General features: G+C 46.4%; 1 long non-coding RNA gene and 1 pseudogene across 1 annotated transcript; one reads left to right on the forward strand and one right to left on the reverse strand.

The window, feature by feature from the left end:
* The first annotated feature begins 11,768 nt into the window (after positions 1–11,768).
* On the forward strand, positions 11,769–30,814 carry LOC126540645 (uncharacterized). The gene is made up of 3 exons (XR_008614667.2): positions 11,769–11,842; positions 19,277–19,330; positions 30,585–30,814. It is a non-coding gene; the product is annotated as an uncharacterized lncRNA (long non-coding RNA).
* LOC126541043 (U2 spliceosomal RNA) lies at positions 12,314–12,493 on the reverse strand (annotated as a pseudogene).
* Positions 30,815–72,089: the final 41,275 nt, after the last annotated feature.

Genomic DNA, 72,089 nt, shown 5'->3' on the forward strand with positions numbered 1-72,089 from the left:
AGAACCACCGGTGATGCCCACGGGAAGGTCGAATGACGCCGCGCTGAAGCATGTCGTCCACGTGCTCACTGATCACCTGACGATCCTTGGCGGATACGCGGTACGGGCGCTGCCGCAATGGCGCATTGGATCCAGTGTCGATGTGGTGGCTGACGGTTGACGAGCGACCCAGAGTAGGCTGAGCGACATCATAAGAAAAGCGGAACTGGGCAAGCAGGTGAAGAAGCTGGGAGCGCTGCCCGGAAGTAAGGTCATCGGCAATGAAAGGTGTGAATAAGTCAGGTGATGGCGGAGCAGAAGTGGAAAGTGCACAGAAGTCAGTGAGCTCTGCATACGAAGCTATAAACGAAGGTTTATAGCATAGCAACGAAGCATACGAAGGTTAGAAGCATGTCATCAAGAGGCTGAATAAGGCCAAGTACTTCGCCGCAAAGAGCCATCAGGGCTGTAGGAGGTGGATTGCAGGCAACGATGGCGCTGAAACCGGCTGAAATGTCAAGCGCGGCGAAAGGGAGGGGAACGTCTTTGCGGGTCATGAAGAGTTCTGAAGGAGTGAAGAGGACAGCGCCTTCAGAGACAGCGCCACAGAAGACGGGAACAACGGCAGACGAGTACGGCGGTATGGCAATGTCTTCTCGAAGAACTAGCTTAGCGGGAAGAGAAGTGGCGCCGACGAGGGGCACGTCACACAGAGGTGATAATTCGACTTCAGCACGTGCACAATCGATGACCGCGTTATTTCGCGAAAGACATTCCCACCCAAGTATCACGTCGTGAGAACAGGACTGCAGAACCACAAACTCCACAATTCAATTCAATTCAATTTCAATTCAATTCTTTATTTGCAGACATAGAATACACAGAAATACCAGAACTGGTTGGACCCATAGCCACAGGCTAGTGTCGGGTCCAATGAAAATTGAATAACAATTGCAACTACAAAGCAAATAAAATACATCATGTGTATACACATGTTTGTCGCATACCATTAAGTTGCACGAGCGTACACAATGAAATGCGAAAGAGTGAAAAGCATCTTATACTATTAAATATTTCTAAGTAATCACAATACACTAGTTAGGAGGATTGCAGCAAGTTTCTGCATTATTATGAACACACAATATTAATCTAGACAAAATTGAAACACTAAGATATGTTCAGCAGGTGTCAGCGAGTTACTAAATAAAAGAAAGGACATCATGATTGTTACCATTGAAAAGCATTATTGAGGCTAAGCAAGTATTTCTGAAGTACAGATGAAAAATTATTTGCTTGTTTTATTTCTGCTGGTAGTTTATTCCAAATTTTTGACCCTGAAAACTGTAGCAAACGTTGTCCGTAAATATTTTTAGTTGGAGGAAGATTAAAATTACCGCACGTTTGATTTTTGGTCGCACGATAAGATGAGTAAAATATAGAAACATGAAAAGGGAGGTTGTGTTTAACAATGTTGAAGACACACATGGCAATTTTTAATTCGTGTATCTTGTCATACGGCAACACATTCATTCTATTAAATAAAATCAGACTTGGTTTATCGTAACTTGAATGGGTAATTATTCTCAGGGCGCGCTTTTGAAGTTTGCGTACAGGTTCAAGATAAGTTTTCTATGTCGTACCCCATGATTCATTACAATATGTGATATGGCTATGGATGAGTGCAAAATATAAAATACGCAGTGTGTTAGTATCGAGACTATGCCGTGCTTGTGAGAGCGCATAGCATCCTGATGCGAGCTTTTTACAAACTGCGCTTATTTGTTCTTGCCAGTGCAGATTGCTGTCGAAAATCACGCCAAGATATTGAAATGAATTGACTTCGTCTAATGGAAAATCGTTTATTTCTAAATCTAATGATTTAGCAGGAAAGGTATTGTTACGCGTTCGAAATACCACATACTTGGTTTTACTAACGTTAATCGTAAGTTTGTTCATTGAGAACCATTCACTTGCTTTTCTCAACTCTTCGTTTGCTTTAGTTTCAAGATCACAAGTGTTATCGGCTGTTACTACAATACAAGTGTCGTCGGCGTACATAAGGGACCATATAGAGAACGCCGTGAATAACAACTCTAGCTGTGCATGCTGCTGAAGGCTGAACTGGCTGGGCGCTTGCTGTGCAAAGAGAAAACCCAGGAAGTGGCGTCGTAACTTTTCGTAAAGCGCGAGAGAGGCGTTCGTTTAGGACAGACACGGCTGCTCCAGTATCAATTAGCGCAACGGTAGGGACGCCGTCAACAGTAAGATCGACTACGTTCGAAGGCGACAATGGAGGACTTGTACAGATCGATGGCGACGCAGTTCTTGCCTCCTGAACTGTGGCGCTTAGTTTTCCTCTTGCGTGGGTGAAGGGCGCCAACGCATGGGGGACAACGAGCGACAACGCGGGGAAGGTGAACGACGTGTAAGGACCAGGCGCTCGGCTGGTGTCCTGTTCGACTGCCGACTAAAATAAGTGTCGTGAAAAGGCTGCGCGCTGGCGTAGGGAGACAACTGCACAAACTCATCAGAGTGCAGCATGCGGCGGCGGCAGAGTCGCGCAACATGGCCGGGAATACCGCAGGCTTAACATATGGGCTTGTTGTCTTGCGTACGCCAAGGATTAGTAAAGGCAGGAGCAGGTCGATGAACGGGACTATGAACGGGTTGTGGCGGCCGAGGATGTAGCGCAACGAGTGGTTGACGAGGGGGCTGCGCGGCGACGGATGCGTAAGTAAGTGGCGCGGCGGCAGGGTACTGCTGATGCTGCATTGGTAGAGCCTCAGCAACTTGGTCTTCAATAACCCGCCGGAGCGTAGGAGCGAGCTGTGTAGGAGGCTGTTGCGGCAGCGGCTGCTGAAGCTCAGCGAAGGGTAGCAGAGAAAGATGACGTGCAACTTCCTCCCGCACGAAAGCTTGGATTTGTGTGAGCAAGGAGGAGCGATCAGAGAAGGCTGTCATGGAAGAGAGGGAATCGTCAGCCACTGAGGGGCGCCTGGTCAACTCGCGCTGCCTCCTCAACTTGTCGTAGCTTTGGCACGAGTTTATGAGCTCTGCTATGGTGCGCGGGCTCTTGGCGATCAGCATTTGTAAAATGTCATCCGCGATGCCCTTCAATATGTGCTTCAATTTGTCATTTTCGGGCATAGACGCATCCACACGTTTGCATAGGTCGAGAACCTCTTCAATATAACCGGTGAATGTTTGACCGGGTTGTTGCGCTCGCTCTCGTGACCGCTGCTCGGCGCGCAACTTGTGGACGGCAGGGCGACCGAAAACTGCAGCGAAACTGGTCTTGAACGGGGACCAGGACTGAAAGTCGGCTTCGTGATTTTTAAACCACAGGTGAGCCACTCCCGCAAGGTAGAATATGACGGCATTTAACTTGGCGGTATCATCCCATCGATTGTGCAAGCTGACCCGTCGTGCGTAGCCAACCAGCCATTGACGTCCTGTTCATCCGTACCGCTGAAAACCGCTGGATGGCGTTGCGGGACAGTGCCAGAGCAGGCAACGGGGGATGGCGGCGACGTCGGCTGGGGAGAGTCAGGCATGACGGGAGGCAGAGTCCGAGACCGGAGTTCCAGGGTGTAGATGTTCTTGAGTACCCCGCACCTCCACCAATTGTAATGGGTGCACTGAACAGTTCCGAGGGCAGCGTCTCTTCGTAACCGAGGAGGCAGGTGACGCAGACGGTGATGGCTCACGCGGTGGCGGCGGCGGCGGCGGCAGCGGCGGCGGCAGCGGCGGCGGCGGCGGCGGCAGCGGCAGCAGCGGCAGCAGCGGCAGCAGCGGCAGCAGCAGCACATTTTTTCAGCGCCTCACATGTATCAGCTCACGAAGACGAAGTTCTCAAATATACGACAACGTTTCCTAGGGCTAAAGGTTATCAGAATTTGCCTCGGATTTTATACGTTGCGTAATGATACTCGCTACATCCTAATATTTCTGACTTACGGAGTTGCCTTCGTTTTAAGCAGCGTTGTTAATGTAATTGCAGTGCAGTAAAATACTGGAAGCTAACGTCATTCAACATGTATTATTAAGTGTATTTTAGTATGGCTAATGCTAACCAATGTTCTTTCACACTTATTTTTCTCGGACATATATGTCTGCTTTTTCTCCGATCCGCCTTTTTACATCCGGAAACTTGAAGCGCAGCAATAGATGACAGACGAAAAAAAAGGACGTGCAACGAAAGTATTCGTGTTGTGTTTGCCTTTTTTTGTCTTTTGCTGCGCTACGAATTTCGCTACTGTACTACAGTATATGAAGTAGGCCAACAACCTATATTATTTTACGTCTCATATGTGTTTTCATTATCAGTAGTAGCATATACGCCACACCGCTAGCTGCGTGAACTGCATTCGCTTTGTTTACGTGGTGGACCAACAACAATGAGTTTGCGTTGCCAATGCAGCATAAGTTGTTTTATCCAGAGTGTTTTTTCTATGTTGCTTTTCTGTAACATATTCACCGCTTGCTCATATTGTTCATATGATGGTTACAGCTGTGCTCCTTATACATAACCGTCCAGTTCGCGCCTTCAATATTGCTGGACATCGCGAGACCACACAAGCAACACAGAAATATTTTTTTTAAAACTACATTCTGGGGAAAAACGTGCCGAAACCACGGTACGATGATGATGCATGTCGTAGTGGGAGACTCCGTATCAATTTTAACCAGCTGGGGTTCCCTAACGAGCACCCAATGCGTGGTACGTGGCCTTCTTTTCGCCTTTGTTCTTTTGCATTTTACCCGCGTGGCAATGCAGCTGCCGCGGCCATGATTTGATCCCGTAACGTTGAGCGTAGCAGTGCAATGCCGTTGGCGCTAAGCCAACATTGCGGGTGGTGAAAAAATATTATTTCTTCTTTTTTTTGCGTCCTCCGTAAGGTTTCACGCTGTTTTTAACAAGATGGCACGTATACTAAGTAGCCCGGGCTTATACCCTCCGGCCCTTCAGAATTTCCTAACAGACCATTATATGACAGTGAAATAAATTGGCGCGATATATAGGTGTTATAGAAGTTGCGAGTGAGGTATTAGGAAATAAAGAAAGATGCAACGTGGAACCAATGTGTAGGCTGTAGGCTCATTTTTATTTTCATTTTGAAATAAACCCTAACTTAAGACCATTTCTATGTACCCCACAACAAAGCAACTGCGGACAAAAGACTTCAATTAGTAACCATGTAGCGTTAAGTTGCCTGACATATTATATGATTCTATAAAGGCGAGGGAAACTCTCTATTAGGTATTTGAGATCTTTCGAAAACATTGCACCCTCGCTCTTATTACGCACTAAACGTTTCACTAAACAAGATAACGCACTTTACTCTAAAGCAAGACATTTGTGCCAACTGTAAAATGTTTAAGAAAGCATTAAGATGTAATTAAGATCTTACAAAAGAAAAAGCTTTGACATCTTAGTCCCAGACTATTTTGTTTCTACGGAGATTTTAGCTGGGTCTGCTATAGCATTGGAGTACCGGATAAGGACTTCGCATGGTGGTTTTACTAGTGACCATGTTCCAGATCATAATATTGACACGTGTACTTCTTTGTCTTTATCGGACGCCACGTTTCACCGCTTAACAAATGTTATCGCACAGCGCGGGACGCGCCTGCATGTATCGGACGTTTCAGGAATGTTATCGATGCTTCTATCCGCTCTCTGTTGTCGCCGAACCTTGTGTTTTCTGATTTCATCGCGTGCCGCGGATGGTGTAGAACTTTGTGGAAGACACGCGGGTCCCAGCGGTTAGTCTGGAACATTCGACGACTGCTGTATAAAAGCCGACGCGCTTGACCCGCTGATTAGATCTTCGACGATCGCTGACTGTGTTCGCCGCTATCGTTGTGCTTTAAGTGTAGCCTGTCTTTCTGGGCACAGGTTCGCCCAATAAAAACTAGTTTTGTCTTTCACGGTATTGCTACTGTGTTCTTTAACGTCACTACCACGTGACATCTGGTGGAGATGCTTTTCGTCCATGCACCGGACACCCCCGAGAAGCCGTTATTCAAGCCCTGACCCCAACGAGAGCACCAACGTAGTCCCGGACCATCGAGCAAGCCGTCATCTACTACAGCTGCCCCCGGAGCACGGACTTCTACCTGAGAAGACCAAGAAGATTGTGGCCAAGACAACCACGATGGCAGCATCAGTGTCACCCATCATACTTCAACCCAGAGAGCCCCCTACCTTCCGTGGAGCTACGTCGGAGGATCCGGAAACATGGTTCGGAACCTTAGAAAAGATCTCTACCTTCAACAACTGGAATTCTGAGGATAAGCTACGACATGTGTACTTCTCCTTGGAAGATGCCGCGAGGACTTGGTTCGAGGAGCGGGAGTCCACCCTTGCAACATGGGACCTGTTTCGCAGTAACTTCCTGAGGACGTTCACAAGCGTTGTCCGAAAAGAAAGGGCCTAAGTTCTGCTGGAAACCCGAGGCCAACTACCCAATGAGACCATCACCATCTTCACAGAAGAGGTGACCCGTCTTTTCCGGCACGCCAACCCGGAAATGTCCGAAGAGAAAAAAGTACGTTTTGATGCGAGGCGTAAAGCAAGAACATTTCGGCGGACTAATACAAAACCCACCGAAGACGGTAGCTGAGTTCCTGACAGAGGCTACGACGATTGAGAAAATTTTAGAAATGCGCACTAGGCAATATCACCTCCAAGTGCTCACACCTCAGTGCGCCATCCAAGTGCTGGGCTCCGCTGATCTCCAAGAGACCATCAGGGCCATTGTGCGCGAAGAACTGCGTAAGGTTTTGCCTTCGTCGCAGCATCAAATAGCCTCGATCGCTGATATCGTGAAAGAAGAGGTTCAGCGATCGCTTGGAGTTCCTGAGGTGCAACCTCAATTACCGCATCTTTAGCCAGAAGCGATGACCTACGCCGCCGTCGCACGCCGTCAAGGTCCCCCTCCGCGACTGCGCCAGGGCCCTGTAACGCCGCGATTCCGTCGTCCGCCGCCGCCGCAGTCGCCCAGCGCACCTACGCCAGGAACACGGACATTTGGCGCACCCCTGACCACTGCCCGCTCTGCTACGACCGCGGGGAAGCCGGCCTTGTGTACCGCCGATGCCCATACCGCGACTTGGGATTGCGAGGCTTCGCCGTCAACGCACAGCGCCCGAGGTAAGGTTTACGCCCTCGTGACATCGCCGACTACTTCACCGCTACTCAGTGGAGCCCTCGATGACCGTCCCGTTCGCCGTCACCAGGCCGCTACATGTCGCCGCAGCGCCGTCCATACACTAGCCCAGCCCGGGGCCGATCCGTGAGTCCATATCCGGGAAACTAAAAGCAGCAACCGATGGAGGTGCGGTTGCTGTTCGTCGAACTGACGAAGATCCTCCGTCGCCTACGAAGACTACGAAGAGACTGCCTCGACGACATAACAACGACACGCCGCCGTCCCGACGAAGACTGGAAGCAAAGAATACGCTGACGAAAGACCACCTGACGACGCCACGTACCAACCACAGGTCAACGCGACGCAGCCGTGATCTGACGTCAAGGCCTATGTGTAACGCAAGACAAATAACCGCCGACCTAGACGTGCTTCTCAACGGCTGCGCAGTCACCGTCTTAGTAGACAGAGGAGCCGATTACTCCATCATGAGTGGACCCATCGCCGCCCAGTTGAAGAAAGTTAAGACTGCATGGGAAGGCCCGTGAATTCGGACCGCTGGAGGACACCTTATCACGCCGACTGGAATGTGCACGGCAAGAATTACCGTTGATGACCGGACTTACCCTGCCACCTTCGTTATCTTGCAACAGTGTTCACCAGAAGCCATTCTCGGCATGGGCTTCATGAACCAACACGGCGCAATCATCGACCTGAAGTCGAAGTCAATAACCTTGTCGAAACATCAAGCGATACCGCCGGAGAGCCTTCGTAGTCACCATCCCTTGAGTGTGCTCGAAGATCAAGTGAGCACCCCTCCTCGCTCCAGCATTGTTATTTCGGTCGGCACCGAAACGCCCGTTGACGTAGAAGGCGTCATCGAAGGCGACCAACGTCTACTGGTCGACCGTGAAGTTTGCGTCGCAAGAGGGATCGCTCGACTGCACGGAGGAAACACGAAAGTGTTGCTGACAAACTTCAGCCAGGAGTTCAAGCACATCAACAAGGGCACGAAGATCGCAAACACTGAGGAAATTCTGGAAACCAGCAAGGCGTTTGTCCTTTCGGATTCTGTCGCATCTACCCCGACGACCGTAGTTCCCAAGCCAGACTTCGACATCAATCCAAGTCTCCCCGTGATTAAGCAGCAACCGCTCAGAAGTCTGCTTAGACGATACAAAGAATGCTTTTCGACGTCATCAAGAATTCGACAAACACTAGTCGCAAAGCATCGCATAATAACCAAAGAGTGCGCTCGACCAGTCCGCCAGAGCCCTTACCGAGTTTTGACGTGAGAACGCGAACATATAAGACAACAAGTCGACGGAATGCTGCGTGATGACATCATCCAGCCGTCGAAAAGCCCGTGGGCACCTCCTGTTGTCCTGGTGAAGAAAAACGACGGAACATTACGTTTCTGCGTCGATTATCCTCGACTGACCAAGATCACGAAGAAGGACGTATACCCCTCCCACGGATAGACGACGCATTAGATCGGCTCTGCAACGCTAAATACTTCTCACCGATGGACCTCAAGTCTGGCTACTGGCAAATAGAAGTCGACGAAAGAGATCGCGAAAAGACCACCTTCATCACGCCAAATGGCCTCTATGAGTTCACGGTTATGCCATTTGGACTGTGCTTAGCGCCTGCAACATTCCAGCGCGTGATGGACATGGTTCTAGCAGGATTGAAGTGGCAGACCTGTCTTGTTTACTTGGATGACGTCGTCGTCGTCGCCGGAAATTTCGACGATCACCTTAAGCGGCTTGCAACAGTACTAGAGGCCATCAAGTCATCAGGGCTTACTCTGAAGCCAGAAAAGTGTCGCTTCGCTTACGATGAGCTTCTGTTTCTAGGCCACGTCATCAGCAAATCAGGAGTCCGCCCCGACCCGCAGAAGACGGCTGCCATCGCAAAGTTCCCGCAGCCCATCGACAAGAAGGCAGTGCGTAGATTCCTTGGCATGTGTGCCTACTATAGGCGCTTTGTCAAGGACTTTTCACGCATCGCAGAGCCGCTAACACATCTAACCAAATGTGATGTCGAGTTAAAGTGGGAAACGCCGCAGGCCGAAGCCTTTCAAGAACTCAAACGACGCATGCAGTCACCGCCACTACTTGCACACTTCCACGAGGAAACCGATACCGAAACCCACACTGACGCCAGTAGCCTCGGCATCGGTGCGGTCCTAGTCCAGAGGAAAGACGGACTTGAACGGGTGATATCTTATGCTAGCCGGTCACTGTCAAAAGGGGAAGGAAATTATTCTACGACTGAAAAGGAATGCCTCGCCATCATTTGGGCTAACGCAAAATTTCGCCTTGACCTATATGGCAGGCCATTCAATGTCGTCAGCGACCATCACGGGTTGTGTTGGCTAGCTAACACAAAGGACCCTTCACGACGGCTGGCGCGGTGGAGCCTCAGACTATAAGAATATTACGTCACGGTAATCTAGAAGTCCTGACCACAACACTCTGACGCCGACTGCCTATCCCGCCCCCCCATCGATCCACCCGCCGCAAGACGACGAGGATGACGACGCCTTCCTTGGAATGGTAAGCGCGGAAGATTTCACTAAACAGCAACGAGCAGACCCGGAGCTAAAAGGCCTCGTCGAGTACTTGGAAGGGAACACCGAAGTTGTCCCAGAGGCATTTTAGCGCGGATTGTCTTCGTTCACGCTACAAAACAACTTGCTCGTGAAGAAGAACTTCTCACCAGTCCGCACCAACTACCTTCTTGTTGTTCCGTTAGCGCTGCGTCCAGAAGTACTGCACGCCCTACATGATGATCCAACCGCTGGGCACCTCGGATTCTCCCGGACGCTGTCGAGGATACAGGAAAGATATTACTGGCTGCGTCTCTGACCGCCGACGTTGCCAGTTATGTCAAGACATTCCGAGACTGTCAGCGACGCAAGACACCACCGACAAGGCCAGCAGGATTACTACAGCCGATCGAACCTCCCTGCCGACCATTTCAGCAGATCGGGATGGATTTCTTGAGACTGTTTCCGACGTCAACATCCGGAAATAAGTGGATCGTCGTGGCGACCGACTATCTCACCTGCTTCGCTGAAACTAAAGCTCTACCGAAAAGAAGCGCAGCCGAAGTGGCGAAATTTTTCGTCGGGAACATCCTGCTGCCACATGGTGCCCTAGAAGTCCTCATCACCGACAGAGGAACGGCCTTTACAGCAGAGCTCACCCAAGTCATTCTGCAATACAGCCAGTCAAGCCACAGGAGGACAACTGCTTACCACCCGAAGACGAATGGTCTCACGGAGCGCCTGAACAATACCCTCGCCGACATGCTAGCAATGTACGTAGACGTCGAGCATAAGACGTGGGACGCGGTCCTGCCCTACGTAACCTTTGCTTACAACATGGCGGTGCAAGAAACAACAAAGATCCCGCCGTTTAAGCTGGCTTACGGCAGGAACCCGACGACGACGCTCGGCGCCATGCTGCCGCACGTAACTGACGAAGAGAATATTGACGTCGCTACCTGCCTCCAGCGCACCGAAGAAGCCCGAAAGCTCGCCCGCCTACGGATGAAGAACCAGCAGCGTACAGACAGCCGACACTAAGACCTCCGACGAAGCTTCGTCGAGTACCAGCCCCGCGACCGTGTTTGGGTTTGGACCCCGATACACCGACGAGGACTGAGTGAGAAACTATTACGGCGCTATTTCAGGACCCTACAAGGTCATTCGACGTATTGGCGCACTGGACTATGAGGTCGTGCCAGACGGCATTCCGCATTCACAGCGGCGCCGCGCACGATCTGAAGTGGTCCACGTGGTGCGTCTTGAACCCTTTTACGGACGCTGACGAACTTCCTTATTTTGTTGTTTTCGTTGCTACGAGTGCTTTTCTTTATTACTTTCGTTTGTTTGCTGCATCGGGTCGATGCTTTTTTAAGACGGGGGTATTGACACGTGAACTTGTATGTCTTAATCGGGCGACATGTTTCACCGCCTAACAAATGTTATCGCACAGCGCGGGACGCGCCTGCAAGTATCGGACGTTTCTGGAATGTTGTCGATGCTTCTATCCGCTATCTGTTGTCGCCGAATCTTGTGTTATCTGATTTCATCGCGTGACGCGAATGGTGTAGAACTTTGTGGAAGACACGCGGGTCCCAGCGATTAGCCTGGAACATTCGACGACTGCTGTGTAAAAGCCGACGCGTTTGACCCGCTGATCACATTTTCGACGATCGCTGACTGTGTTCGCCGCTGTCGTTGTGGGCACAGGTTCGCCCAATAAAACCTAGTTTTGTCTTTCACAGTATTGCTACAGTGTTCTTTAACGTCACTACCACGTGGCAATATACACCATTTGCCGAAGCGCATAAGTTTACTCCCTATGTGGTGCGTTGAGAAATGTATTGTATAAGCCATCGAGTTTTTTTTTTCTTCGTTGAGACCAGCTTCAGCATCTATGCCTCCGTTGACCAGGTCATTTTATAACAAAATAGACGATATTCTGTAAGCTTACGAGCACATATATGGAAAATTATTCCTCTGTCTCATTTTTTTTTTCTTTCCATTTTGAGACACTGCTTGCGGACCGTGTGCAGGAATTCACATTTCATATGGACAATTGCTTTGCACTTTTTTGCAGGGTATGGACGCATACGCTGAGGCTGTGTACCCCTGCGTCGCCAAAATGGCCCCGCTGTTAACAACAAAGTTAAATCCGGTAAGCGATAGTTTCCATATACCTTCCAATAATCAAACATTTTCAACCTCCTTTCAAGAGAAGCGCTTTTGTATTTGCAATACTTGTACGAGGAAGAGGTGAGCATGAACTAGGTTCAAATGGGCTCGGATAGACGGTTGTTTGCTGCAAAACGCCATAGTCATCTGTTTTCTTTTCGCTGTTTCTATTGTATAAGCGTTTTGACACTTTTAGGGACCGTACTTTTGTTCTTCGTAATTAATAATGCTTTGTTTAGCTACGTATTTTAGACAGTGCACAAGCTTTGCGCCAATATAAAGTATATCGGTAAGTTATACGTCCTGCTTCCTCAGCAGTCCTGGCGGACTCAACCAGGGCAACTGCTACTGCTATAACATTAAAGTATGACATTGTGCAGTGAAGCTGTACAAGGCTAGGTTATGGAAAAAATTGTGTGCGTCTATCGAGCCGCATAGATTTAGAATTCCTCCCCATACGTGGACTGATCCCGAAGATAGTGCAATACCGGCCCGGCCCGCGGTAGAGGAGAAGCAGGCTTTAAGCAGTCTGGCCACTTGCAAAAATAAGTTTAATATGTTAGGTCCAAATAGAACCCCTATCAGATACTAAGCTGATAAGAACAGATACTACACTTTAACCCGCGTCGGCGATGTCTACGTTCGCACCGCTCTATCTTTGTCGGCGTTCCAAGCGCCTGCGTATCTCCTTTCCTTTCCTTCCGCTCTCTCGTGGTGCTCACTAGGACCGCGAGGCGGAAAGAAATTAACGCTGTCCATGTAGCCACAATCTCGCTTACTTGGAAAGATTCACCGGAGCAACGGCGAGGTTTCGGAGGGAGTTCTGGCAGAACCATTTCTGTGTGGCCTTTGTTGCGTGTGACAGCTTTTGGTTTCCGAGTGGCCTCACAACCATTACTGCATTGCGGGACGTTGGCCAACGCACGATCGCCTTGGCTACGGTGAAGCAGTGTGCGCCTTTGGAGTGGGGTGAAGTGCGTGTCTCTAACCCTACAGCTAGGATAGAACTGGCAGAACTTTCTAAGTTAATCAACAAGCTTAAGACACCTGACATACGGAAGTATATAATATGGATGGAATTCAACATGCTCTCAGGAACGGAGAAAGCTTAAAAGCAATGAAGAAGAAACTAGGAATAGGCAAGAATCAGATGTATGCGTTAAAAGACATAGGTGGCAATATAATTACTAATATGGATGAGATCGTTCTAGTGGCTGAGGAGTTCTATAGAGATTTATACAATACCAGTGGCTCCCACAACGGTAATGGAAAAGAGAACAGTCTAGAGGAATTTGAAATCCCACAAGTAACGCCGGAAGAAGTAAAAAAGCCTTGGGTGCTATGCAAAGGGGGAAGGCAGCTGGGAAGGATCAGGTAACAGCAGATTTGTTGAAGGATGGTGGGCAGATTGATCTAGAAAATCTAGCCACCCTATATACGCAATGCCTCATGACTTTCGAGCGTACACGAATCTTGGAAGAACGCTAACATAATCCTAATCCATAACAAATGGGACGCCATTGACGTGAAAAATTATAGACCGATCAGCTTATTGTCTGTTGCCTACAAAGTATTTACTAAGGTAATTGCAAATAGAATCAGGAACACCTTATACTTCAGTCAACCAAAGGGCCAGGCAGGATTCCGTAAAGGCTACTCAACAATAGACCATATTCACACTATCAATGAGGTGATAGAGAAATGTGCGGACTATAACCAACCCTTATATATAGTTTTCATCGATTACGAGAAAGCGTTTGATTCAGTCGAAACCTCAGCAGTCATGGAGGCATTACGGATACAGCGTGTAGACGAGCCGTATGTCATCATCATCATCAGCAGCAGCAGCCGCAGCAGCAGCAGCCTGGTTACGCCCACTGCAGGGCAAAGGCCTCTCCCATACTTCAACAACCCCGGTCATGTACTAACGGTGGCCATGTCGTCCCTGCAAAGTTCTTAATCTCATCCGCCCACCTAACTTTCTGCCGCCCCCTGCTACGCTTCCTTTCCCTTGGAATCCAGTCCGTAACCCTTAATGACCATCGGTTATCTTCCCTCCCCATTACATGTCCTGCCCATGCCCATTTCTTTTTCTTGATTTCAACTAAGATGTCAATAACTCGCGTTTGTTCCCTACCCAGTCTGCTCTTTTCTTATCCCTTAACGTTACACCCATCATTCTTCATTCCATAGCTCGTTGCGTCGTCCTCAATTTAAGTAGAACCCTTTTCGTAAGCCTCCAGGTGTCTGCACCGTAGGTGAGTACTCGTAAGACACAGCTATTATACACTTTTCTCTTGAGGGATAACGGCAACCTGCTGTTCATGATCTTAGAATGCCTGCCAAACTCACCCCAGCCCATTCTTATTCTTCTGATTATTTCCGTCTCAAGATCCGGATCCGCAGTCACTAACTGCCCTAAGTAGATGTATTCCCTTACCACTCCCAGTGCTTCGCTACCTACTGTAAATTGTTGTTCTCTTTCGAGACTGCTAAACATTACTTTAGTTTTCTGCAGATTAATTTTTAGACCCACTCTTCTGCTTTACGTCTCCAAGTCAGTGAGAATACATTGCAATTCGTCCCCTGAGTTGCTAAGCAAGGCAATATCATCAGCGAATCGGAAGTTACTAAGGTATTCTCCATTAACATTTATTCCCAAATCTTCCCAACTTAGGCCTATGAATACCTCCTGTAAACACACTGTGAATAGCATTGGAGAGATCGTATCCCCCTGTATGACGCCTTTCTTTATTGGGATTTCGTTGCTTTCTTTATGGAGGACTACGGTGGCTGTGGAGCCGCTATAGATATTTTTCAGTATTTTTGCATATGGCTCGTCTACAGCCTGATTCCGTAATGCCTCCATGAATGCTGAGGTTTCGACTGAATCAAACGCTTTTTTCGTAATCAATGAACGCTATATATAAGGGTTGGTTATATTCCGCACATTTATCTATCACCTGATTGATAGTGTGAATATGGTCTATTGTTGAGTAGCCTTTACGGAATCCTGCCTGGTCCTTTGCTTGACAGAAGTCTAAGGGGTTCCTGATTCTATTTGCGATTACCTTAGTGAATAGTTTGTAGGCAACTGACAGTAAGCTGATCGGGCTATAATTTTTCAAGTCTTTGGGGTCCCCTTTCTTATGAATTAGGATTATGTTAGCGTTCTTCCAAGATTCGGGTACGCTCGAGGTCATGAGGCATTGCGTATAGAGGGTGGCCAGTTTCTCTAGAACAATCTGCCCACCATCCTTCAACAAATGAGCTGTTACCTTATCGTCCCCAGCTGCCTTTCCCCCTTTGCATAGCTCCCGAGGCTTTCTTTACTTCTTCCGGCGTTACCTGTGGAATTTCGCTTTCTTAAATCTCTATAAAACTCCTCAGCCACTTGAACTATCTCATCCATATTAGTAATGATATTGCCGGCTTTGTCTCTTAACGCATACATCTGATTGTTGACAATTCCTAGTTTCTTCTTCGCTGCTTTTAGGCTTCCTCCGTTTCTGAGAGCATGTTCAGTTCTATCCATATTATACTTCTTTATGTCAGCTGTCTTACGGTTGTTGATTAACTTCGAAAGTTCTGCCAGTTCTATTCTAGCTGTAGGGTTAGAGGTTTTCATACATTGGCGTTTCTTGATCAGATCTTTCGTCTCCTGCGATAGCTTACTGGTATCCTGTCTAACGGAGAGACCACTGACTTCTATTGCACACTCCTTAATGATGCCCACAATATTGTCGTTCATTGCTTCAACACTAAGGTCCTCTTCCTGAGTTAAAGCCGAATACCTGCTCTGTAGCTTGATCTGGAATTCCTCTATTTTCCCTCGTACCGCTAACTCATTGATCGGCTTCTTATGTACCAGTTTCTTCCGTTCCCTCCTCAGGTCTAGGCTAATTCGTGTTCTTACCATCCTATGGTCCCTGCAGCGCACCTTGCTGAGCACGTGCACATCTTGTATGATGTGGCCGTATGTAAAAATACTGAAAGATATCTATAGCGGCTCCACAGTCACCGTAGTCCTCCATAAAGAAAGCAACAAAGTCCCAATAAAGAACGGCGTCAGGCAGGGAGATACGATCTCTCCAATGCTATTCACAGCGTGTTTACAGGATGTATTCAGAGACCTGGATTGAGAAGAATTGGGGATAAGTATTAATGAAGAATACCTTAGTAACTTGGGATTCGCTGATGACTTTGCCTTGCTTAGTAACTCAGGGGACCAAGTGCAATTCATGCTCACTGTCCCGGAGAGGCAAAGCAGAAGGGTAAGTCAAAATTTAATCTGCAGAAAACTAAAGCAATGTTTAATAGTCTCGGAAGAGAACAGCAGTTTACGATAGGCAGCGAAGCATTGGAAGTGGTAAGGCAATGCATCTACTTAGGACAGGTAGTGACCGCTGATCCGGATCATGAAACTGAAATAATCAAAAGAATAAGAATGGGCTGGGGTGCATTTGGCAGGCATCCTCAGATCCTGAACAGCAGGTTGCCATTATCGCTCAAGAGAAAAGTGTGTAACAGCTGTGTCTTACCAGTACTCACGTACATGACAGAAACCTGGAGGCTTACGAAAACGGTTCGACTTAAATTAAGACGACGCAATGAGCTATGGAAAGAATGATAGGTGTAACGTTAAGGGACAAGAAAAGAGCAGATTGGGTGAGGGAACAAACGCGAGTTACTGACATCTTAGTTCAAATCAAGAAAAAGAAATGGGCATGGGCAGGACATGCAATGAGGAGGAAAGACAACCAATGGTCATTAAGGGTTACGGACTGGATTCCAAGGGAAGGGAAGCGTAGCAGGGGGCGGCAGAAAGTTAGATGGGCCAATGAGATTAAGATGTTTGCAGGGACAACATGGCCACAATTAATACATGATCGGGGTAGTTGGAGTACTATGGGAGAGGCCTTTGCCCTACAGTTGGCGCAACAAGGCTGATGATGACGGTGATGATGATGAAGTGCGTGTCTGTTTTGCGTGCCGGGATTCGTTAGCAAAGGGCGTCGTGCCGTATTTCGCAAGAATACATGGGCGTGTATAGCACCCGGTGCCTCATCTTCTTCCGAGGCTCAACATTGTGGAGGAGCGGCTAGTGGCGCCTAACCTCCCCTTTACGTGCCTACGGCGTTTGACGTACGGCAATGAACAGTTCGCCGTTGAGGGGCGCACATTACGCATCTTCGCTGGTGATCCACCTGCGCACAGTGGAATGGCACTGAATTATTTTAGGCAACAGCACACCATGCAGGCTAATGCGCTGCTCGGCCATACGCGGCTTATTTTAAAGCATTGTATTCGCGGTGCGCAAGCTGGCATCTCTCGTACTTTTCTCATTTTTACGTATTTTGGGGACTTTCTATAGCAAGCAGACAAAAATTATTAGGTAAAAGCAGGAAGCTATATATAAGCTGCTAACATAAATATTTTCTAGAGTGCTCTACAACTACCTCTTTAGAATTTTTGTACTGAAGTTAATACTTGTGAACTTCTATAATTCTGCAAATAAGTAGGATGCAAAAGGAAGTCCCAGTTTCGTCCGAAAGGCGAAGCATCGATTACGATAGCAATTTATAGGAAGTTATACGAAGCAAGGATAGCAATGTTATTGGCCGCATGAAATTGCAAAGGTTAGTTTAATAACTAAACAGAGAAGCATGATGCCACGCGCATGCAGGCAACCGTGAACACATCTCACTCGGTGAGCGCGGACACTCGCTGTCAAAACTCTGGCGTGAGGGAGGGTGGCCGCAGCAGCGAGCGAATTGACGTTCGTGCTGCCTCTCGCTGCACCGCGAACTACGTGGCAGAAACACTGCGCACACGAAACTATCAGTCCTCGGCACGTGTAGACCGTGTAGCCATCGGAGATCACTTGCAAGATAAGGCTGCGCGGCATACCTTGCCCCCGCCCCCCCTCTTCCCGCTTGCCTTGCGAGGGATGGAAGGCGACGCACTTGCTCACCGCATTTCCCCCTTGTGTATGTGAGATATAGCCACCATCCTTGGTTCATCTTTGCATGCTTTCACTCGCACTCGCAGCATACGGCGCGCGACTGCCATGTTATCACACTTGCACTTTCAGGGAACGTCACAATTGCCGGCTTCAATGATGCTTTCTGCCTGAATTAATAATCTTACGCTTCTCACCCAAGCCATAAAAAATGGATAAATAGATTATTTATTGAGGCAAAAAGAACCATTCAAGTCGGCGATCCTTGTGGCGTCGGTGTCATTATTGCCATGAAAGTTGCTTGACTTGAATGCGACGGCGCACAGGTAAAGTGCGACTTCGCTAGTGCATAAATAGTGCGGGTTCCTGACAATAAAATTTCTTGGAAGTCGCGCGTCGTGTGTGGATCTCGCTGATGTGTGTAGCCGTCTACGCGCGTTTGTCATCTGGATACAATATCAAAGAAAGTGGGACTAATCACGGAAAGAACATATTCCGTGGTCACGTGGTGGAGGTCTCCCTGTCTTGCATCTTCCCCGGCACCCGGGTAATCCCTATGGTGCAAAACGTTGTGCATGGTATAATCAGTTGCATGAAATTTATTTAACCGCTTTGTGAAAGCTGCGCTTCTCAGGTTTTGACGCATGAATTTTATACGCATATTGTTTTTATTTTGGATTTCTTGCGTTTAAACATTTCATCTGTGGGTCATGCTATCACAGGAAGCTCTTTGCTTCCACTACTGACGCAGGCGGAGGCCTCTTGCGGTATTAAAATCCTTCACTAACCTACTTTGCTCCATGATATTCTGCAATAGAGCCCTTTGCAAAAAAAGCGAGCTTTCGCCAGCATTGTTCCTCAGAGAAAATTCAAATCAATCCAACCCTTGGAAGCGTGGACATAATATTAGCATCGGTGACCGGTCAATGGAAATGACAACATACGAAAGAAAACTTTGTGAATTCGGCCCCAGATTTATCCCCACACCAAGAAACTTCAGTAATTTCAAGGCAGATATTATTATAGGCGTTGCCATCAGTGAAGACGAACTCATGCATGCCGTAGGAAAGCTGTCGTTTTTAAGATATTAACTATCATCATTTCACAAATTCCGCGTCGCCTAAACCTGCGATAATAACGGAACCGATCAAGATATCGTGACCACCGGACAACATTGCAGAAATGTTGTCGTGTACAGGGAGACTGAACATGGTGGCCTGACTGAGATACAACCCGAAAAGGTGCTGATATGTCTCTAAGTGGGTTGTGGTCCATATCAGGGTATACAATTTTTGGGCTTCCGTGTACCCATTCTGAAACAAATATTTAGACTTCGTGCAACCAGCTCTTATCTTTAGCTACAAAAACCTACTTTAAGCGCAAGGTAGTTCGAAATTTTAGGCTGACGTTATTTGGTAAATAGGGAGATTCAAATTGAAGTTAACATTATTGCAGGAGTATATCGACACCAACGTCACAAATCCTGGGGGAATTTTTCAAGATGGAGTGGTAAGGATGTTTTACCTAACTCATTTGCATGATGTCATCACACGCATTATCGTTTAGAAATGTAGAGTCCTATCAATACCTCTGACTAAACCGAAGACATAAACTGTAATTCAGAAGTACATGTTGTTGGTCTAGTCAGTTCTTATTGCTCAATAGACCATGAATATCATAGTCGCTTAGCGCAAACAAGGAAGGACGGTAGGGGACAAGGGGAGCGCCAACTTTCGGCTGTTTATTCTATTTTGTATTACTACCCAATAAATGTACGCAAATGAATGATGCGCAACATACCAGCAGGCTTCAAACGCGCCACACTCTAATCACAACCAGCTATCAATACCTTCTTTCTGCATGCAAGGGTAAAAGTGATTTATCGCTAATACATGACGAGCCTTGTTATTTGATGAGAAAAATCTATAAGCCCCTTGTTCACTTCCGTCCTTCCTTGTTTTTGCTAAGCGACCACGATTCTTATGTTCCACTTAGTGAAGACATGAAGTCGCTCCTACGTTAACTTTAGTCACCGTCTATTTTACAACATGCATGAAAGACGAAGACGACGGAAAATGTCAACATGATGATCGCCAAGCATTAAGTATAGCTCAGCAAGTAATCACATAATGTCGCTAATTCGCAAGAGGTACAGTCAATTGTGGCGGTCCGGAAGCAGTTTTTATTGCCTAGATTACACGAAAACAAATGGCTGTCTGTCAAGATTCCGTCGAAAAATCGACTGTGATGTCGAGACCCGCTATAGGTATGGTAAAGCATACGCAGGCGAGACGGGTATGCGTGTGCTTTACCGCAGGCTTGCGGTAAAGCATAGGCAGGAGAAATGGGTCAGTACCAAAATAAAATCTTCGACAGCATGATAATGACAGTAGGCGGGACGCCAGTACTAGGTATTTAGCGACGCACCGTTCGAAATGCCAGTGCCACTAAATATTTGATATAACAAAGAAATTAGCCTACCGCTCAAAGGACAAAAAAAAAAGACATATACTCGGATAATTTTTCATTACGGAAGGGTGTAGCCACATCTGTGCCTTGCAGCTTGATTGTAGATGACGACAATGTTAAATTCCTAAATGAAAGATTTCGCAGCGATTGATCAACTTTGCGCCAAGTCTTTATATTACACGTGCTTCCTGTATATGCTTTCATATTTTTAATGCGAAGCAATCTATGCCTCATTCTTAGCTGGGTAGGAGAGCAGGTTCCTGTCTAGCCATTTGTTTAATAAAATGGAAATAATGTGTCACCGACAGTGGAATCGAACCTCAGCCTCGGAGTACAGCACTCCGGGGCTTTAACCACTAGGGCACGATCCCATTTTCTTCTTCAGTGCAGGGACATATAAGTCACGTCACGCGAAAATATTTACATTACACTTAGACACATTCACGAAAAACAAACGCACAAATGTTACACAGGCCACTGAAAGATCAAAAACCAGGCAAACAAAGGCGAGCGTCCAGATGCGAAATCCATTCCCGAACGGAATAAAAAGTTTGAACAATACCAGGCACTTGAGTAGTTTTTTCTCGAAACACAGAATTTGTCGGGTTAACATGTCTGTCGACCATGCGGCTTCTCAATATAGAAGAGCCCTAATAACGTAAAGAAACAATATGGTGTATTACTGATTGCCCTTTTTGAAAGGAAGGAACCGGATATCGTTAGATGTGAGAGGAAGTGCATTTTTTATAGTGATTTCTAAAAAGTCCTAAATATAGAATGCGTCAGCACAAAGAATAAACGTGTGCTATTGTCTGGGATTAGTTGCAAGTGCAATGATTTAAATTCGTCGGTATATATACTCCTTTGTCATAAAGATGTATTTTAACTGGAAAACTGAAAGTGTTTGGCTTGGAAAAATTTTTTGGTGCTGGCGTTTACGTACACGGCAACTCGTTTTACGGACACGGCAAAGAACAAATATCTTGACCAAATACAGACAAACACAGCTTTAGATACACTGGTAGAGGGAAAAGGTTATGTGCTAGTGCTATATTTAGCTAAACAAATACCGTTGAGTGAACCTAGCCTTTAAAAAGGAAATAGTGGCGACTTGTTTTAGGAAGCGCTATAACCGTCCTACTTGAGCGGCTTTCGCCGTGGCAAAACGAAAAGGCAGGTGTGAAGCAAAAAGTCTTTCATTAACCACCAGAAAGAATGGATGATGGTTGCATTGCAGGCAAAATTGTCACACAAACGAATTCGCAAGAGTTAGGTCACAATTCCCAAGGGGAGGAAAAATGTCCCTTCTCATTGCCTCCCATGATGAACGCGAAATAAGAGATGCAAATATTCAGTGAAATGCCTGACCATAGAAACCATAGCAGTGCAATGCCTGTAGAACATAAAGCAGCTTAGAAGCAAAAAAATATAATGCATGCCTTTGCTCTGGTCAAAAGTGTGGCGTCGATAAATAATGTCGTGATGGAGCACAAACATTTTGGTTGATCGATCTGATTATCCAGAAGTCAAGCTCTCAAAGATAGATCGTCCTTTCACTGCACAACAACAATGTCGCGAGTTGTGAGTCACCCTTCAACTTAGTTGTGAGTCAGCGCTCGTCCTGTGCCCTTTGATAAATCCGTCGTCGTTTTATCACGCTGTTACCTTTATGAATGTATACTAACTCGCCCAACTTTCCAATTTATTAACGTTTTGAAAGTCAGAAATGGCCCGAAGCCAAGTGTTTGCATAGTATTAATTGTCAGGAGAATCGACGGGATGACGAGACAAGCAGACGCTGTCCAGATGCAAGTGGCTGGACTTGTACACCACAAAAAGAATAGTCCTGAGGCCTGAGCGCCCAGCGACCAAAGGGCCCAGTCGGATCTTTCAGTGACGATAGCCAGCATAGGATATGGTGGTCCGTGATCGCAGAAAATGGGAGGCCGAACAAGTTAGGGTGAAATTTAGCCACTGCCAACACCAGAGCGAGGCACTCGCACGCGGTGATAAAAAATTGCACTCTCAAGGGAACAAGATGCGACTAGCCTAGGCAATGACGTGCTCGACTCCATTTTGCTGTTGGCCGAGGACAGCACCTATGCCATCGCCAGTGGCATCTGTGCGAACTCGAGTTGGTGCAGATGGATCGAAGTGCCCTAATATCGGATGCATTGTCAGCAAGCGGATTGGGGTGTAGAAAGCGGTGGCTTGTTCACGGCTCCAAAAACGCTATGTCTTTCTTGAAAAGGCCGGTCATTGGCTGGGCGATATCAGCAAAATTTTTAACTAATTGACAAAAATGGTAGCATAAGCCCACAAATCTACGCACATCTTTTGCTGAGCAGGTACAGGAAAATTCTTTACTGCATGAAACTTATCAGGATGAGGATGTATTCCGGCAGCACTTGGAAGGTGGCCAAGAACTTTGACTTCGCGGTGTACGAAATGGAACTTTGTAAAGTTAAGTGGAAGGCCAGCCTCCCAAAGAGATGAGGAATAGTGGCCAAGCTACTGAGGTGGCTGCCAAACGTAGGGGAATGTACGATGACATCGTGCAGATAACATAAGCAGGAGGACAACTTATATCCGCGAAGGAGAGAGTTGATCCTCTCGAAAGTTGCTTGGGCATTACAAAGTAAAAAAGCCATAACCTTAAGATGGTAAATGCCGTTCTGGGTAACAAAAGCGTTCTTCTCACATTCAAGTTCATCAACCGAAATCTGCCAATAATTGGATCAGAGGTTGATTGAAGACAAGTATTTCGATCCTGGAAGACAATTGAGATCATTATCAATACGCGCGAGAGTGTACACATGCATTTTCGCAACCTGCTTCATCTGACGGTAGTCTCCATAAAAACCGTCAGCTGCCATGCTTCTTTTTGACTAAGACAAGCAGCGATGCCCAAGGACTCGAAGAGGGCTCAATTACACTTTTGGTTAAGATTTTGTCTACTTCAGCTTGAATAATCTAGTGCTGTGCGCGAGGCACGCGATAAGGTCGTTGTCTGGCAGGACTACCATCAACGGTGGCCATCTTATGGGTCATAACGGAAATATGTCCCAGCGGGCTATCCTCAAAGACGTCGCGATAAGACACCAGGGAGCGACAAAGATCCGCTCCCTGTTCGGGAAGCCGGTCATGAGCAATCAGCTTCGAAAATATGTCGGGATCGGACGTTGCGGAACTGATTGGACAAAAGGTGGCTGCAGACGAGCACGGAACATCTAATACAGAGATGGCGGACTTGTCGATGAGAGAAGCGTTGCCGAGCGACATGCCTTTCGGAATAACTTGAGTACTTATACAAAAATTTAAAACAGGAACAAAAACGCCGTTATCGACGGTAGTCAGAACGGTATGAGGAACGGCAACTGTGCGTAGCGGGAGAACATTGACATTAGGAGTCAGCTCATAGTCACCGTCAGGAACATATGGGAAGCACGTCAAAGGCATATACATGGTGGCTTGAGGCGGCAACCATACGAAGTCTACAGAATATAAACGAGGTTGGGTCAGTCAGTGCTGAATGGTCCTATAATATGTCGAGGCCGAAGATCAAGTCATGGGGAGCACTGTTCCAGAACAGCAAATAAACCGGAACTGTTGAAGCCAACAACAGCTATTCGGGAAGTGCACATGCCAAGGATAATTGGCGTTGCTCCATCAGCGACCCAGATAGCGCGAAATGCGGCAAGTGTAAGGACTATCTTCAGGCGGTAACTAAGATGGTTGCTCATCACCGAGATATGGGCTCCATTGTCGACAAGCGCTGGGACAAATACGCCAACTTCTACATCCATTGTATTTTGTCGGGTCGTTAGGGTCAGAGACTTTGGCGGAGACGTCGACAATGCAGCGTGACCTCCGGGAGCTGCATCGTTTAGTTTTCCGAAGGTGCGCGCCCAGGTCGGCACGACCGCGACAGGCGACGGGACTGGGGTGACCTGGACGACGTGCGACGACTTTGTGGCGAACGGCACTGGTGACTGCTCGGCGACAGTGATCGATGGCTCTATGCGGTCGTACTGTCAGTGGCGTGCAGATTCGGCTTGGCTCACGGCTGGATATGGCAAAAACCAACGTCTGGACGAGGCCTGTTCTAGAATGGCATCCAGGACCGGCGGTTGCGACAGTATCGGGTGGTGTGAACAACAGAGCGAGAACTAAAACAAATAGGTCGGTTATCCGGTATTCGCCATTCTGCCATGTTGCGAGAACCTCGAGAGATCCATTCATTTTGAGTATGCAGGATCGAAAGATGTTCAGTTGGCTGAGAACCGTCCACGGGCCAGTTGATATTGGCGAATTCTTTGCTCACAACAGCCTGAACAAGGGGAACTACAGGAGCGCATGTATCGTTGACAGGTGGCTACAGAGCCGCGGGACAGATGGCTTTCAGCTCATGGCGCATGATCTTCTTCAGCTGCTTTGAAGGCTGCTCCTGCCGCGGAGGAGAGTACTGTCGGTCTTCACGAGGCGATGTTGCAGCCGTATTGGGAAGCCGTGCAACCGCCTGATTGATACGACGGCTTTTCACGTGCTCGAAACGCTTCCACTCCGCGTTAATGTCATTACCCGAAGTACAGTTTTTACAGATGGGTAAATTGAAGGCATCATCGGGCATACCTTTTAAGACATGCTCGACTTTTTCAGACTCCGGCATTTCAGCGCCGGCCACGCGGCTGAGTGCCAGCATGTCTTGTGTATAGGTGATGTAGCTTTTGGTAGACACGTTTGAATTCGTGATGCCAGCTCTTTCTTGGCGACAACCTTCCGACCCAGTGGTTTTCCGAAAAGATCTCGCAGATTCAGCTTGCAGGTATTTCGCACAGAATTATTCTTCGTGGTTTTGAAAGCACACTCGCGCAGTTACCGCCAAGTAAAAAATTAAGTTCGCCAGCGTCACTATGCGATCCCATTTCTTGTGGCTGGTCACCCGCTCATACATCTCTAGCCGCCGGTCGTCGACGTCGGCGCCATCGGTGCCGCAGAATGTTCTTGGATCAGGCGGATGCGTGAGTACGACAGCCGACGCAGCCGTTGCCGAACTAGGCACCGTCTCTTGCGACCTGGGTGACGAAACGAAGCGGCGGCCACTGCGAATGCGAACCTCTGTTCTGAGTCGTTACGCCACATCTCCACGAAATATTAAGAAGAGGAAGCCCGATGCACAAATGTATGTACAACTTTTACACAGGGAGAAGTTCGCGGTAATCACGAAGGCTGGTACAGAGGTCACAGCTCCAGGAGACAGTATACCAATTCCTATTCGTCTCCCTCTTGCGCTAGCGATCCTGTGGAAATGCACCGTAAAAATATTTAAGAACGCAGAGGAAGTTAGATCCGAAATGTCCAGTCAAAACTCCCTAATTTTATAAAAATTCACACTAGTTCCTGCAGTTTCATAGAATCGCAAGGTGGTGTTTAGTGCCTCTGGATTACCGGGCTCATCGACGCAAAAAAGGGGAATGTCATCTGGATAAGCTAAAATATGAATTTCCTAATCTGCGTACCTCAATAATTATTGTTGGCGTTACGAAGCACGCCTAAGCAAAGCCTTTAGAGAGTGGACAATCCTCACGGTCGGATGACTGTACCTACACTATGCCCCACTGACCGCGAGCGTGAAGTCAGGGGCACGACGCCACGCCCTAATGCCCGCTCGAAGTCGTTGTCGTGTGCAATGGAAATGCGGAGAAAGAAGAACGACGACGACGAAGAGCGTGAAGCCTTCGAAACGGCACGACCGCTCAAAGCACGTGAACCGAGCCGTGATCGGGAGAGGAGCAGCACCAAGGTGGCACTGTCTGCCTGGCTACGGCTGGAGAAGGTTCTCTCGCCAGCACTTTACTGGCTTCGAGAGCAGCAGGTGTATGGTTCCGGAGGCCGTGACGCTGGCATTCCGAGGCATGGCCGTCGACCTCGGCGAAGTTCGAGCTTAGATCCTCGGACTAGGGTAGTTGCGAGCACCTCAGCAACGATCCCCTTCGAAGTCAGGCCAGACGTCACGCAAGACTGTCCCCAGGGCGTCACGTAGGCTCTTAGCGCAGGCAGCACCTACCATCGTTAGGGCTAACCCGCCGGGCCTATCGCCACGTCAGCGGTGACGACTGGGACACAAGGCGACGGTTACAGCGGACACAACCAGCTTTGACAAGCACGACGACGTCGTCAGAATCACCAGGAGCACCGGCCAGGCACGCAGCGCGGCCAATAAAGGACTTTGTCATCTACACAGTCGATGTCAGAAAGCAACAGTGCTCGATCCTATTCGCAACTTCCAGGTGGGCGCGGATGTTCCCAGGCTGTGGCGAGATTAAGGAGCTATAACATTGACTGTTAGTGATGTATTTGCTAGTTTTCAGTAATTTTCATTTCTTATGTTAATTTATATTCATGGTGTAATGAGTTCCTAAGTATTTTTGATGTGTGATAAAATCCTGTCTGCTGTGCCACTGTGCGTCTCTCGATTCATCTTGTAAACAACAGGAGCCACGAAACCTGCGACAGACGTATATATTTGAAAAGGTATGGTTCACGATTAATTTCATAGTTACCTGTTTATAGAAAAGTGCAATACCATTGTATTATACATAACCTAACTGAAGATATCGCAGCAGTCGGAACAAAAAATGATGGTATACTTTGTGAATGGCTTTGGCGAGGCCAATCGTAAGAAAAGCTATTTGATCTATACTATACCATCTATGCGCTATATGAATATTTTTTTTATTGACTCAGCCACGATCGCACGCATGTTTCTCTCGTTCCAAACGCAGCCAACTTTTTGTGATACACGGCGCATGTGCTAGCTGCCACTTTCTCGTCTTCCTCCTTTGAGACAGCTTGCCCTTTGAGGCACCGCGTTAGACTGAACTACCTCCGGGACGGACCCACTTTGCCCAGCGCTTTACTCGTAACAGTTTACGCTAAGTAGGACCTGTGCTATGTTGTACGAACTTCATGATGGACCAAATCTCTTACGTTTTAAAATTCCTTCGCTGTAGTTCGAATATCATCGTCATTTTAACATACAGCCCATTACATAGCCATAGGTACTTACTACTGCATAACACGTAGTTGTCGAAGGCTTCGCAATCCGTGTTTCCATAGCTTGCTCTCGTCCACTACTCATGTAGAACGCAACGATCGTCATGTCATAAGATCGCGTCGAGCGGCCGGCGTATATAACGGCAGGCGTGCAGCCATACGAGTGACTTCGACATTGTCGTCGTCGTGCTCAGGTAGTCAAACACACGTACCGCCTACGCTCGAGGCCCCCACACACAAGTAGTCAATTTACATAAACACGTTGGTTCATATGGTGACGGTTTGCGGAACCCCACGCGGTGCTGGAAAGACAGGCACTTGCAAAATGCTTCGCATAACATAGATTCCCACTGTGCCTGGTATCTGCAGAATTTTTTTTATGTGCATCTTTTCCCACCTATTCTTTTACTGTCTTGTAAATGTACGTATCTATGACGAGCGTGAGCGAATGAATAAGCTGCTGCTACTGCGCAAGGTCTGTGACTGGTACTTGTTTACACGGCGAAAATCTCAGTTTGGGCCACCTTAGTAAAGAGTAATGTTCTTTCTCTGCGCATTCAGAAATGCATCTCAACTCAAAGCCCATGCTTCACTTGATATAAATGACGCCTGGTATGAATGTGCCGAAGGCGCTCATTGCGTTTTCTTAGGGGCGTTTATGTCAGGCGTAAAATAAATTAAGTCAAGTGTGGGCTTCCAAGATAAGATTCATCTCTGAATACAGGGATAATGTTTATTCCGCATACATAAATACAATAGATATTCATCATTCGAAGTTTTTTTCTTGCTTTATGTAGTTTTTGGGCTAACAGCACTGGAGGCAAGGAAGGTACCACTTCTGTTGGTTTTCATGGGAACCACGCTTAGCATGTATTTTTCTCGACTGTTTTCTGCCTTTCCTCACGCTATGGTACGAATCCCCACGCTTTTCCATTCCAACAATGGTAAAACAGGCAGCACGCTCATCATGTAAGTAAATCAAAACGTCATGCTCCGAATTAAACTCAGACGTAGTAAGCAACCACACGACTTGTGCACGATACGCTTATTCTTACACATACACGCACACACACACACACAAACTGAAATTCGTCTCGCCACATTTCCGTGGCCAATCGGATTCTTCCAGAACCAAAAACTGATATGGCTTATAGTGAGAACCTCCTTCAATTCACAGCGCAAATTGTGAACTTCCTTTTGCATTGTTTTTCCTTCACCTTTCCCCCTTCCACATTGCAGGGTAGCCTACCAAGGCTCAGCCTGATTAACGTCCCTGCCTTTGCCTTATGACTTCTCTACCTTATCTCTCCTTTAATTTGCAATTACGATGAACCCTCTGAAACTCAGAGTTTAGAAGCTCATTATCACATTTTCTTCAACTAGCGACTGATTTCCTTCTGTCACCGTGACCCCGTGGGCACCACTACTGACGGCAAGTCTCCAAAAGAACCGTCTTCTCATTTGAAAACAAATTCTTTGAAACAAATTAATTGAAAACAAATCTCTACGAATCCTCCTTCACAGGCATTATTAACTTATTTAACAGAACTGAATTATTAAATAGTACACATAAAGATAGGTTTGGCGAGCTCTCCTTTAATTTATCATTGCGATATTAATTATATGCACACTCCAATCGCATCTTTGTGGTCGTCGTGCTAAGTGCCTCGAGCAGTCAGTCCCGAAGCAACTTTGCATGTATTCACGGGCTTCTGTAACACTCGGAAAAACACCTGTATGTAGCACGTTTTTGAGCAACAGAAAGCTGTGTCGAGAGTTGTTCATGTTGCTCTACAATTTTCTCATTGAGACTTTTTATCTAATTGTAGTAGTGAAAATTTTCTTAATTAAATAAGCCTAATATGTAATTTAGCGCAGTGAAAAAATTATCTGGGTTTCTCCAAGCGACGGCAAACAACATTACCTTGGTTCTGTCCAGCTACGCGGCATCTGCACATTTTTAAGTCTTGGTTCATGATTGTTGGGACACCCTGAATACTACGGCGGCATCATTTTGAAGCTTTAGGGAATTTTCCAATATCCCCTGCTGCAGATGACGTAACTCTAGTCCTTGAGCTGGATTATTCCGACAGGCGGACATTATTTGCACAAGAAAACGAAAGACAGGTTCCACTAATTACCAAAAATACTTATTACATTTTTTTAATAATTGCTTTACGTCAGATATTGAAATTTATGCATTGTAGCCCGTGAGCTTGTAAGTCGTATTCACTTGGGATTAATTTCCACAAGGACACCAGTTTTTAGGCATACGTCATCAAACTCGCCGTAAAAATGCAGTGCTGTTCCACTTACTTTTCTAATTAAACTCTTTTTATACTTTAAAGCACAAAAGCAACTCGAATGCCCACGTATTTCATCCTAGAGCTTGGGAAATATCTCAAAACTGATGTCTTCCTGGAAATTGAAAATCAAGTGGATACGTCTTTCAATTCGTCAATTGCAATATGGGAAGTAAAGGCATTAATTAGAAAGTCAATTACTGCATTTCTGTTGAATAATTTTATATGTGTTGCAGCTTATCATGGTAGTAATGTCCGTCTCTTCCAATAACCTACCTCTAGGGCAAGAACTGTGTTATGTCCCGCAGGTAATTTTCCAAAATTGTGCAAGCCTTAAAAATGATCATCCCCTGTATGCCATGTGTATTGTGCGTATACATGTATACGTTCTAGAGGAACGCCATGCAAAGATCGCTACACCCTAAAGGTGAGCTACTAAAGATGCTTGCCTTCATAATTTTAATGGTTGTATGCAACATGCCCACAGTATATACGGAAGGAGCGCGAAAGCGTTCAAGCATGCGCAACTTTCTGCCATACAGATCATGATCGCAACATACATACTTGACTCTGAGTCTACTGGGTCAAGATAAACTTGATCCTTCATGCACTCACGGCGCGAAGTCACATCGAAAAGCTCACTTCGCAAATACATTAAACAATATGCAGTGCCTCAGGAATATATAGAACCAAGGCTACACGATATGTCAGTTTTTATGCTGAACATCTCCATCGCTGTTTAAGGTGCACATTATACTACAACGGCTTCAATATTTACATGCAGCCATGTATATAAACGCGCGTCTCTATTGAGAAATATTATTTTCTTCCTATGCATCGGCTATTTGATTAGTGTAGTCAGTAAAACGCACCAGCAAAATCTAGCCAAAGCTGATTCAGTCTGGTCAAGGAAACAATCTCTTTGCCCTTTACAGGACTGCGCGGCTAAGCACAAGGTATTCACCGACGACGTCGCTATCGCCTTGGCTGGGATCAAATTGATCCGCGATAGTATTTTCTGAAGCTTCCGGCACTGCTCACGCTGTGTTTAGAGTTGCGATGGCTGAGAATCATAGTGTGAGCTATCGTCGTTTTTGAATTAATAAAAAGATCTTGAAATGATAAAAAAATGTGTTTCAGCATGCGTCGCTGTACGCGCGCTCTATAGGAATTAAAGCGCAGTGCTGGAAACTGCGCTTACGCAGCAAATAAGAGGGGTTAAAGAATTTTACTGTCGCTCGCGATTCGAATTGCAACAACGAAGCTGAATGCCAAAATTGTCTCCGACATTCTATAGCAGCGCCTGCCATCACAGAAAAACTTGGAGAACTGAATGGCGCTCCATTCACTGCTACTACCTCGTTTACCAGAGAAAAAAAAACAGCGCCCGTCAATATCCGTAGTGCAGTAAAAAGTAGTGGACGTAAACATGTTGCAATTCATATTGCGCGCGAAAGCAATGTACTAATAAAAAAAAAAAGAAATCATACAGGAGTTTTAGGTTTTCTAACTACTATTTCACCAAGAACAACTATTAATGAATTTCGCGACAAAAATACGATCACCCAAAGTGGAGGACATCAACAAAGCAAAATCACTCATCCTGTTTTTGTCTTCCAGCCTCTCCGTTATAGTGTTTCTAGTGCTCAAATCCTTATGTCCGCCATGAACCAATTACCCCAAGAAAGACTACTACGAGAACAACTAACCACAATGTGCAGAGAAAGAGTGATAGATAGCGATTTATTATGGGAGAAAAACTGAGAGGTCGGCCTGAACTACCATCTTAGCCTGTTACTCAGCGTTAGGGAAGGGGGAAATGCGAACTAAACGAAAAAGACAAAGCGACAAAGATGGTATGAAAAGAAAGGTAACAAGTAAAAAACAAGAATTCACCGGAAAGCCTTATTACAAACTTAAATCCAGTACAGCGTCTCTCGAAAAATCCACGATCGCCTTCACGCTCTGACCTTAGGAGTGCGTTGACCAAAGGCCAAAAAGCAGGCCTTTACAAAGTGGCCTTTTTATCCATGCTTGCTCAACATTTTTCCATTGAATGTCCTTCTCGCACTTCTAGAGGGCACACACAAAGCACATGGTATATCATCTCCGACACTGCGCAGTTATCAGTTATCACACTCCGGGCTGCCGCATGGCCAACAAGATGACGATGGTGTTGTGTAAAGTCCACTTTAAGTCTCCGTACGTGAAGGCTTCCGCGGCATCTTTGCATGTTGCATGGTATCCTGAATTAAAGCACCCGATCAAGCGAATGAAGGCGGCGATGGCGGTCTTATGCTGATAACCAGTACGTTGTCTTAATGATGGTTAAGAGAACGTTGGCATCGGTCCTTGTACTCAAAAATAAGACTGAGCTAGAATCTGAATTAGGAAGAGCGAAGTTATCGTTTGGGTCGGCGAACTCATTTCCGTCATCACCACTGTGTCCAGGAATTATTAAAATATTAAACAGGCAGACTTATTTCCCAAGGCAGACTCATAAAGCTCTATCACTTCGCGAGCAAGTAAGCTGAAGATCCCGCGTCTAAGCACTGAGTCGATCATCTGTAATGCTGGTTTATGGCCACAGAAGAGGGTCTATCCTCTAGGTGGTTCCTGAGAGATGTAACGAACCGCTTCACGAAGCAAGCTCCGCAGCTGTGGACGTTGTGTTGTGCTCTAATTTCTAGCTTCGATGAACCGACAAGGCTGGGAAAAGGTAAGCATTGCAACCGCGGAGACCACTGAGGATGTCGATTCATCCATCTAAAGAACCACTGCAGAGGCATATGCTTCAGAGATGTGTGATAGCGCTAGTTCTTTTACAACACATAATGGTGTTTCTGATTTGTTCACGAGGCCACTAATCGAAAGGCGCACTAGTGGTCTGAAGAACGATCATGCTGAGGTGTTTGATGTTTTAGCCAGGGCAAATCTTCTAGGAACAAAGCGTTAGTAATGAGCAATCGCTCATGAAAAACGCCGTCTGGACGCGTGTTACGGACCGTCGTCAAAGGGCTGCATTCGTGATAGCTGAGGAATCGCAGGTATAGTCGGAGATGTTTACAGCAGCGGTATGCCTTGATATGACAGACGCCTGCTTCAGCAATTGTGCCGTTAATGGACATGTAGCGTCGTACACCCTGGCATAGAAGTAACACTTGGACTTACAGGCGTTGTAAAGTATGCAGGCAGGAAGATCGCATTTCTGTAAGAAGGGGCGAGCTATATTGCAGGTAGCATACGAACAGCGCGTGGTACAGCTGGAGCAGGGATCGTTCAGACCAGCACCAATTTAGTTCCTTCTACATATTTCAAAACGTGCGCGAAGGTTAGAAATTTTCCCTTTAAGCATCCTAATTTGCTTTGACCAAGAAAGGTCACTGTCTCTGAATACATTGTGGCGGGTTTCGTACAGTACCACGGCACCGTCGATGGTAATAGCATGCCGACTCATTTCCTTGTGAGTGAAAACAAGCGCAGCACTTTTGGCACTTGCCACTTGCAAACCGCGGAAGGTGTAACTACTTCGAGATAGCAAAAATTGCACATTGATGTCTCGTGGGCAGTCCGCAGCTGGATACTCCAGAATCCCAAACACAAATGCCGTCTGCGTGCAGAATAATGCGGACGGCATCCAGGAAATACTCAGGAATCCCAATTAGTTCAGTTATAAAGAGCGTAGGGCTGAATGCTCGCACACGAGGCCGAATTCATGAAGTATACGTGCCACCCACAATGCCTATCTGTCATAAAGCACCGAGTATTGCCTCGTGTAAAGCATTGCTATGGTCGTCTTTTACAATCAAGAATGCTGCGCCCCATAGACGGCGGCGTTTCTTCTCCTTTTGCATAGGTGAAATGAGACCTGCGACGCTGCCTACGGATGGTGCGCCTTTCCGGAATCCTATCATAGAATCTGGATAGAACCTTGATCTGGAAGTCTGGAAATCTGGATAAATCCTTGTAGTCTCGTCAGCGATATTACAATTGACATTAAGATGAAGAATTGGAGCTGCGCAAGTCAAATATTGCGTAGATTAGATAACCGGTGTTGCCAAGGGAAGGGAAGCGCAGTCGAGGATGGCGGAAGACAAAGTTGGGTGATAAAATTAAGAAATTCGCAGGCGCTAGTTGGAATCGGTTTGCGCAGGACTGGCGTAATTGGAAGTCGCAGGGGGAGGCCTTCATCCTGCAGTGAACATAATATAGGCTGCTGCTGCTGCTGCTGCTGCTGCTGATGATGATGATGATGATGATGATGAGTCTCATCAGCGCCATACTCCCCCTCACTTTACCAACACAGCTTGTCAGGGTCGCTGGTCCGTATAATAAAAGATTCAGGGAGGACTTTTCTGGTTTCAGGAGAGTGACCGCGCGACGGCATTTCCAGTTTTCACACACAATGCCAGATGCCCATGGTGCATTGTACGCAGAGAGTATAAGCTTACGGGCCCTTTCTCCAGCGTCAAATAAAACGTTGTGTATGAAGTGCTGTCTAGACCAAGTGCTGATGAACTCTTCGATGAAGAGATGATAGCCTACAGTTCCCACACAGTAAAAAAAAATAAATGTTCACGCGGTCATATTTTGGTGTCTATATTTGACGGTCATGATGTGGCAATGAAATATCAGATGAGGTGACAATCATTTTGCAGTAGGCTTCAGTGATCTCAATTTTATTTATGCCTTGTAGGAGAGCCGGTTTGCTTAAAGGATGTTTCTCTTCCAGTGAAAAGTGCGCGCTCCGTACAGCGTGCCATATTCTGCAGAGAGGCTTTCGCGTATCCAGAGAGGCACAGAATCCTCTCCATCGTCGTTTACTCAACTTGTCTAGGTTATGGTGGATGTGGCGTTGAAATTTTTTTACTCTTAATTAGGTCTGATGATGACATCGTTCCTTGATGTTTCCTCTCTGCTCGTCGATGAATAGCAGGAAACAGTTCATAATGAGTATCTCTAAGGGTCCTAATAGTCATCTTCCTGACATATTTTATTCTCTCCTGAAACAATGAATACTTCTACCTCAGATTAAGTGGATAAGGTCTGGAAAGAGCTTCCAATTATTCAGTGAGTGTATTCCTTGAGTCTAGTCCAATCCGTAGCCGGAACATGATGTGGAGCAAATAGTACGAGCTATTCCAGTGTATGTAGGTCAGTATATGGGGTGCCTTTTTTGCGTTTCTAAGGCAGCCCACAGATCGCGGAATGGCTCTTGACACGAAGGTCATATTCAGGCAGCTGCTTGAGAATGCACCTCGGAGAAAATAGGGAGAACCGTCGTTTAGGACAGACAAACCGCTGTGATAAATGCATAGCAGATAGATCTTCTTCACGTCTATTCATTCTTGTGCTCCTCCAAAGTGGCTGGTGGGCGTGGAAGTGACTGACGAGTACGTGCGGGCAAGGATGTTTTTGCATGACTAAACCAATGCATTGAAAGTCAATGCTCATTTGCGGGGGTAAATAGACGCCCATGATAGAAAACACATATGATTTTTCACGTTAATGCAAATGTGCTCATTAGAAGCGTGCTCAGGAAGTCGATGCGGAATGTGAACAACGTCCCGATGGGTGCATGCTAAACACTTCGAATCTTGCCGGCACCAGAGTAACAGGTATCCAGACAATCGAAAAGAAGAAATCGAGTTTCGCTCACAGATTATCGCTACAGGAAACTGATACTTTAATACCTTTTGTCGCAAGTACGGGAAACAAACCCGGACACCACAAGCATTCGACTGCATTATAATGGCACTGTGCGCGTGTTCTTCAAGTGACAGAGGGCATGTTAGTAGCGCCATAATGGAGTGCTAGTGAAAAAGCCGCTAGAAGCGGCTCCACTGTGTCCTGGATTTTAACCGCAGCTAATGCTGAAGGTGTCTGTAGATTATCAAGAACGGTTCGCACTGAGGTCAACAGGTGTCGGAGTATATCCTGAACTTTATTTCCTGAAGCGTTGTCTCCCCATGTCGCTGTAAGGTGTCGTAAGCATTGCTTTTCTCCGTATTTCATGAGGGCAGAGAAGGTCATTCGATATCCGAAGGTGCCTGCGTCGAGCTTGACATATTGGCAGCAGCGGAAGTGTCTTCGCTCATTGCTACTGTGGATTGCGCGGGTAAAGGATCCTCCTTTCATGTTGCGTCAGATTCATTCTCTCTTAGTTCACGGCTATTCCTGTGGTGCTGTTGTCATGAGCTGTGCCTTCTTCTGCGCACGTATTTGGCGGTTTGGCTGCATTTAGAATATCCCTTGCCATTCGGCGCAAAGTGCGTGTTTCGTCTTTTATTTACAGGCTATCCTTAGATGTAGCCTCATGTGGTGCTGCACAGTTCGAATATTTAGGCGCTGCTGCCTCACAACTGGTGTGCCAAAAATTCTTATCGCAGCGCTGGCCGGCGGTGCTGTTCGTACACACCACGTTTGCATGTCCTCTACGAAAATGTTTCTGACACTGCAGAGGCCTTGGCATATATGTGCGTACTGGGGATATTTTTCTTTCAGATCATCATCTTGATTTCCAGATCTATATGATAGATAACTCCGATTATCGACTCTTCCCCGTAAGCCGTATATGAATGGACGGGTATTTTTTCCATCTAATTGATGATGTTCAATGTTTCCAGAATATTAGGATTCTTTGCATCAAGTTTGAGAATGTTTTTCCTCGCCTAGATCCGAAATACATAAATCTGTTCCGGTGCCAACCGCTCCAAATATTCCGTCAGAAATTGTGAATTTAGACCATTGAGATCGTCTATTGCTGAAGTGGACATAAAATAATTGAATGGAACATTTGTACGTTTGCCGTCTCGGCAGCCCACTAACGTTTTGATGACGTGTAACTACAACTTCATTTTCAAGCAGCACTACTAGACGCGGGCGTAAGCTGAATGTATGGCCTCTTTTGTGGCACTTTCTGAATGCTCGGGTAGCTCCGAGCTGAGGTGGGCACAGTCTTCCTTTCGTAGCAACGGGACAGGTGGAGGACCGAGTTCCAGTGGACGCAAGGAACCAGCTTACCCCATCCTAGACGCAAACGTCTTCTTAAGAGGGGACAACTAAACAGCACAGTAGAAAAGCCTGACTACAGTGAAAACCACCGGTGAACCCTGGCCACTTCTTCCCTGTGCAGATATTTAGTGACCGCATGCGAGCCCGCCGTGGTGGCTCAGAGGCTGCTAACACGAGGTCACGGGATCAAATCCCCGCCGCGGTCCGTCGCATTTCGATGGGGATGAAATGTAAAAATAAGTTCTCCGACGAATGCGATACTCTCTAGTGCGAAATTTCAGCGCAGATCTATGTATGCTTTCATTTCGCGATATAATGAGCTAAAGAATTTGAGAAAGACGTGTAGCAGAGTTGGCAGTCGTCGAAAATGTCATCTTTGGGTGAAGCGCCTCGGCTTTTGTACATGACTCGTCGAAGGGTCCTGTGTAATCGCTGGTGCTGCTTGGCTGCCAGAAAGTAGTACAGAATTCGCGTCGCGCATAAAATGAAGGGCGCTATAACGTAAAACTATTCCAAACTTTTCTATTCCAATTCTGCTATCAGCCCTCCACGATAGGTCAAAAATTTTTTTTTCGACCACTTCACCTGTCTGTCACGCGACGTCACGAAAACCGCGATACCTCCCCATCTGATATGATGTGTACACGCTGTTTATGCATGATTTGACAGAAAAAAGAAAAACAGTTGTTTCTGATTCGACCCCTTTTCGCCATTAGCACTCGGCTATTGGTAAAAAGTTTTCGGGCTGCACCCACTTCAGCTGCCTGTCACGCGACATCACAAAACCGCAAGAACTCACCGCGTCAAAGTGACGTGTACGCCACAAAGATGCATTAATATGCCGAACAAAACGGAATTTTGCCCGGAATAGCCGCAGGCTGCCCCGTTCAGAAAGGAATAGAAGATGGCTGCCGCCGATCGCTCAGACGCTGGCTGCTCGCACCTGCCGGAGAGCATGGGTGTATTTGCGTATAATAAACCTTCTTGCGTGGCCGTGTAACGTTTTCGAGCACTTTCGGCACGTTTACCCCCTCATTCTGCCAACTCTTCTTTGCTGAGCGTCCGTTTTAGCGTCATTCTTGAGCTTCCGTTGCATGCCGCCGCGATTTTCGACCAGCCACCACAAGCTAAGTAAGGGAAAGCCGGCCAATCGTAGACGCCGGCACCACCCTCTTCATCCGCTTATCGAATTTCAGTGCAGTGGCTCGGCCCCATCGAATCCCTCTCCACTTGGGCGTTCTCCTCGCCTCTTGTCAGCCAATTAGATACGACAAGCCGCTCAGTGTAGGCAATGTTATTCGTTTTTCAAGCAAACAAAAGTGACCTCCTATGAACGAGGAGAGCTCTTGATTGGTCTGTTCAGACAACCCTCTGGGTGACCGCCTGGTGCTCGCGTTGGTGGTTACGCAAATTTGACGTCAGGAGATTGGAATAGAAACATATTGGAATAGTTTTACGTTATAGGGCCCGAAATTACTGAACAATCGCAAACCATGAAATCGAAACACGTGAACGAGAGCAAACGAAGCAAACGAAACAAGCGCTAGCAGACGGTCGTAGGAAACGAGCGTTCCGCCTGAGACCAAATACGAGTACGCATCGAGCGGACGGGCGGGTCCACATGACACCAGTTTCCCGCGCGCACGTCACTGAAGGGACCACTCTTTTTGGTCTCCGCCATTCGCGCTCACGTTATTCATCTGCCGCTCCGCATTCCCTCTTTCAACTTTCGCACTTGAGCTCGTTGGCTCGGTTACGCCACCGCCGCAGCCACCGCTCGTCGCAGGAACTTGCCATTAAGAGCTGCGCTCTAAAACACCTGAGTGCTTGCATGCATAAACCGGTTTAAGAACCCCTGCTCGTCAAAATTAGTTAAAAGTCCGCCATTATGGGTGCCTCATTATGAGGTCGTGGTCTTGGAACATGAAACTCGTGGAATAATTTTCTTAAATTTGCACACTTAGTCTGCTCCACAAAACTTGCCCTCTCAGAATTGGATGCTGGTGAACCACATAGAAGACGGCATCTTGTATAATAAAGCAGCTAGAAAAGCACGGCATGTGGTACAGCTGCGATATTATTTGCGAAATTTGCTGCGTGGCGCATGATCTTGCTGGTTTCTCCGCAAAGGAGATGCGGGTTGCCACGCTGCGGTGGCTTAGTGGCTTTGGCGATGTGCTGCTGAGTTCGAGCTTGCGGGATCAACTTCTGGCCGTGACGACTGCATTTCAATAGAGGCGAAATTCAAGAAGCGCCCGTATACCGTGCATTGGATACACTTCAATGATCCCCAGGAAGTGAAAATTATTCCAGAGTTCCTCACTAGCGCATGCCTTGTGATAAGAACGTGGCATGGGCGCGTAAATTCTTAGAATTCAATTTTAATATTAGATCTTAGGTGCCCGTGCCTGGTTTGGCGTATGTCGCGAAGAACCCGCCATAAAACAAAGCTGTGCCACACAATCTCTATACAGTGCGAGGAGAACAGGCAATATGACGGCCGATGAATGCAGTTTGTTAAAAGTTCAGAAACCTGAAGAAGTTCTTTTTTCTTTTTTTGTTTATTAAATCATTGTAGAGGAGATGTTGTAGAGGCGTGTCGGAGTCACGGAAAAAGAGTTCAACAGAGGACGTATAGGCGTGCAGCTATTCGGCTTTTAGTGGAAGTGTCGTCTTAGCCTAGACGACGTCGTATTCAAGCGCGTAGGTGTTTTCATGTTTATGTATGAATTGTCCGCGAAGCGCTCAAAGAAATGTTGCTTGCGGCCTGGTGCAAGTTGGTGCCTAAAGTGGTTAGTTGGTTGGTTGGTTGGCCGGTTGAAAAACTTCATAGAGGTCCTGCAAGGCGTGCGTTAGTAGCAGCCACAAAATTTACGACATTGTTTGGCTTCTCTTATGATGACAGATGCGTGTAAAAGCTTGTGCGGGGGCGCTCAAGTTAACTACAAGCAGCCTGATTAAGCTGACGAAGCTTATTATGCACCTTTGGCGCACTCTGATAGAAATTACAGTATCAAAAGACCATGCACGCACTTAGTTTTCTACTGAAAAGTTTTTTTGTAAGGCAGTCCAATGTAGAACAAGTACGGTATCATAAATACACTATTTCAACTCTACTTCCTCGTTGAATCGGACGATTGTCAGAACGAAGTAGGACATACCAAGGGGCACTTTTGTCCGACATTTGATGACCTGTGAAATTCTTTCGTTACTCATGTGGGCCAAGTACGAAAATACGTCTTACTTACCAGACAAAGCCCCCTTCAACAATTTCTGTGTGTGTGCGTGTGCGTGCGTGTATGTGTGTATGTGTGTGTTTGTGCGTGTGTGTGTGTGTGTGCGTGCGTACGTGCGTGTGTGTGTGTGTGTGTGTGGGCGTGCGTGTGCGTGCGTGCGTGTGTGTGTGTGTGTGTGCGTGTGTGTGTGTGTGTGTGCGCGTGTGCGCGTGTGCGTGCGTGCGTGCGTGCGTGTGCGTGTGTGTGTGTGTGTGTGTGTATGTGTGTTTGTGTGTGTCCTCGCTATAACTCACCTGGATGTCTTAACCCTTTGTTCAACATACGCGAGATACAGCGCACTTATGACATAAAAATTCGCTAACACCTTGATATACTTTTGGAAGCTACATAGTTAGGTGTATTAAACTACAGCAACAGCGAAACAGAAAAAGCACCTAAACACGAAAGGAAATGTTTCTACTGTCAGCCAAATTTCATCCAAGCTCACCAAAATTATCGCAGACTGTCAGCCGCAGGAAATATTTATGGACGACACACAAAAAAAAAAAATGATAGCGGTAGATGGTTTTTCGACCACTACCGACGACTGCCACAACCATGATGAAGGTATCACGATTGCGATCTTTCTGTGACGAGCTCGAGCAATCCATGAAGGCTATCGGACGTGGTTGTTATTTTACTCGGCAGATTATTTTGATTACGCAATGCAGCCATACATTCTGTCGAGCCAAGGAAGAGGGCAGAACAAGCGTTGCTGTAGATTCCGCTAACCTTCAGATGTCTGGAGCAGTGTTGTGGAGTTACCACTACAGAATTGGAATGACTCCGGAATCATTCCACATTTTCGTGACTCCGGAATGGAATGGCAATGAAATGGCGACAGCGCTTGGAGGAATGGAATGGGAATAGAATTACGTCTCTTTCCGAAAATATCGTACTTCTATGTGCACGCGCCGTTTTTTGTCAAAATATGCCGAAGAACCAACCAGCCCACGTTCAAACATTAGTAAGTCACAGCCACGAATCAGACAATAAAGCAGCATCTTTAAATTCGCTTGGCTGATTGCAAGCAGGGTGCATTTATGAGCAATACGCCTAGTACTATTCTGCCTTTATAGACTGAGTTGTTCTGAAGTTTGTCTTGATTCTTCGCGTAACCGTGGCTCGATGCCGTTAGTATCCGTCGTGCGGTACTACGGTGGCGGCATAAACCCCCCCCCCCCCCCCCCCCCACTTACGACTCCGACGCATATTCGAAAAAGCGCTTCTGTAAGTTATGATGCGTATTGATGCTGGCGCGATATTTGTGTTCACTGCAAGTTTCGCAAAAAAGCGTGCGCGTCGTCTTACTTCGTGGTTCTCCCCCCTCCCCTCCCAACCCTTTTGCAGTACTGTCCCCCTGTCTAGACACAAGGATGCCTTTGCCCGAAACTGTCGACGAAGGTATGCAGGTCAGCGCCGCACACAGTCGTACACGATGAACTGTACGCCCTCTCCCTCCGTACAAAGGGAGAGCGAATAAAGTTTTGAAGGCAATTGGCTCGGGAAGCTCTGTTTTAGGGTGCTCTGTTCTAGGGTGGGGGAGGGGATGGGGCGTCCGGGTGGCGCCGCCGCCGCGCTGACGCCTGTTGGCGGCTAGAGAAGCCCAACGGTTCATTTAGTAGCTCGCTCACACCGTGACTGCAAGGCAACGCTTCGAAGCATCCTCCTCGGCTTTCTGTGCTACCACCCCCATCCTCCTTTGCAGTCTTTTATTGCAAATAAAAGGCGCTTCCATAACGCACTGCCGCACTGGCTCCTGCGCCCAGCGGCTCACGCACGCAGTAAGTCCGCTTGTATTGTAAGCCGCCTTGCATCAAAGTAACTGCTTTGTATTCGTTCAGATTCAGGTCACCGTGCCGGACTACAAGTACCCATCGCGGCATGACCTCAGAGTTCCCGCCCGGAAACATATCAGCGCTGCTGACCAAAATATCATCGTCTTTGGCAGGAGCGGAGTACGTCCGTATCGCACTACACGTGTGAATGTCGCTGTATACGAAGGGCGTCATGGCTGTCGATGCAACATTCGTGGACAGCGACTTCAGGGCTCACACATACCTCCTCAGTTTCACTCGCCTCACGGGGAGCCACACCGATGCTCCGATCCACTCAGAGTGCGATGCAGCGTTGCTGCAGTGGAACATCGCTGGCAAGGTGAAATACGTATATTCGTGGAATTTCCACCTCCGTTAACTGTTCTTATTTAGTTTTCCAGGTCGTTCACGTGGTGACGGATAACGCTTCGTTAATGATAAAGGCATTTGCATCTACTGGGTGGCAGACTGAAGAGTTCGATGAAGATGACAATTTCGACGACTGCCCGGAACACTTTACCAAAAAGCTTTGAAGGGAGTTTTCTCAGTTGGAAAAATTTCGATTTGGCTGAGCCGTCCACAGCCTGCAGCTTGCCGTAAAAGGCGCCATTCGGCAGGTATGCGCTACTAAATAATATATTCGTTTCATCTTATGCGCATTGATACGTCGTTCATTTATTCCTATTTTCATGAACATTTGTTCGGGCCAAGCTTTGTTAAAGAATTTGCCATGAATGCATGGACAAGGAATGTATGAATATAATAATTGCAGTTTGAAAAGTAAGGGCAGGCAACAGTGCTTATTATAGTTTCGGTGCTTTGCTTTGAAGCTTTATTATGCAACTACCCCCATCGCATGTTTAGCCGAATTTTCAAACGTGCTTCGCTTTATCATCTTGGGGATTCGCGGTGCATTTGCTGTCATGGCGGAGGTCACCAACTCTGCTTCGCACCAAAGAGTGGCTGCAGATTATTTTTCGGCCGCAGGCCAGGCACCAAGCTTACGCGACTTCGAGGTTTGCTCTCACCACGTCAATCAACCATTCTGAAATACCTCTAAAGACAAAAACAAAACTGGCACATCATGTAAAGGACGCACAGGGCGTGTGCGTGTGTGTGTGTGTGTGTGTGAAAACATTTATTGTAATGAGGTCCGGAGGCTCGACTTCTCAAGCCAAGGCGGGCCGCTCCCACGTTGGCACTGTCAGGCCAAGCCTTTCAGCGACATCATGGGCCCTCTGGACTGCCCTCAGTTGGTGCTGAAACAATGGGCTTTGAATCCTTTTTTCCCACTGTGTCCATTCTTCAACGAGGTTGGGGAGAGTCGCGGGACACCCCGCCAGCATGTGTCTGATTCCAATGATACCATTACAATCGTTGCAGTCCATCTTAATCTCCCTCTCTGGATATATTTTATTCATCGTGTACGGTGTGGGATATGTAACCGTTTGCAATAAGCGCAGTGAGACTGCCTGAGCCCTGTTCAGTTTTGAAAGTGGCAATGGGAATTGTCTGCGTCCTAAATAGTAATGTTTGGTAACGTCATTGTATGTTATTAAATAATCTCTAGATTCCCTGGCTTGATGGTGAACGGCTCGGTTTTGACTGTCACGGTTAGCAAGTGCTCGTGCCAAGTCATGAGCAACTTCATTGAGGTCTACCCGAGTCTCGTCCACTTTCTCCATATGGGCAGGAAACCATCGGATTTCAGTTCTCATAATCGCAATGTTTTCAAAAAGTTTAGCTGCAACTCCAGCTACGTAGCCTTTATGAAAACACTTTACAGCGGATTTCGAATCACTGTAAATGCAGGTCCACTTATTACTCCTGATGGCTAGAGCAACTGCCGCTTGTTCCGCCACCATGGGGTCCTTGGTAAATATAGTGAGAGCGTCTTGCACGTTCCCTTGATAATTTGATACAATGGCCGTATATGTTTCTTTACCTTTCACCCAGGCAGTATCAACTATAGCTGCCAGTTGGTTCTGCTGCTATATTTGCTGCAAGAGTGCTTTAGCTCTTGCCTTTCTTCTTTTGACATTATATTCTCGATGCATGTTTCTGGGCAGAGGGTTGGTTCTTATCTTGTTCCTAACTTCAGTCCTTAATTCTACTTCAGCCTTTATTGGGCTCCTTGACGTATTCAGTTCTGCACCTATTGCCTGTAATATGTTCCTGCCAGCTCGTGACTTTGTCAATCTTTCGTGTTGCGCCAGCTGTTGGGCCTCCGCAATTTTTTCCATTGTATTGTGCACCCCTAGACTCATGAGTTTGTCGGTTGCAGCGTTACTGGGTATCCCTAGGGCTACTTTAAAGAACTTCCTGAGCATCACATTAAGTTTGTTAAGTTCTGCCTGCTTCCGTTTGAATAATCCAGCCACATAAGTGAAGTGACAGAGAGCAAAGGCGTGTATTAGCGTCAAAGCACTGTCTTCTCCTCAGGCTCTGTGTCTATTGGAAATTCTCCTTAGTAACCGAATGACTTCATCTGTTTTATTCGAGATATGTTGTATTGCTCTACAGTTAGTATTGTTTCCGCCTATGTGATACCCAAGAACCTCGATCCTTTAAAATGTAACTTCGGGACACACACACGGTGTCCCGAAGTTACATGTTAAAGGATTTGGATTTGGTTGATTCCTGGTTCAAGCTATTTTTGTCTCCTTCGTGATCTCGCTCTCCCTTTCTTTTATTACACTGCCCCCCCCCCCCCCCCCCGCCTCGGAGAATGAAATCCAGTGTACGTCACTCCTTCTATTAGAAATCGCTCTGCCTGCAGAGTTGCCTGGCATATAAGACCAGTCACCAGCTGCTAGTATGTTTATTTGAATTACGAAGCCCATTTCATTGAGATAATACCAGCCGTAGTGCCGTAGCTATGGCACTACGGGTGACATTTACTCCTAAAGAACAGAAAGGTGCAGCCTATGCGTTAATGTGCGCTCAATTTATCGCAGGGCTTGAGAAAGCGGCTGTGTCTGTCCTCACTTTAATGTAGTCTTGAAGAGCGTCAGTGTGTCGTCGATTGAAATACCGTACGATTACATATGTCATCATTCTTTTTTCTGAAACTCTATTGCATTGCATGTTTGCCGTTTGCGCTGCTTGCACTCGCAGTGGCAATATTCACTAATTGTCGTCCTCGCTTTATTTTAGGATCCAAATACCGAGGAATTCGTACAAAAATGCGGCGCCATCACTGCATCTATACGCAAGAGCACCGCCGACACGCAAGAAGTGTTGAGTGCGGCCAATATGCATTCGGAATCTTACAACGCGACGAGCTGGAACTCGCAGCTGCGAATCATGCGGAAGCTCGTTACCACTTTTTCGAGTCATCCAGGCGTGACAGAAACTGTGCACGCGTTCAGTAAGGCTAAACTGTCTAAATATGAACTGAGGCTGGCGACAGACTTGATTGAGCTTCTCTCCCCTGTAGAGCAAGCCGCGGAGTGGCTGCAGAAAAGCATGAGACGCCGGGCTTTTGCTTCCTACATTGCGAAATATCGAAGTTTCCCTTGCGGAAATCTTAAGCTAAGGCACACTTCTTTGCAAGGAGGCGGCTGGAGGCCTAAGGCGTAGCCTAGAGAAGAGGCTCGCAAGCACCTGGACTGACTTTGCTTTTTTTTTTATGCGTGCCCACCTAGACCCACGGTTTAGGTCTTCTTGGTGTTCAGCTGCAACAGCCCAGCAGATGCGTTCTGCTGTGCTGGGGAGGGGGCCTCTTTTTTTAGGGCAGGACGGCGCCAACACCGTCGCGAATGCAGACTCTGAAGCAGGGCCAAGCAGATGGATGTTTAATATGTCAGGCAAAAGGAAAATGCCCACCAAGACAATATGCCTGAATCCACTGCAGGGGAAATTTTTCTTTACAGAGGGAACTTGCACAGACGCGGTTAAGCCTCTGGCCTATTGGAAAGCAAACGGTAGGAGCTTTCCCTTACATTCTCGCCACGCAAAGGCAGTTTTCACTCTGAATGCGACATCAGCTTACGCGGAACACATGTTTTTTTACGGCATCCCTGATAACGAGAGCGAAGCGAAATCGGCTGTCAAGCACTGCTTTCGAGCAGCTCATGTTTGTGAAGTGCAACACATAGGTAGAAGGCAACTGTTTTATTTCACTTTTTATTGTTTTCAAAGCTAACCGTTGAAGCAGCCGTCATTTACACTTCGGGTTTTCTAAACTAAACGGCGAAGCGCCCGTTTAGCTCATGACATTCTGGTGCAACATTTCAATGAGAAAAAACTAATAAAGCTTCTTTTTGCATCTTGTACTGCTTTCGACTTTTATTGCAGCATTTAAAGATCACGAGGACACCTAAGCAAGAATACTCTATGTCGTCATTTTAGCATTAACAACTTTAAGCCTAAACAACATTAAAACATCACAAGCCTTTATTACATACTGACCATGCAAATACTATAGGTAGCGGAAGAACTGACCCTATCGAAATTAGTAGGGTGGTTGTACTGCAAGAGATATGCCACGAAGCCACTATTCTTCGACCTTGGTAACGTGTTTTGCGTATATTTGCAGTTCTTGTCGCGTGCGATAACATAAGCTTTATGGTTCGTTCATCGCTAACTCAATAAAAGTACCTAGATGCCTTCCTTAGGTTGAGGAATTACAAGAATGGAATTGAACTGCCTGGCCATTCCCTGAGTGGGAATGGGCTAAGTTTTTTTTTCATTTCGAGGAATTAAAAGGAATGGAATTGCGACAAATTCTAATTCCTGGAATGGTATGGGGGCGCGCATTCTGCAACACTGGTCTGGAGCACTCTGTATGTGAGTGGTTGCTTCTTCAGGTGAACCTGTAAATACCACAACACAAAAATCTACCTCGAATGCAACAATGATGGAATAGTCAGATAGTTTACAACGTGTAATGTGTATGCGCTTTGAGACCTTAGAACGCAATGCTGAGCCAGCCAGACAGGCGACGTCAGATGAACTGAAAAGGAAGCATTGTTGTAGCATGGCGACGAGAAGTGTAGCGTGCGGAGAGAGTGAAAGCTGAAGAGTGCGATATAGGGGACAAATGAAAGGCTGTACGCTTAGTGCCATGGGAGAAAATGCCCGGTGTTTAACGATAATGATGATGTGGTGTTAATGATACAAGGGCCAAAGAACGCCAAGCGAGTGATCATGAGTTGTCTGCTCGGTGTTTAAATTGTGTTTCAATAAGTAGTTCGTGTACTTATTTTCGAGAAGTACAATAAGTTTAATAATGAAGTTATTACTACCCAAGTACGGTTATCTAATTGGGTAACATTTGAATTTCGTTATACAGTTATGCACTATGAAGCAGCAGCGAAGAAGATAAACTGAAATGAAAAGAGACAGAACGAGAAGGCATTTCCCGTAAATGCAGAGATTTTTCAGGCATGGCGTATCAACAAAAAAGAAAAGTTAACAACTGGTCGAAGATGACTGCAGCATACCAGGGAAAATACGTAATCCATAGGATGCATAAAATACTGTTGTAAGTACATTGTCTGTAAATATAATAATCAGAGCAGCAACTACAGTTACTGCTACTACTACTATTTGAAAAATATTAGAACTTGCCGCAAAATGGACTGGATCAAGACTCCAGCGTTATCAGATATGTCAGTGCAATAATCGACAATGGCGACGGAAACCTCCAAATACTCGACAATGGGGACACGATAAGAGAATGCGTAGGAAATATTGATCGTTGCAAAAAGTTAGACCTCGTGACCGTTGAAGATTCGCACCCAGCATGACATTCGTCAGGAAGTTCATGTGCTTATGCAGCCGCATTACACACATTGTATCAGCCAAAATCTCGGATATTCGAAATTAAAAGAGGTTCAGTCATAGTTGAGCCAAGTAAAGGACATTGACGGCATCTGTACCAGATGAAAAGTGCTCATTCCTTTATCGCGAGGTGCTGTCCTTCTTAATGTGTAGAGTCGCTGAATAAACATCTAATGTTAGCTCAGCGTCTGCACCGACTAGAAGACTAATGACATTTTCAGGTGGCAAATTATTCTAGAGCTGCGAAACTTAATCGGAAGAATAAAAGGAAATATAAGGACAATTGAAGCTATTTTATTTAGTTGACGAAGGGCAACGAGTGCGTAGAAATCGTACTTTGAGGAAAGTGCTATGTCAAATGGACAGTATGGTCGGCCGCGTTATGCGTCACCGGGATCACGCATCCATTTAGAAGGCGGGTGCAGCGCGTATTATTAAGATGCTAGTTTCACTGAAATAAGAGCTCCAGAACAACTGTTGATTGCTCAGCTACATATGATGTTCCATGATGTCGCCGCTGTGCAAACTAAAGCTGGCTAGAAACAAGTAGTCAAGGAAAGCTTATGTTTCCCAGTTTGATTTCATTCCAAGTGTTCTTATTTTACGTTTTATATAGCTGCGAATGCACGCGAATGTAGGGGCCACAACAGGATGCACCAATCAATCAGCTTTCCGAGAAGTTTTCCGAAAAAGTGCCCTCAAAGAAATTTCACAAGAATACATCCAGCTTTTGTTGACACGAGGGTTTGTTTAGTTAGCGTGAGTTCCATCATGTGGCGTACTGACCTTAAACTTTTCAAACTTCCCGCGGTGGCGCGGTGGTGACGTCAACAATACAAAACAAAATAATTAGAAGTTATCCCTGCGCATTGAAATTTGCCCCATTAGTGTTCCCGATGAAGCGTAGCCGCTCGTCCGCTGGAAATCAAATATCCTAAAAGCGTTTAGTCGCGTCGAGCGATGATTGATTCTGGGCTTTCGATACGATTACTCTTTCTTCTTTCTTCTTTTTCTTATTTTTGTTTTTGATGCTACGGACTCAACAACTGGGGTAATCGTCAAAAGCACTCCGTGGCAGTCTTTCTTCAGTCGCCACACATACTTAACATCTGAACATTGCACAGCGCCTACGATAGGCGCCGTCGTGGACGGCTTTCGATTTAGACCTATCGATTTCGTCAATTATTTCCCTAGTGATTTTGTTATCCGCACTCATGGGCTACCACGGCAGCTGCAAATCGAGGTGGGCTTAACTATAAAGATATATAAATGGATAGGTCGGTTTTGCACCTTGAGGCAAAAGGCACGACACAAGAATTGTGCAAACAGTGTCTGTGTAGTCGTCCGTTAGCAGGCTATGGCCGAAGCTGCTCGCAATATTGCGTCACATTTACTGGCCACCGGGCCAGGTATACCTTTGGCTATGACATATATAGTAGTTGCAGTTAGTTCCCAAAGTAGCCTCCTGACACAGTCATCCACGTGCGTGAAGGACGAACGCTATATGAGATTATTGTGCCGTAATATATGCGGGATTTCTCTGTTCTCCATATTGTCTAACATGTTGCCGTTCTGCCTTTATAATATAGCGGCAATGTAGACTAGCAGGTATCGAACGCCATAAAGGCTACCTGGACACTCAAAGACCTCGCGCATAACTCCTAATACTTAATTCTATTCAAGAGTTGTGTGACTACCAAGGACATTTTTAAAGAATGTGAAATTATAAATTGTGGGATTTTACGTGCCAGGCCGCCGTTGAAATCTGTACCTGGCAACGTTTAACGCTAGAACATTATCTAGTGAGGCGAGTCTAGCAGTACTATTGGAGGAATTAGAGGACAGCAAATGGGATATAATAGGGCTCAGTGAAGTTAGGAGGCCAAATGAAGCATATACAGTGCTAAAAAGAGGGTACGTCCTGTGCTACCGGTGCTTAGCGGAGAGACGAGAACCAGAAGTCGGATTCCTGATTAATAAGAATATAACTGGTAACGTACAGGAATTCTATAGCATTAACGAGAGGGTGGCAGGTCTTGTTGTGAAACTTAATAAGAGGTACAAAATGAAGGTTGTACAGGTCTACGCCCTTACATCCAGTCATGATGACCAGGAAGTCGAAAGCTTCTGTGAAGACGTGGAATCGGTGATGGGTAAAGTCAAAACAAAATACACTATACTGATGGGCGACTTCAATGCCAAGGTAGGCAAGAAGCAGGCTGGAGACAAGACAGTGGGGGAATATGGCATAAGCACTAGGAATAGCACGGGAGAGTTATTAGTAGAGTTCGCAGAACAGAATAATATGCGGATAATGAATACCTTCTTCCGCAAGCGGGATAGCCGAAAGTGGACGTGGAGGAGCCCGAATGACGAGACTAGAAATGAAATCGACTTTATACTCTGCGCTAACCCTGGCATCATACAAGATGTGGACGTGCTCGGCGAGGTGCGCTCGTGACCATAGGATGGTAAGAACTCGAATTAGCCTAGACTTGAGGAGGGAACGGAAGAAACTGGTAGATAGGAAGCCGATCAATCAGTTAGCGGTAAGAGGGAAAATAGAGGAGTTCCGGATCAAGCTACAGAGCAGGTATTCGGCTTTAACTCAAGAAGAGGGCCTTAGTGTTGAAACAATGAACGACAATCTTACGGGCATCACTAAGGAGTGGGCAATAGAAGTCGGTGGTAATTCCGTTAGACAGGATACCGGTAAGCTATCGCAGGAGACAAAAGATCTCATCAAGAAACGCCAACGTATGAAAGCTTCTAACCCGACAGGTAGAATAGAACTGGTAGAACTTTCGAAGTTAATCAACAAACGTAAGACAGCTGACATAAGGAAGTATAATATGGATAGAATTGAAAACGCTCTCAGGAACGGAGGAAGCCTAAAAGCAGTGAAGAAGAAACTAGGAATTGGCAAGAATCAGATGTATGCGTTAAGAGACAAAGCCGGCAATATCATTAGTAATATGGATGAGATAGTTCATGTGGCTGAGGAGTTCTATAGAGATTTATACAGCACCAGTGGCACCCAAGACTATTATGGACGAGAGAATAGTCTAGAGGAATTTGAAATCCCACAAGTAACGCCGGAAGAAGAAAAGAAAGCCTTGGGAGCTATGCAAAGGGGGAAGGCAGCTGGGGAGGATCAGGTAACAGCAGATTTGTTGAAGGATGGTGGGCAGATTGTTCTAGAAAAACTGGCCGCCCTGTATACGCAATTCCTCATGACCTCGAGCGTACCGGAACCTTGGAAGAACGCTAACATAATCCTAATCCATAAGAAAGGCGACGCCATTGACTTCAAATATTATAGACCGATCAGCTTACTGTCCGTTGCCTACAAAGTATTTACTAAGGTAATCACAAAGAGAATCAGGAACACCTTAGACTTCTGTCAACCAATGGACCAGGCAGGATTCCGTAAAGGCTACTCAACAATAGACCATATTCACACTATCAATCAGGTGATAGAGAAATGTGCGGAATATAACCAACCGTTATATATAGATTTTATTGATTACGAGAAAGCGTTTGATTCAGTCGAAACCTCAACAGTCATGGAGGCATCACAGAATCAGGCTGTAGACGAGCCGTATGTAAAAATACTGAAAATATATATAGCGGCTCCACAGCCACCGTAGCCCTCCATAAAGAAAGCAACAAAATCTCAATAAAGAAAGGAGTCAGGCAGGGAGATACGATGTCTCGAATGCTATTCACAGCGTGTTCACAGGAGGTATTCAGAAACCTGGATTGGGAAGAATTGGGGATAAGAGTTAATGGAGAATACCTTAGTAACATGCGATTCGCTGATTATATTGCCTTGCTTAGTAACTCAGGGGACCGATTGCAATGCTTGCTCACTGATCTGGAGAGGCAAAGCAGAAGGGTGGGTCTAAAAATTAATCTGCAGAAAACTAAAGTAGCGTTTAACTGTCTATTTAGAGAAGAATAGTTTACGATAGGTAGCGAGACACTGGAAGTGGTAAGGGAATACATCTACTTAGGGCAGGTAGTGACCGCGGATCCGGATCATGAGATTGAAATAATCAGAAGAATAAGAATGGGCTGGGGTGCGTTTGGCAGGCATTCTCAGATCATGAACAGCAGGTTGCCATTATCCCTCAAAAGAAAAGTGTGTACCAGCTGTGTTTTACCATTATTCACGTACGGGTCAGGACCCTGGAGGCTTACGAAAAGGGTTCTACTTAAATTGAGGACGACGCAACGAGCTATGGAAAGAAGAATGATGGGTGTAACGTTAAGGGATAAGAAAAGAACAGATTGGGTGAGGGAACAAACGCGAGTTAGTGACATCTTAGTTGAAATCAAGAAAAAGGAATGGGCATGGGGAGGACATGTAATGAGGAGGGAAGATAACCGATGGTCATTAATGGTTACGGACTGGATTCCAAGGGAAGGGAAGCGTAGTAGGGGGCGGCAGAAAGTTAGGTGGGTGGATGAGATTAAGAAGTTTGCAGGGACGACATGTCCACAATTAGTACATGATCGGGGTAGTTGGAGAAGTATGGGAGAGACCTTCGCCCTACTGTGGGCGTAACCATGCAGGCTGATAATGATGATGACCAAAGCCACGATCTGATTATGATGCATGCCGTAGTGGGAGATTCCGGAATAATTTGGACCACTCAGTTCCTTAACGTGCGCCTAAACCTAGACACACTAATGTCACATCCATCGAAATACAGCTGCCGTAGATTGGATTAGATCCCACGACCTCGTGATTAGCAGCCGAGCCCAATAAAAGCTAAGCAGCTACGGAGGGTAAGGAATGTTTACAGTTCGAGGAAGGTGACAGTCGGCACGTGAGACAATTTGTTCCCATCTTCATTGCGCGAGAATCCCTACGAGCCGTCGAAGAAGGACACTGTAGAGTACACTGTGTTTATTGTGACGAAGTGCGGCTCCAAATTTCTGACCCTAATCACCCTGTAACCATCGACGACCGGGCATCTCGCTGACATGTGCAGTCGCCTGACCGCATGCGGGCGCTGGCGTCGGCCACAGGACCGTCATACTTGACCTCTCTTCAACACTTGTCGACATTCTCGCCATATTTCGCACCATCTAGTTTCAGCTGAAATGCTTCAACAGCCAATTTATTTGTCCCGATATTTGGCCACCCTGTCAACGTTATATTTTTTATATTTTTAGGTCATATTTTCTGTTTAAGCTAGTGCTGTCCTGAGATTTCCAGCGGTTTCACCTTTCCTAAGATGCCTGCATTTTTGTCGGCCTCTGTTCATATTTTGAGGGACTTTTAATAGACGTTGAAAGCATAGCACGGCCCCCTAACCTCTCTGCTCAAGTTATTTTATTTTCTGCAGGTCTTGTGCAAGCTTTTGCCTTCTTGCCGTTCATCACCTCCTGATTTCCCTGTGGTGTAAAGATTTTAAACAAGGATAAGTTGCCTCAGAAAGGCTGGCCAACGTTTCGGTAGGAGGACCTATCTTCGTGAAAGGCGGCCTCGTCATCTAAGTTTTAAAAGGTTACAGTGACGTCATGTGCGGTTGCTGTCGGTGGCGGCTGGTTGTAAAGGGAGAGACTTCAAAGAGGATGAGGGCTGTCGCCTGACGTCTATGAAGGTGGTCCCTAAGACGAGGGGACAAGAGCGGGAAAGTGGGAATGCGGGGAGAAACGAAAAGAAAGAAAAGGGCAGAGAAAAAAATAAGACAGCAAGAGGGAAAAAAGGGCAAGGGAGGGTGTTGGGGAAGCGAGAGGTTAGGGAGCATTCAGGGGTGTCGTCGGCGGCAAGTTCTTGTGACTTTAGAAGAGTCGGTCAGGCGGTCATTGCGCGAGTAACAAAAAAGACCCAAAAAGACTTCAGTTGAAAGAATGGCTTTAGTAGCGTAGCAAATGCGTCGCATAACTTTGAAGCAGTTAAGATGGCGACAAGGAGTCTGGGGTGCAATGCATGGGGTAACTGGAAGGCAGCGGCATGGTCTTTCAAGAGGCGTTAGCCCCAGTAGCTCAATGTAGGTTTCGTTACGGTGGTATATAGAAATGGCGATACTCCTTGTGGCAGAGGCGCCGAAAAGGGTATCCTGGCGTCTGGGAATTTGAAATTTGTCGTTGAGGGTGTTTCAAAAAATATATAATAAAAAACAAACAAAAAAGGGGGAACAGAAACCGGAATAAGAAATAGGAGGGTGGCGTGAGCAGTAGCGGGCGGGGGCAGGTGTACTTGGGAAAAAGGGGTCGTACATTTGATAGAAACTAAAAACATGAAAGAGTATATTAAATTGAGTAGTAGGCAGGAAACAAATTTTTTCGAAATGGAGGTATAGGTGAGGTTAAGGAATTAAGGTTACCTGGTGGCATAATGTGTTTTTTGCCTTGGTGGATGATATGAGAATTTCAGGTTTAGGTTAGCGCTTTTAAAGTTTCTAGGTTGCCACGTGCCAAATTAATTCCCGTCCAGTGTAGGCAATTAAACTTGTGTATGAGGTATGATTCCGTATATTTCCTTTCGCAAGGTGAATGGAAATTTCTTTGTAGTTATAGAGCCGTGGGGCTTTGTCAAATATATGACCATGTTCATTAAAGTGGCTGGCTACTGCTTTAGGTAAATTGTGTTTTGTATCCGCGCACTGACCGTTGAGTCTTTTATGAATTTGTTGCCCAATCTCATCTATGTATTGCTTGCTACAACCGGCACATTCTAGATAGTAGACTACGTTGCTTATGCACAGGTGAAACTCGAATTTACCTTGTGTGCGTAATTCGACGCTGTACTTCTTACTGTAGTAGTAGATTGAATACGTTTGCATGTATAGCACCTGGGGCGGCCGCAGGGACCGGTTCTCAACTTCGTTTTTGTCCTTAGTTAGGCATGTAGAAGAATATCTTTAAAATTAGTGTTGCGTCTCTAGGCTGCTCTGGGCGGGTCGGGAAAAACGTTATTAAGTTTCTGGTTGCTGGTGAGAACTGGGTAGTATTTACTCAAGATGTTGTTGACGTTTGGGAGTGCGTTTGAGAATTTAGTAGTAAGAAGAGGCGTTGTTGTTCTTGTGATCCTCGGGCGCAGCTTGAGAACTTCAGCTCGATCAAGTTTGGTTGCAGCGGTGTAGACTTCTTGAAGGGCACTGTTTGGGTGGTTCCTGTTTGATAGGGTTTCTTTAAGATGATCGAGCCTATCTTGTATTGGTTTTCAACGCAAATGCGACGTAGTCGTGTGGCTTGGTCTTTAAAGATGCCATGTTTGCATTGTCTGGGATGGTGGCTTATATATCCTAGGTACTGTTGTTTGTCGAAAGCTTTCCTATACACCGTTGTTTCCCACCGTTTCCCCATTGTCAATGTATATTGTTGGGTCCAGAAAGATTGTTCGCTCAGTTGAAGATTCTGATGTGAATTTTATTGTTAGGGGCAAAGAATTTTGAAATGCTACATATTTATCTAGACGGTCTTGACCATGTTCCCATATTATGAATATGTCGTCTATTATAATATGTCGTCTTTCATTCGCCGCTCATCCTTGCCATCCGTCAATGGAATTTCTGCCTGGCACCACTGAATCTGTCATTGATTACAAAGCGTTCGTAACCAGCCTGAAACATCACCTTGAGCCGTAACCTTCATCCTACCCCTCTCCCCATTTTATACATGTGTGTATATATAACGCTACTCTATGTAGCAATTGAATGTTTGTTGATGATTGTTGCTATATGTTCTTATATTTAAGTTTTTCTTTTCAACATGCTGTTAATGGTACTGCGTTGGTTGAGTACTGCGTTGCTTTGTACTTACTGTTGTTCCCCCCCTATGTAATGCCGGCCGGGCCTTTCGGGTATTTGAATAAATAAATAAATAAATATGTATCGTAGGTATGTGTGGGGCTGGTCAGAGTACCGCGATACGCAGTCTGTTTCTCGAATCCCCATAAATATATTCGCGTACGTTGGTGCAAAAGGCGTACCCATGCTTGTCCCATGTATTTGTTAGGAACTCCTCGAATTCGAAGTAGTTATGTGTTAGAACTGGTCTGTCTTCGCTAAAAACCCGCTTGTTCCATTGAAAACGCGCTAGCTTCGTGCCGGGGCCGCTTGGCGCGCTAGTTGGTCGTGTCCAGAAAAGCTGGACATGACTGAGATTTAGACCACAGCTCTTAGTCGTCAACCTGATGTCATATTGATGTATTTTTCGAACTATGGCCGTCCTTACGCAAAAACTGATCCTAAAAGTTGATATGTTGTTTCTACGGGTTTCTGTAGAATTGGATAACGTCTCTTATTGATGAACTTTAAATTAGACTTAAGAAAACCGCGCAAAAGCCGCGACATCACCACGTAATGTTGTAACCGCTTCAGGATACCTTCGTCCGACTCGATAAGTTGCGTCTGTTTGGGCTTACCAAGCCTTTAACTGTAAGAATGACCGCCTTGGTACAGAGGCAGCGTTATACAGGGTGTACCTGAAGGCGACAGACTCAGAGTGCCCGACTGTAGACAACCTGCACCTAGCTTAGTGCATGTGAAGGTGTGACATTGCCTCATGTCTTCTCTCTCTCTTTCTTTCACTCCCCCTCTCCCTGCCCACGTGCAGAGTACCAACTGGACTCAGTGCGTTTGACCTTCCTGACTTTCCTTCCTCCCTTCTCTCTTTCTCTCTATAATACAGGGCGTCTGAACTATCATGCACCAAGATTCAAAGATATGCAACTGCCCTGTAGCTGGACGGAACCAAGGTAATGTTGTTTACCGTCGCTTAGAGATACTCAGATTATTCTTTACATTCCGCATGCTTACATAATTAGCCTTAATTAATTAAATTATGAAATATTAGAATAAAAGTGTCAATAAGAAAATCGTAGAGAAGGATGAAAAACTGGCGATACACCTTTCTGTTGCTCAATACGTGGTATACCTAAAAATGTATTTTTTTTTTCGAGCGGGAAAGAAGCCCGCGAATACAGGCAAAATTGCAGCGCGACTGGCGAGTCAAGGCCGCTCAATGTGCCTCGAGCGGCCAGTCGTGCTGCAATATTGTGTATATTCGCGGGCTTCCTTCCTGCTCGAAAAAAAGAAAGTATTTTTATGTACAGCACGTACTGAGCAACAGAAAGCTGTATCGCGAGTTTTTCATGCTGCTCTACAATTTTCAATTGGCATTTTTCATTTAATTATAATGTTTGATAATTCAATTAATTAATTATGACTAATTATACAATTAGGTGGAATGCAAAAATAATCTGAGTATCTCCGAGCGACTGCAAAGAACTTTACCTTGGTTCTGTCTAGCTACGTGTCACTAGCATATTTTTAAATCCTTGGTGCACGATAGTTGGGACACCCTGTATATACTTCTTTTGCAGTGCTGCCTGCTCGAGTGCGCCTCTTTCCTACTTGCACGTCTGAAAGAAAGCAGAGAGGGTCGCACAGGCACACCCGTTCTGCCGACGAAGTCTCTAGCGGTTGGACGCGTCTACGGTAAAAAGGTAAAACTGTTAGATGCACGCGTTTCCAAAGCCGACTTGCCAAGTGTTCCTTCTAGGCGTCCAGTGACGATGAAATCTCTCTCGTATTTCGCGTGTAGTTTTGACTCTGTGCCCGACTTCATCCAGTCTTCGCCTCTGAATTGGTCCTGTGGTAGTGGCTGTACCGCTTGTGCGCATGTTGCGTGTGGCTCTCTCTCTCGGGGACATCTTGTCGAATGTTGTGGAATACTGTCGTCAAAGTCCAATTCTGAGAGGTGTAACAAAGGAACGTGTAGCACCAAGCTTGTACGGCCTACCAGGGACAATCTTATACGGCGGCAGTCCAGCAGTTTTTTTTTTTTTTTTTTACATTACCGGGTTAACTGCGCATGCTAGTGTGCGCCAGATGGCTTTTTGTTACGGTGGAGGTTGAGTCGAGCTTGGACGGTCCGGCTCGCCTTTCCGCCAGAACATTTTCTTGCGTGTGGAACTCTGACACGAAACTCCAACTGGCCCGATATAAGTGCACAGTTGGGAGTTCTGCATTCATCCCCGCGGAGCTGGGGTTGAACGCAGCTTCACCTCAACGCACCACACTGAAGGAAGTTGTCTAATGGAAAGGTCGAACAGAACCATTCATGCTCGACTCAGTGCGCAATGCGAAAAGTGATGAGCGTACCGTATATGGGCTTTCTTGAGAGGTCCTGCCTCCGTATGATTTAATGACGCAGGTAAATTTGGTAAGTAGTCAACCGCGACCATGGTATAACGGTTACCAGCTACCCTGGTTGGCAAAGAGGGGAGAGACAGAAAAAACATTTATAAAATAACGAGAAACCGCAGGGCCTTTCGACAAGTCTTGGGCGTTGGTGGAGTTCTCTGTCGAGGACCCCATGAGCCGCGGCCATCCGACGGGTATTGTGTGGCGTACATGGCGTGAAACAACGTGCGGTGCGGAAAAGTCTTTGTCTGTAGCCGCTTCCAGGCAACTGCTTTGGCGAGCGTGAGGGAGTCGTGTGGGGGTGGGGGGATATTTCCTGCACTGTAGTCTGTAGTACTGAAGCATGAAATTGTTTTCGGATCAGTTCCGAACTCTCCTTATCGCTGCTGTCTCGCTTGAGGCTCGGTGAGTGTGCGCTCGAGCAGAGTCGTGGGCCCTCGTGTTCCCAGCGAGAGAACCGTGTCTGGGTGTTCATACTTTTGCGGCCATTTCCGGAAGCGTAGATGTCCTCAAGATGGCGATCGCCGTTCGGGAAATTCTACCAGCCACGACATGCTTTGTGTGAGTCCGTGATAATCGTGATGTGTGTTTTTAGGGGGTCCGTGACCATGGCTATGGCTATGGCTCAGGAGCGTACATGCGCGATTGGGCCATTTCTCCTCTTTGCCACTTCGACACCACAGGAGCTGAAGTGGCAAAGTGGAGAAATGGTCAATTAGCACATGTACACTCTTCGGGCTATGAACATCTAGCTTGGCGTCTACGGTGCAAAAAATATAATAAACATTTCTCAACTCAGATACTCAGAGATCGGCTCTGTGGAACGATTTCATCGATAGCTGAAGGCCTACCTCAGGCCACGGCATGAATGCTAGCACTTAAGTGCAGGAAGATACGTGTGTGGTACCACGCACTCATCTCATCACACTTCATTGCTTTGCACTACGCTCACGCCAAGAACATAGACCAGCTCATTCAAGTCCATATCCTAATGCAGTGCATTACACCAGGCCCTCGTTGCTCCCACGTAGTGGGTAATTGTTTTCTCATTGGCCTTTCTTTTTTCCCTGCCAATGGGTCGTTGGCATGTTATTGTACAATTTTTACTGTGAACCACGTATGGGGGGTAACACTAGTGATCTCTTGGACACCTAATAAATACATGTATGTATGTATGTATGTATGTATGTATGTATGTATGCACGTACGTATGTATGTATGTATGTATGTATGTATGTATGTATGTATGTATGTATGTACAATCAGTGCGAGAGCTTAAAAAACCAGAAGTGCCGCTAAAATTTTTTGCGCAGCCTCAGCACAAAGGCGGAAATCAAGTAGTACTCCCTACGTGCGCCTGTGTGACCAGCGTCATGCATTTAGACAGCTGCACGTTGCACGGCTTTTCATAGAAGAAACTTTTTCTTTGCTGATGCTGTGGTCTCTAGACATTTGCACTCGACTGTACGTTACAGGCATATTACTAAAGCCCTTCATGTCAGATCTATGCAACATCTCGCAAGTGTTGTAGGAAAGAGGAGTTCTGGGATTCGCCTTCTGAACTCGTGTGCATTTATTTTGGCTTGGATGGCTTGGATTGCTGTTGGCGGCGAGGACTTTAGGAGTCGCCATCTGTCGGAAGCGCCACGCTTGTGTAGTAAGAGGGATGTAATGCGACGCGCTCCCCGTTCGTTTGGCTGACGGCGCTTTATTCTTTGTTTTCAAAAATAACAATTTTCGGCAAACAGAACGCACATAATGGTTTACAGACGCTATCTATTTACCGAATACGTACAGTGAACGCCCACTGCGCGCGGTCGCCGCGCAGAGGGCTCGGGGGATTCCCGCGAGACGGTTTCTAGCGTGAAAAGTAGGCAATGGCTGAGAGAAAACGATGTGAAATATGTTCTTATGACGGTCTGTCCATAAAAGGAAATGGCGCATAACAGAATGAAGCCTAAACGCAGCGAGAGCGCGAGTTCGCAGCGACCGACTGCACGTCTGCATTCATGTCCGCACACAATGCTTCACTTTCGCTGCGAACGCGGTTTCGCACCGTTCCGTGAGGTTTACGCCGCCGCGTATGATCATTTGACAGTATACAAGCAACCATTGTTACGTGGATGCTATCAGAGCTGTTCAAAAATAATTTCGTTATGGCTAGGGTCTTCGACGCCTAGGGCGACTTGTGATGCGCCATCGTGACGATTCAATGTTTTTTTTTTTTTATAAATTCTTGGACTCTTTAAAAACATAATTTCTCAAGCTGCATTGCACTGTATGTTTATCAGTCTCCTCAGCGAGCGATTTCCCGCTGTTTCTTTTTTCGTAATCCAGTATACATTAATTATTTCGTGCTAATACTTGTCACGCCTTTCTTGAATGTGCTTCTTGCCGTTCCCTTTCCATTCTAGTGAGCTTGCCAGTATCTGGCGTCGACAAGTTCATAGGTGAAAGCTTCGTGACGTTAGCCGGGCAACGCACTCGAGCCAGTCTCTCAGTGCGCGCTTTCTGATACAGACTGAACATCACTGAACCCGACGTCGTCGCACAAATCTTCCTCGCGGAAGTGCTTGCTGCACACCCGAGTTGTACCCGATGGCTGCTTGACGGTTCTAAATTTCGCAATCCAAGCTTCACGCGGCTTCTTGTCCCACGGGTACGTGTGAAGGCTGACACCACTCGCCGTTGCGTACGTGCGGCACTGCGGCACCAAGCAGCAGCCTACCATGTTGGACGCCAAAGGCAGCCACAACGTATTGTAGTGATTTAGAGTGTTGTCAAGTAGACACCTGAAGCGGGAAAATTTCCTCACTTAATCAGAACCGCAATGCAGGTGGAATTTTAAACTTTCGTTTTCAGCTTGCTCCGGCGCCTGCGAAGCAGCCGACGCGGCTGCTGTATCCACGTGATCCCTCATACCACGTCACGCCGACCGCAGTGCCAGCGTTACCAGTAGTGCAGCTCTCTCCAATAGCTTCGAGTGATGTTCCTACATTCAACTTCGCCCTAATATATTTGCTAGCCTCTTCAACATAATTTCAATCACTTATAAATTATTGCTTGCACATTGCCGCTTTCATTTAGAGTGTTCTTAGAACCCGCACCTTCGAAGTACAAAGACAAAAAAAAATGGTCTCTAATCCACACTGTGAAGGCGGTTGGATAGCGAAGCTGGAAACGAGTACCTATTGCGACGTACGTAGGCTGAAAATTTTCACGTGGCGACATTCACATGCACTTTACCTAATTATTAACCTGAGACGTTTCGTCGGCCTGCGACTTTGCTTGCGCCGCTACTTCGTGCACACAAATAGAGTGGATCAGGTCGAAAGAAGACATATTCGCCGCGCATCCTATGGACGCTGCTGTTCAGGAGTTCTCACTATACGTGGCCTTGCCATGGCATTGTCAAACACAGATCAGTTGCTAGGCAGGTTCGCATTTTATGCAAGAAAGTGGAGTTACGTCACTCACTGATTCGTATGCTACAATCAAGCTGCCGTCGCCGCGGCAGCTTGCCTCGAAACGTATACAAGGATCGCTACGTGCTTCGCATTGTATTTAGGCGCAGGGGGGCCTTATCATTAATTTTGTTATTCGGATGCTTGTTTTGAGCTTATTCTTTAATGAAACGTATGCTGTTCTGTGTGTTGTATGCGTGATTCCAAAGGATGTGTGCATAGTTCGCTTCACTTTGCAGAGTGCTTGTAGCCTCTGCCTTACCGGGGTATAAGCCATTGAGTGTGGGGGTATGGGCCACAGATGATGATAGTTTTCTGTCCACTTTACGCCACGAAGAAATCCCGGGATCCTAGCCATAGACAGCTTCGCTGCGAAAGATCACCCCCCGGGGTTGCTTAGTGGCTTTGGCGTTGCGCTGCTAAGCACGAGGCCCCGAGATCATATCCCGGCCGCGGCAGCTGCGTTTCGAAGGGGGCGAAATCCAAAAAATGCCCCTGTATCGTGTATTGGGTGCACGTTAACGAACCACACGTGGTCAAAGTTAATCCGGAGCACCCCACTACGACATGTCTGAGGTCGTAATTAGGTCGTGGTTTTGGCACGTAAAACGCCAGAATTTATTTTAATAACAAAAGAAAAAAAATCATCAAGAAGACAATCGCACGTCAAATATAATATTTACTGCTACACAGAAGCAGCTGCCAACGTTGCGGTATCCTTCCGGTTACTACAAGCGCGAAAACTAAGTGTCACTGCACAACGTTAAACTATCATTCCATTTCAAATTCAGAATAGGGAAATTCGAAGGGCTCATGGACTAATTCCTGGTCACAAGAACCCTAAATTCAGGTGTGTAGACGATATTGCGACGCCAGTGCTGGCAGATGATGCCAAATAAACAACTAGCTAGGACTTGCAGATATGAAGTTCAAGTTTGTGACATGCGAATGAATGTAGGTGCAGCACAATACCAAATAAAAGCTCCAATGCATGTCACTGTATGTTCACTACACCCCAATGAACACCAATAGGATTGGTTGCATTAAGCAGAGCAGGAGTTTTTCACGAATTTATTCACGCCGCAGTCTTGCGGCTGAACACTCCCAATCGGTATTTTGTGAGAACAGTGTGCGAAAGATCGTGAATTACGGCAGCAGCGCATCTGTTCGATAAGCCGTGCCTTCGCTGCATCACGCTCATTGCACCGTTCGCGCGAATTCAGCCCCACTCGTAGTCCCTCCCCATCTCGTTCACTGGCGGCGCCTGCTGCTCGTTTCCGACTTCGGCGACGGCCGTCACGTTCGTGTCCTTCTCGTCGGCTAGGGTCGCGTCCGGAGGCCCGCCTTCGCTCGGCCCAACGCGGCGGCGGCGAATGGTCGCACGCTGGCCGAACGCCTCGTTGTCATCGTCGGTCGCCGCGGCCACGGTCTCCGGCACCGCTCGCCAGCGGACGAGGGCCTCCGGTGCAGCCGTGCTCGTGCCCTGCGTGCGTGTGCTTGGCGGTGAATAGAGGCTGATCGCCAGGACCAGTATTAGGAGCACCAGCAGAATGAGCGTGGCGCAGAACACACACTTGCGCTCCCATCGGCCGATGACGGCGCTTTCCTTGTGCGTCAGTCGGAACAGCGCGGCTGCCTTGGGATCGCCGCTGATGGTGGCAGACTTGGGGGCTCTGCCCGACGAACGACTGGGACCTGCTGCGTCTTGCATGGAGGCCATATCGCGCTCTAACTGTCGGAACAAAGGGCTGCTGGAAGGTTGGAAGGGTGACCGATGACAGATGGCGAAGCGGCTCCCGATTCAGGTGCACAGAGCGGCTCACAAGCTTGGCGTCGTGGTTGTTTGGTTGCTTGCTTCCTCCTTAAATACAGTGGCGCTTACCCACTACGAACGGTTGTTCATGAATCCGGTGGCTGTTGTTGGTGCCTTTAATGTATGGCAGGTAAAACGGATGAGGGCAGATAAAACTCAAAAGATAAATTATTCACTTTGCGAAGTGCTTGTAGAAAATCTGAAAATTAATATCGCGAAATATCTTTTTTTTTTCATGTAGAGCTGCTAGGATTGCTAAGAAATAATCTCCTCTGAAGTCCTGGCTTATGTCATGCCTACTTTCTTCATTTTCCTTTACTATCAGTGCTGAAACTGTAAACGATCCTGCACGCATCACCAATGCATTCAATGAATATTTCCATTGTGTGTACACAAACAATTCTCATGTCTCCCCTGCTTTTTATAATGATTCGGATTTTTTTTTATTTCCAACATTACAGTTAATGTTAATGGCCTCCCCAATTTGATTTTATATTTAAACACAAAAAAAGTATAGTGGCTCTGCTGGTATTCCGAATTCGTTTTTACTTCGCTATTCACAATGGACATCGCGCTATGTTGAAATTATATTCAATAAATCTCTGTAAACAGGAATCGTTCCTTCATCGTGGAAACGTGCAAGAATAATATCCTTCTATAAAACAGGTAGAAAGAGAGACGTAACGAATTACAGACCAATTTCTTTAAGTTCCCACTCGTGCAGAATGCTGGAACATATTATTTACAAACACATATTAGATGTTGATGAGTCGAACAACATTCTAACCAATGTTTAGCATGGCTTTAGATGTGGTTTCAGTACTATCACGTAGTTAACTGACTTCACCCATGACATTGCTTAACAATTAGACCTCCGTAAACAGATTGACGCTATCTTCACTGACTTTTCTAAACCTTTTGATTCATTACTTCATTCTCACCTCTTGGAAAAATTAAATGCGATACTAAAAAGTCTGGTCGATTGGATTGCTAGTTTCTTTTCTGACCGGTCCCAATACGTCGACTTTAGTTCTGCAAAGTCATCCATTCTTGTAGTAGGCTCTGGCGTTCCGCAAGAATCAGCTCTGGGTCCTTTATTGTTTTTATTTTATGTCAGTAACCTCCCCGAACATGTTCCTTCCAGCATTCGTCTTTATCCTGATGATTGCGTCTTATACGACGTGATTGACTCTGCGACTTGTTATAAGCGATTGAACGATTTCTTTGTCTCTTCTGGCGCTATGTGTGAAAAATGAAAAATAAGAAATAATTAAAAAAAGCTTGTTTTGTCCTTCAGGAAGAGAGTGGCACCTGTAATTGCGACATACTTGTTGAATGGATCATCTTTAATCACAGTGCGACAATACAAATACCTTGGCGTAACATTTACTCACAATCTCTCATGGACTGCACGCATTGACCAAACATGGTAAAAGGCCCTAAAACAACTTGGATACCTGCGTCGTACAGTGCTCAAGGCTCCGAAGGCAACTAAACTCTTAATGTATAAAACCCTTGTTTGCCCCGTTATTGATTATGCCGCCACAGTCTGGTCACCCCATTACGAAAAAAAGCATAATCAAACTAGAAGCAGTTCAGAAAAAAGCGGCCCGCTTCATTTTTTACCGGTATGACCGCTATTTTTTACTCTCGCCTGCCCGGCCTACGCTGAAACTAACACTACTTTCAGTACGTCATGACGTGGAGTAATTAAAATTTTTGCACAACTTAATTAGCATGTCCTATCATACTTCAAACACAGCTTGTATATCTTTCACCAAGCCTTCATGCACGCGTAACTTCCACGAGCTTAATCTTAACCCTTTCTATGCCCGTACAAATAGTTTTAAGTACAGCTTCTTTCCCCGCATTCTAGAAGTATGGAATTCCTTACCTGGCTGCCTTCGTTCATTCCCGATAAGCGAATTTGAAAGTGCTCTCTATAAAAACCAGTATGTGTAACTGCTTAAATTAGGCTTAATTAATGCTTCATGTCTGCGCATCTCACTCTATCGCTGCTGTTAAGAATCGATGAAAACTATTTCCCAGTTCTTTGACTGTCGTACCAATGTTAAGCGAGTCATTGTTGGTTTCATTTTATTTTTTGTTCACTATTGTTTTTACCCACTCTTTCAATAAACCTCCTATGGGACTGCAGTGTGTACAAATAAATAAATAAATAAATAAATAAATAAGTTGTGGAAGTTGTAGAAGTTGGAAGTTGTAGAAAAGCTGACTAGAAAATTCAGGCTAACTTAAGAAGCACTTCTTTTTGTTGTAGAGGAAAATGTGTGCCTTAAAAAGTATGGCACATTTGGAGGTATAAACAATAATATAAATTCAATTTGGAAATTGCGGAAGCAACAAACTTTTTTTTTTTTAATTACAAGATATTCTTTTGCCACAACGAAAATCGGAGATGATCTAGCATACGTTCCTGCGTCAAAAGCTCGAGGCGTACTTAATACAGATATACTTAATTGCCCTTTTAGTGAACAGCACTCTCATAGAGCACCGCGGAAGAACAAGAGACTGGACTAGCGCCAGATTTCACACCCGTTCTTGAAGCCGAACTTCTAGCAGTGATTTTAGCACTTCCGAAACTGCCGTCGAGCTCTATAAGTGCGGTTATTAAAATAGATTCTCTTTCGGTCTGTACTTCGTCTACAGCTTCATCCAATTCGCCACCTCTAAAGACGTTTCTAACATTATTTGCTCCAGAGTTGAATTCTCTAAAACCATTATGGGTACCTGGCCATTGTGGCTTACATTCAAATGAAATGGCAGACTCATTAGCGCGAGCATCCCTGTGTGGACCTATAATGCCTGTTCTTCCTTTGGTGGCGCACATAACATCAATCAGATATAGAAAATATTCGATTCATAGAGATGTCGGTGAATCAATAACAACATGGACAGAATATCAGTACCTCAAATTTCCGTGGAAAATCCAGTGGTGTCCATCAAGAAAGTCAGAAGTAGCGATCACGAGATAACGCTGCCGTGTCCCTCCATTAAACCTATATTTACACAGGACAGGTCTGACGCTATTGCCTTTGTGTCCATACTGCTAAGAAACAGAATCACTAGATCATTATTTTTTGGTATGTCGACGATACAAATTGTTAAGAAAAAGACATCTAGAACTTCCGCTTGCTAAATTAGGGTTAATGTTATCATCAGAAATCATACTATCTTTCGGTGCATCAGTTAAAGGGGTCAGCCACAGGGACCTATTTGATGCCGTTTGCGGTAACATACAGTCAACAAAACGAATAACTTTTTGATTTTTGTCTTGTAATTTGTTTGTTTTTGTATGTTTCCTCATCTCCCTTTCTTCTTTTTTTTCATTGAACGAGGAGAACTTCAAAAGAATAGGTAATCGTTTCAGCACGCAATTCTTGGCCAATCCCCCAGTGTGGGTATGAGCCATAACGTGAGGCCATCATCATCATCATCATCATCATCATCAGCAGCAGCAGCAGCAGCAGCAGCAGCAGCAGCAGCAGCAGCAGCAGCAGCAGCAGTGCCATCAGGCATATTCGCTCGACGATTGTAGCCGCGACATGAACGCAGTCATCTGTTTAATAAACGGCAATTCTTTGTGGGCCTTCCGTTGCTACAAGTTGGTGACCCACACATGATACCACATCACAACTGCATACGTCTACCAAGTTTCTTCTCCACGCCATGGAACCGGCCGCCGAACGACGACGTCTCGAAGAAAACGGAACGTCTTCCGTCGCCGCACTGAAGCTTCCCGTTTTCTGGCCCGCGGAGTGTGAACCCTGGTTGGTCCACATCGGGGCGCAGCTTCGTCGTCACCGAGTCACATCTCGGCCGGCCAAGTGCGACAACGTCGTGAGTGCGCTTAACCCAATCACTGCAGCTTTGGTCCGCGACATTATGCTAGCTCCTCCGCCCGATGATCAGTACGATACCCTTAAACGGTGAGTTACTACGGCGCAGCACCGACTCTGAGTCGCGGTGAATTCAACAGATCCTCTCATCAGAGGAACTTGGTGATAGAGAACCGACTGAGCAGCTTCGCCGCATGACACAACTCCTGGGAACCAGTCCATCGTCAACTAAAAACAGCACTTCGTGTCCACAACTTCATGATTCCATGGGCAGAGCACCTGGCTTTGGCTCTACTAGGTCTTCGCACAGCTCTGAAAGCAGATGCACAGTGTTCCTCAGCAGAAGTCGTTTTCGGCATGGCACTTCGCGTACCCGGTGGGTTCTTCGCCTGGGAACTGTCATCTGCTGACCTACAATCCTACGCCGACCGCCTTCGCATTACAATGGCCACTACTACACCACCACTGCTTCGTAACGACCGCAGAAATGTTTACATGAGCCCATCTTTACTTCATAGCAGTTATATTTATACGTCAGGACGCTACTCGCGCTCCTTTACAAGCTCCTTACGACGGTCCCTTGAAGTCCTCAAGCGTGACGCTAAGTTTTCACACTTCCGGTCAACGGACGCGAAGAGACAATTTCCATCGACCGCTTGAAGCCAGTTAATCTAGTCTCTGGCAGTGCCATCTCCACAACTTAAACAGCCATGTAGTGGACAGTACTCACAGAACCCCGAGAAAGAAGAAGAGAGTGGACTAGCGCCAGCAGGTTTTGAGGCAACAACCACAACAATATAGGATCGACGATGGTAGCCGCGACATCAATGCAGTCATCTGTTCAATAAATGGCAATTCTTTCTGAGCCTTCTGTTCCTAACCCTAATACAGGGTACTTTTTTTTCTCTGGCTTGTGAAACGACAGGAGGTTAATAAGAACTGACCAATAACCTCCGTTTAGAGGTAGAAATTACATAGAGAGAACGGCACCAGGCTAGACCTACGTAGATAAAAATTAAACGGTTGAATATTTCAGCGCAATTTTGTGAGGGAGATTTCCGATTTACGCGAGGGACACCATTATTTGTCTAGTGGGAAGACGAATGTTTTATGTCTGCAATTGGAACCGTCAGCACTGCCAAATCTTCACACTGAAAATTTTGCAAACTTAGCCCTAGGAAACGCTTGTGTCGCCTCCTACTTTATATTTACGTGCCGCATAAACCGCGGTAATATTAGGCGTCTTAGTCTTTCGCTCATCCAATCATGCGCGAAACGTTAAAAAAGGGCTATGGTTCACTATTTCAAGCCTGCGCAGTAGACAGTTTTGAAACGGAAGCTGTAATAGGTGAAAGCACGGATACCGGCCACCCAGGCGGTGACCAGGAAATCAATTTTTGTTTAGGAGGCGCTTTCAGGGTTCATCGGACTTCGTAAGGTGGGACTTTGTGCTGCTCCGAGAACCTGGTGGTGGCGTAGTGCTATCTGGTTTTTTCCTCTCTGTGCTATGGCGTGAAGGACTGAGTTCAGTGCTTATTTGAGACGGCGCAAAAGCGTACGTGCCGACGATGGGGTTGTAGCACTGCTCGGAACTCCGCTCCTTTTATTACGGAGCAGTCTCCACGGAACTTTTCATTTCGCTGTTTTAGAAATTGGGAATCTTCGATATTCTAGTGAATATTCGGAGGTCCTCTTTTCTGGAATGTTCTTATTCAATTCTATCTGAAAATTGTGTTATTCAAACAACCCTAGTTATATGGGAACAACAACAGTTATTGGCAGTGTTCCTAGTCAAAGATCGCAAGTATGCAGAGCTGTTCGCAACGACAGGCACCATGTATGCAAGGACGAATGGCTATTTCGACGGAAAAGCTTTCAAGGGGGACTAATATTTCCATATTACCATTGTTCCCATGTTGTTTCTTTTGTGACTGCCGAATGGCAAATTACGACGCTTCCTTATTTCGTTCAATCGTTTTACAGGTCTTTACTGCCGGTTCAGATTTCTGTTTGTCCACCACTAGTTGCCTTGCCGGCCAGCCACAGCCGGTGGCATCCTTTCGCTAGGGAACAGTTGTAACAACAATCTGCAGGAAGCGGCGCCTAAATTTCGCCAAACTGAGCTCCGTGTTCCCTCTTTCGTTTACTATTTCTGTTATAGTTATTTTATCGCAATAAAATTTATTAACCTCGCCAGGGCTATCACAGTTACACGACGCCACACAGACCGTGAATGCGCCTACATATATAAGTGGAGGAAGAAGAGGACTTCTAGCTGTTCTCTGTCCACGTTTTCAACGCGCGTGCTGGAAAAAGAACGTTCCCTGGTTGCTGAAGCCTTGTCTTTCTGGTGAGCTTCTTAATTTTTACACGATGCTTCTTTAGCTTTTCTCAAATAATAGTCCATGCCGTCCCAAAGCTTTAAAGCCACATCATCGTCACAGGGACGGAAACATTAAAAGCTAGGCGTGAGTCAGCAGTGCTCGCTTTATGGGGAAAGCAGCGTTGGCCAGGAGGTACTACGGTAGTTTGGATGTTCAGATGAGATGTGCTGACGCCTTGCAGCAGGTAATCCGCTAAAACGGGCACATCTTGAACAGTAACACGATCCCGCCTGTACAAGCCTTTGCGTTCGCTCAATGCGTCCTTCCAAACTCTGTACTTGCATGGTAATAGTATTTAAAGGGCTGCGAATTCTGAGCCGAAAGTTCGTACGCCGGCGGGCTTTAGTGCATCGGTTTCCCTACTGGTAAAACGCCTTAAGTTAAGAGGTTAAGCCGCGAATACACGCGAAATTGCCACGCGACTCGCCACTCGAGGCACTTTGCGTATATTCACAGGCTTCTTTCACGCTCGGAAAAATACTTTTATGTAGCACGCATTGAGCAACAGGATGCTGTATCGGGAGTTTCTCATGTTGCTCCACAATTTTCTCATTTGCACTTCTTAGATAACTATAATAATTCAGAAGTTAATTAATTACAGAAGAGTAATTATATAGTTAGCGTGGATGCAAGAAAAAATCTGAGTATTGACAAGCGATAGCAAATTATACTACCTTGGGTTCTGTCCAGCTGCCTAGCATTTGTATCTTTTTGAAGTTTGGATCAAGTTAAGCGAAACGCCGTGTAGATCCCGTCAACGCTAACTTTAAGTTGCGGGACTGGAGACGCACAGCTCTATCTACTATAACTGATAACATGAATTGCAGAGGAGCGTTGTGGCTGCTGCATGTGCCAAACACGGCGGCGTGCGGTATTAGGTCGAGTCGAAGACGAGTTATTCCAAAGAGTTGTTGGTTGGTTGGTATCACATGACTCGTTTTACAAGGTGCCTGTGTGAGTGCTGTCGCTTAAGCCGTGAGATGTCAATTATTCGCAGTGAGCAAATCAGATTTCCCATTGCTCAGCAATTATTAGACGACTGGACGCTGTGTAAGCGTTTCTACCGTGCGGGACTGGTTCGCTGATACGTACACGGGAACCATATACAAGTAAGGCAAGCAGTGACCCGGGCGCTTGTTCTTTACCGTCTAAATCGTACGCCACGTCCGGCATTGCTAGAGACTACGCCATGCTCTTCGCCATCACACGCATTTTGGCGACAAGGTGTTCAACAGCCGTAGCTAATTTTCTACTCTACAGTCATAGCTAATTTTCTGTTCTATGAATTTATTAGCCACCATGGTGCCTTTCGGTCGCTCCTCACCGACCGCGGCAGGCACTTCCTGTCAAGAGGGGTATATGACGGCCTCCGTGCCTGCTCCCATGAACAAAAGCTCACCACCGCTTATCGTTCACAGACGAACGGACTCACCGAGCACCTGAAGAGAACTCTTAACTGAGATGCTATCCATGCGGGTTTCACCTGATCACCCTAATTGGGACAGTACATTACCATTTGTTACCTTTGTAATTCGTCATGGCATAACAGCGTCGGATTTTTTCCGTTTTATTTACTGTTGGGCCGACATCTTGCACTCCCATTCGAGACCCTCCTCCCTTCGACTGCCCACTTGTCTAGCGAATACCCCAGTCACGTCGTTACTCCAGCCCTTGCACCTCGTCAAGTTGCCCGTGATCGGCTATCTGCGCCGAAAATATCCTGGAAAACCCGTTATGACAACTGGCAGAGAAGACTGCACTTTGCGCCCGGTTCTCTCGTTCTTTTATCATCGTCATGCCACTGCGTTGGCCAATGAGAGAAGCTTCTTTCACGTTACCCGTGGGCCCTACAAGTACTACGTGAACTTGGTGACGCCAGTAACGAGAACGTACCCCTGGACATTGCTTCTCCGATGTCTTCGGGACCGACTGATGTTCACCTTTCTAGAATACAGCCTTACTGCTCAGCTAGCTCATCGCCAGCATAGTAAATGCCGCGACAGCGCTTAAGAAAAGCTGGGCCTCCTTCAGGCTTGCGAAACACCTTTAGCCCAATCTTCCTCGGCCTGCAGTGTGTACTGCGAACCGAAATAATAAGTTTCTTGTTGTTCTCAGTACAACAGCTCTTGTGCGACTGTTTCCTCACGGTTATCAAGTTGAATAAACTTGAAGAGAATAAAAAGGCGAAATAATCTACCTTATTTCTACGGAAAGTACTTAAATGGACCTAAAGTAGCATGGTTTGCATATATCACAGAGTGAAGCATTACAGGCATTTTCGACACGAAGCGTCTCTTAGGCTTTGCAGACCAGGGGCCCTATAACGTAAAAGTATTACAGTCTGTTTTTATTCCAATCTCGTGAGGTGAAATTTACGTAGCCACCGACGGAAGCATTGGGCAGTAACCCTCAGCGTTGTTTGAAAATCCCAATAAAACGCTCTCCTAGTTCATAGGAGGTCACTTATGTTTTCTTTCAAAGCGAATGACACTGCCTACATTGAGTGGTTTTTCTTTTCTAGCCGGCTGACAAGAGGGGTGGAGCACGCTCAATGAAAGAGGGACCGGGCCGGAGCAGTAAAAATATATAACCGGAAGAGGAGGGTGGTGCCGGAGTCTGCGATTGAACCACTTCCCCTTACATAGATTACGGTGGCTGTTCGAAAATCGCGGCGGCATGCAACTGAAGGTTAAGAATGCCGCTAAAACGGATCCTCAGCAAAGAAGAGTTGGCAGAACGAGGTCGTAAACGTGCCGAAAGGGTTTTATAACGTTATACTGTCACGCGAAAATATTTACTATACGCAAATACTTCCATGCTCTCCAGCAGCTCCGAGTAGCTAGTGCCAGAGCCATCGGCG

The sequence above is a fragment of the Dermacentor andersoni genome, chromosome 2, assembly GCF_023375885.2.
Source record: "Dermacentor andersoni chromosome 2, qqDerAnde1_hic_scaffold, whole genome shotgun sequence".
Lineage (NCBI taxonomy): Eukaryota > Metazoa > Arthropoda > Arachnida > Ixodida > Ixodidae > Dermacentor > Dermacentor andersoni.